The 72089-nt window shown below is 33.3% G+C and overlaps 6 protein-coding genes, 1 long non-coding RNA gene and 1 other non-coding gene across 9 annotated transcripts; 6 read left to right on the top strand and 2 right to left on the bottom strand.

The window, feature by feature from the left end:
• The first annotated feature begins 15283 nt into the window (after window positions 1-15283).
• Window positions 15284-17398, top strand: LOC112720217 (uncharacterized). The gene is made up of 3 exons (XR_003162090.3): window positions 15284-15991; window positions 16495-16609; window positions 16847-17398. It is a non-coding gene; the product is annotated as an uncharacterized lncRNA (long non-coding RNA).
• A 14463-nt stretch (window positions 17399-31861) lies between these two features.
• On the top strand, window positions 31862-34910 carry LOC112752858 (glycosyl hydrolase 5 family protein). Its single transcript, XM_025801573.3, has 3 exons — window positions 31862-32490; window positions 33297-33906; window positions 34371-34910. Exons 1-3 carry the CDS (start codon window positions 31903-31905, stop codon window positions 34799-34801), a joined length of 1629 nt encoding a protein of 542 aa, XP_025657358.1. The 5' UTR covers window positions 31862-31902; the 3' UTR covers window positions 34802-34910.
• Window positions 34911-36379: 1469 nt separating this feature from the next.
• Window positions 36380-38772, top strand: LOC112728727 (uncharacterized). The gene is made up of 4 exons (XM_025779003.1): window positions 36380-36720; window positions 36858-37169; window positions 37241-38331; window positions 38414-38772. The coding sequence occupies exons 1-4, from the start codon at window positions 36380-36382 to the stop codon at window positions 38770-38772; spliced, it is 2103 nt and encodes a 700-aa protein (XP_025634788.1).
• A 5035-nt stretch (window positions 38773-43807) lies between these two features.
• LOC112728721 (uncharacterized) lies at window positions 43808-46705 on the top strand. The gene is made up of 2 exons (XM_025778990.3): window positions 43808-46138; window positions 46221-46705. The coding sequence occupies exons 1-2, from the start codon at window positions 44104-44106 to the stop codon at window positions 46568-46570; spliced, it is 2385 nt and encodes a 794-aa protein (XP_025634775.1). The 5' UTR covers window positions 43808-44103; the 3' UTR covers window positions 46571-46705.
• A 2585-nt stretch (window positions 46706-49290) lies between these two features.
• Window positions 49291-52041, top strand: LOC112752825 (uncharacterized). The gene is made up of 2 exons (XM_029293007.2): window positions 49291-51400; window positions 51482-52041. The coding sequence occupies exon 1, from the start codon at window positions 49559-49561 to the stop codon at window positions 51269-51271; it is 1713 nt and encodes a 570-aa protein (XP_029148840.1). The 5' UTR covers window positions 49291-49558; the 3' UTR covers window positions 51272-51400; window positions 51482-52041.
• A 128-nt stretch (window positions 52042-52169) lies between these two features.
• On the bottom strand, window positions 52170-56490 carry LOC112752841 (uncharacterized). Of its 2 annotated transcripts, none has more exons than XM_025801572.3 (8): window positions 55494-56490; window positions 55109-55231; window positions 54662-54809; window positions 53909-53998; window positions 53661-53715; window positions 53409-53531; window positions 52662-52718; window positions 52170-52560 (listed from the first exon to the last, which is right to left on the bottom strand). In XM_025801572.3, the coding sequence occupies exons 1-8, from the start codon at window positions 55718-55720 to the stop codon at window positions 52421-52423; spliced, it is 963 nt and encodes a 320-aa protein (XP_025657357.1). In that variant the 5' UTR covers window positions 55721-56490; the 3' UTR covers window positions 52170-52420. The 2 variants fall into 2 exon arrangements, with proteins under 2 accessions (XP_025657357.1, XP_072077081.1); XM_072220980.1 differs by having other exon boundaries at window positions 55109-55302; window positions 55494-55751.
• Window positions 56491-61957: 5467 nt separating this feature from the next.
• Window positions 61958-66684, top strand: LOC112752809 (disease resistance protein Roq1). The gene is made up of 5 exons (XM_025801571.3): window positions 61958-62672; window positions 63221-64337; window positions 64471-64743; window positions 64852-65655; window positions 65949-66684. Exons 1-5 carry the CDS (start codon window positions 62191-62193, stop codon window positions 66483-66485), a joined length of 3213 nt encoding a protein of 1070 aa, XP_025657356.1. The 5' UTR covers window positions 61958-62190; the 3' UTR covers window positions 66486-66684.
• A 45-nt stretch (window positions 66685-66729) lies between these two features.
• On the bottom strand, window positions 66730-66849 carry LOC112764054 (U5 spliceosomal RNA). Its single transcript, XR_003182990.1, has one exon. It is a non-coding gene; the product is annotated as a U5 spliceosomal RNA (small nuclear RNA).
• Window positions 66850-72089: the final 5240 nt, after the last annotated feature.

The following is a 72089-nucleotide window of genomic DNA, read 5'->3' as shown; positions in this document are numbered from 1 at the left end:
AGTGAGAATCTAGGCTGGATACTTGGAGAAAAGGAGTTTAGGATGCTTAGTGAGTTTTTATTGCAGTGTATTGTATTTATTTGGCACTTTTACCGTACTGGGAACCCATGGGCCCGGGGTTCTCATTCCGTATATATCTCTTGTTTTTCAGATACAGGTTCAGGTGCTCAGAAGTGAGCTGCGGTTCGTCTGAGAAACGGCGAAGATATTTATTTTCTCTACTTTGTGTTTTCCTTAGAATCTCTCCACCTTTGTTTTGAAAAGATTATATTATGTGTTGAACTCTTTTGGAACTTGCCTATAGAGGCCCTTATGTTTCCTTTGGGAGAGATTAGGATGTACTGTTGTCAGTTACTTTCATACTGTACCCTAGCCGGCCTAAACTTCGCGGGTCGCGACTAGTGGCTATTTACTTATGTTATATATATCTATCTGTTATCTATCTCTTAATCTCCTTTATGCCTTGTCCATATATCGCTTTCGGCTTCACGTTTTATCTTTTCGTTGTCGAAACGTGAGTGATACGTCTTCGCGATTTTATTTCTACTCTTTTCAGGCTTCTCGATTAATACTCCTTTCGAAATTACCTATATTTATATAAAAAAAAAATCCACCTGAGAGTCGTACCACCGTAATATCATTGACTTATGACTCGAGCATAAGGATTTGAATATTAGGGTGTTACATTATGGTATCAGAGCAGTTCGTCCTCGTGAGCCTGAGGGATGGAACTGCTTATGCTTCAATGCATACTCTGAGTTTGTGCGTGTGCTAGTTAGGGTATCTAACTGATACATCTAGCATGAAGTCCATGAGTGTACCTTTGGTACTTTGAAGCACTATACTTTCGATATTGAGACTGATCAACTTGATATCGATTGTTTGGTGTGTATAGGAACCAGATGGCGCCTCGTGGACCCGGTCGGGGACGTGAGAGAGATCGTTCTAGTACACAGGAACCGGAAATCAACTCGAATAACCCGGTAAACCTTATGGCGGCATTGGAAAATATGGCTGCTGCTATGCAGGCCACTGCGGAGGCCCTTGGACAACAGATAAACAATAATGGCAATGGCGGAAGGGAAGCTCAGGGCCCGATGACACTGGCAACTTTCTTAAAGGTTAACCCACCTAAGTTCAAGGGAACCACCAATCCGACTGAAGCTGATACTTGGTTTCAGGCCATGGAGCGAGCACTGCAAGCGCAGTTGGTGCCTGAAGAGCAGCGTGTTGAATCTGCTACCTATCTGCTCATGGGGGAAGCATCGCATTGGTGGCAAGGGCCTCGACGTCTCCTGCAACAGGGGAATGATCCTATCACTTGGGATGCCTTCCAGGTGGAATTCTATAAGAAGTACTTTCCAAATTCCGCCAGGACAGCCAAGGAATTGGAGTTACTGCAGCTGAAGCAAGGTGCTATGTCCGTATCTGAGTATACAGACAAATTTGAGGAGCTATTCAGGTTTTCCCGCATGTGTCAGGGAGCTCCAGGAGACTTTGAGGAATGGAAGTGTATTAAGTATGAGGGAGGACTTCGAAGTGAAATCCTGAGCTCCATTGGACCGATGGAGATTTGGATCTTCTCTGAACTTGTGAACAAGAGCCGTATTGCTGAAGAATGTGTGAGGAAGGCTGTTGAGGCAAAGAATGACCGTCGGGAGTCCCGCCGCAGGGAGCACAATCAAGAATACCCAACAAGGGGTCAAGAGTTTAAGAGAAGAGGATACCCACAACGTTTTCCTCAAAGGCGAAATGACTTTGCGACGAGTGAGGAGTCCCAAAGGAATGGTAAGGGAAAACGGGCAGCGGCTGCTTCTAATGTTTTGAGCTGTCAGAGGTGTGGAAGTCATCACCCAAATAGGCCATGCCGATTGGGGTTAGGCGTATGTTACAAGTGCGGGTTACCAGGGCATGTATCAAGAAATTGCCAACAAGGAGAGAGTCAGGATGCGGGCCGATTGCGGCAGTAAGATTGAGGTAATTTCAATAATCGAGCTTAAATGGTAGTGTGTGATTTTATAATACCGCCTGTACAGTAAAAACTCGGAATGCCGAGCTTAATATTAGACTGAGAAGCAAACCAGATGGTCCGAGTAAGGAATTGCCTTAATACAAATGGATAAATGCCTCTGATGTAAATGATTTTCTGTTAAGGATGATGTGTTGTGTTTGTTATATAGTTGGTTAATTTCTGGATTTTTGGTGAAACGGATTGAACCCGTGACTTTTAGTTCCTTTGATTTAGATAGATAAGGAATGGTCCTAAATGATGGATTTGGAAACGTTGATTTGAAATACCAGTAATGCTAAGTTGTGGTTGGGTACTTGAGGAAATTATCATTGATGCATAGTCAGATTTAGATGATGATTGAGTGCAAGTTGTCGTGTTCGAGAGATGAGTGCTATGATGTCTGGTCATGGTGACCTTGGATTTAGATCAAGATTTGTAATGATCGGTTTCAGAGGAATCGTTTGGAAACCTTTAAATTGCAATGCTGATGCGGTACTGAGATTGGTTTGAGGAAACTCATGACGGGTGGTAAACTCCAATTTTTGGGGAGGTGCTGTTGAATTTTTTTTCAAGAATTTGAAGGAGTGTTGGTTATATTTTTGAAAATGATTTTTGATCTGAGTAACTTCAACAAAAGAGATGTGTCTCGAAAGCTTTTATAGATTAGTAAAAGAAAGTGGATTCTTAAGAGTTTGTCAGCTTGTTAGTCCAAACTCATTGAATTCTAAAAACGAAGAAAGCTTTGATTGATTATAGTGATGTGGGATGATGGCTATGATTAACGAAGATGGCAATATTATTGATGACATGATTTGAGATTTAATAGGGTGTGGGTTGATGAGACGGTAAAAGTAAGGAACGAGGCTGTTGGTCGGCGTTGAACGAACGACCGAGACCCTCAGGAATAGAGAAATCAGAGCGCCGCAACGGAAGCGCACAGAGTAAAAGGACCTTGGAACTGTTATGCGTTTGATATAAAGGCATACTATGCTCGTGTACTCGTAGGGATGGATGGAATTTTCGAGGGCGAAAATTTCTGTTAGGGGGGTAGAATGTAATACCCGGTCTAACCGAAATTAATTAAATAATGAGTTAAGTAGGAGCGAATATGGTTGGAAGATTTGGCAATTGGAATTTGATGATTTCAATGTGATATTTGGATTCAGTGAATTTTTCCGAGTCGGAAGACATAGTTTTCTGCGTAAAAGCGCGCAGTGGAATTTTGACCGGCAGTACCGGCTGAGACCTGTCTGGTACTGCAGCTGAGAAAATTGATTATGAGTAAATAAGATTAAGAAATGAGGAATTATAATTAGGGGAGGTAGAAATATTTGAAGTGCGATTTAGAGTGCTAATCTTAAAGGTTTTGGTCCAAAATTGGGCCAACGGACCAAAATAAGTGAACCGGGCCTAAGTGGGCCCAAGACCCAACATATATAAACATTAGTTATGAGCATTTCAGCTCATTTTGCCCTAAAGAAGGTGTGTGGGGCGCTGAATTGAGAAGAGAGAAGAGAAGAGAGAAAACCTAACCCTCCTTGATCTTCAAACCACCATAACTTGAGCTACGGAGCTCCGATTGACGAGCCGTTTTCGGTCACGCGTCGCTCTTCTCATCCTCTACATTTCTATCTAAGTTTTGTGGTGATTATTCCATTCATCTCTGCCCGATTTTCGAAATTCCCCACTGTTACACGTTTTTGGGAAGTTAGTGTTGAAATTTTGTGATTTTGGGTGTTTAGAGATACTCCAACATGGATTCTAAGTGGGTTCTATCCCTACTTCATATGGGCTGAGGTAAGAAGTGCTCAAACCCTTGTGATTTATCATCTTTATGAGCCCTAGATTGATGTATGAATGTGATATTGGTTATGTTAGTGCATTTGATGGTTTTGGTGCACAATTGGGAGATTGGTGTTGCTTGAGGAGCTTTGGTGAGGCTTAGGGCTAAGGTTGGTGAAGACTTCCAAAGAAGAGGCTCAATTGATTTGGCTACAAGAGGTACGGTTTAAGTTTCATTTAAGTACCGTGTGGTGTGATGAGAATTCCTAGGCTAGATGCCCCTAGGATTAAGTTTGGATTGTGTAAATGGTTGGTGCTAATATGCATAGTTGGTATGTAATGTGAATTGATGATTGGGTTGAGAATTGTGTGGCCTTGTATGCTTGGTGTATTGAAAATTTGATATATTGGGTAATGAGTATTGATTTGTGGTTTATGCATTTAAATTGTGAAATTGGGCCGGAGGCCGTGAATTTTGGGCCAGAGGCCGAAAAGAGGTAAGTAAGGTAAGTTGATGTGTGCATTGTATGATGACACAAGTGATTGGATGAATTTCAGATAATGAATATATGAATGATTGGGTTGGTTATTGAATAATGAGGTTTGAGGAGTTGAAGTGTGGAAATTGGTAATTTTGGATGAAATTGTATAGATGAGGTATGTTTGATTTTGGTTGAGGTATGTTATGTGGTCATATATGTGATCATGATTATTGATGCCTTGATGGTATGATAATGCATGAGAGATATGTATGTTGTGATATATGTTTGAGGAATGATTGAGGTTGATTTGGGGATGAAACCACGTGTTAGTGAGTATGATATTGATCATGTATAACGATGGTTGAATCGAAATAGTATTGTTGGAAATTGGGATGAGGAAGGGTGTATGACATGTTGAGGTGTTTGTAATTTAGCCATTTGTTTGAAATGGATAAAAATGGTTATATGGCGGTTTTGTGAATTGTGGTAATATGTCAATGTGTGAGTTGAGGAGGCTTGACGTTGAATTTGATACATTTCAATTGATTTCAAAGAAAAGGGATGAAATTGGCATGTTTTGATTGATTTTGAAAAGGGTTGGAAATGGTTTGTTTTGAAATGGCACTTTGTGGTTTTTATGAAAAATATGGTTTTTGGGCATACTTTGGTGAGACATAACTTGGACTACGGATCTTTGTTTTGCGCCAAATCTGTTTAGAAATAAAATGGGATCCGGGATGTCCATGCCGTTCGAAGAACGGATGAAAAATGATTTAAAATGAGGAAGTTATGTCCATTGGAAGATTGGGGTCTAAATCTGTGAATTCTGCAGTTTTTAACTTAGAAAATTTTTAGCAGAATAACCCCTTGCGCGTGGGCGCACTTGGCGCGTACGCGCCGATCTTCCAGAAAGCGCCATCCACGCGTGCGCGTGATGTGCGCGGACGCGCCGATAGTGCTGCACCCCAATGCCCAGCCATTTTCCAGAGAGTTGTGCCAGAACTGTGCCAGCTTTGTGCCTGGGGCACGAGAGTATCCACGCGTACGCGTGGTTGACGCGTGCGCGTCGATTTGGCAAATTTTTAATCCACGCGTTAGCGTGCATGACGCTTGCGCGTCGATGAGTTTTTAAGGCCATCCACGCGTGCGCGTGGAGTACGCGTATGCGTGGCATTGTTTTCATGCCAAAGTTGATATTTGAGTTTTAAAAGCCAAATCTCATGCTTCTAAGCCTCCGATCTCACCCCTTATGTATTAAATCATTATGATATGCCTAGCAATGAGAAAGGAGCTAGGGGATGTGGTAACTTGCGAGTGAAGCAAGGGAAAAAGTTTTGATCAATGATGATCAACGATGAATATATGAGATATGGAGGATGACGGTGGGAGTACCATGTATGCCATGAGCCGAAGGGCTATATTTATTGATAAATGGCTGGTTCTTGATTGGACCATGAGCCGGATGGCTGAGTTATTGACGGGTCACGGCAAAGCCATTATTGATTATGGCTAAGTATAAATGCATATATGATTAATGAATGAATATGTTGAATGGATAATAATGGAAAATGTTGAAATGTGATGTGTAACCCCGGGTAGTAGGCAGTGGCGTTGTCCACTTGCTCCGGGTATGAGGCGAAAAATGATGTTTATGATAAATGAGTTAATTATGGAGTGTTGAATGAATGTAACTCTGACACCTGGGTAGTAGTAAGGGTTGGGGTCCGTCCCACTTGCTCCAGGTTAATGTTTGAGTTTTGATAACAATAAGGATTGATAATATAAATTGAGATTGAATGAATATATGTTTGAGATACCTGGGCAGTAGCAAGAGTTGTGGTTCGTCCCGCTTGCTCCGGGTTAATGTTTAAGATACCTGGGCAGTAGCAAGGGTTGTGGTTCATCCCGCTTGCTCCGGGTTAATGCTTAAGATACCTGGGCAGTAGCAAGGGTTGTGGTTTGTCCCACTTGCTCCAGGTCAGAGATTGTGACGCCTGGGTAGTAGCGGCAGTAGTGGTGAATCCACTCGCTCCAGGTTGAGCTTTTAAACACCCGCCTGGGTAGTAGCCGCAGTAGTGGTTGTTCCACTGGCTCTGGGTTGAGCGGGTAGTAGCAAGGGGGTTGTAGCTCAAGCCTACTTGCTCCACAAGGGGTGTTTCTGTCCAATGGTTAGCTACCAGGACATGTCGGGTTGGCTATATAACCGACAGATGATATCATCAGCCATAGGGCAGGCATACATCATTTGCATATGTTTGAATTGTTTGGGTTTGCCTATTTGTTTTGGATTTCTATATCATACATGCTATGTTACCTGATTACGTGCTACTTGTTCTACTTGTACCTTATTTGTGTATTACTTGTCTGTATTGCTTGTGTTTGTACAACTGAGAGATCCCTCATGTTGGTGTCGGTGGATGTTGGTGGCTGTTCTTGATGAGATGAATTGATAGTGCGATTGCATGATGATGATGATTTTTGAATGAGATAATTTGAGTCCCCTGGGTAGACGCAGTGATGTGATTTCACTAGCTCCAGGCGAGGGTATGATGTATTGATATAGAGTTGCTGAGACAGAACAACTGGTGATGGTTTTGCTTATGATTCTGAGTCTGATTCGTGTAAGAATCAGCGAGTTGGGAAACATGTGTAACATGAACTAGATTTAGTATCCCCTTACGACAGATGCCTATTCATGGATTAGTGAGAATCTAGGCTGGATACTTGGAGAAAAGGAGTTTAGGATGCTTAGTGAGTTTTTATTGCAGTGCATTGTATTTATTTGGCACTTTTACCGTACTGGGAACCCATGGGCCCGGGGATCTCATTCCGTATATATCTCTTGTTTTTCAGATACAGGTTCAGGTGCTCAGAAGTGAGCTGCGGTTCGTCTGAGAAACGGCGAAGATATTTATTTTCTCTACTTTGTGTTTTCCTTAGAATCTCTCCACCTTTGTTTTGAAAAGATTATATTATGTGTTGAACTCTTTTGGAACTTGCCTATAGAGGCCCTTATGTTTCCTTTGGGAGAGATTAGGATGTACTGTTGTCAGTTACTTTCATACTGTACCCTAGCCGGCCTAAACTTCGCGGGTCGCGACTAGTGGCTATTTACTTATGTTATATATATCTATCTGTTATCTATCTCTTAATCTCCTTTATGCCTTGTCCATATATCGCTTTCGGCTTCACGTTTTATCTTTTCGTTGTCGAAACGTGAGTGATACGTCTTCGCGATTTTATTTCTACTCTTTTCAGGCTTCTCGATTAATACTCCTTTCGAAATTACCTATATTTATATAAAAAAAAATCCACCTGAGAGTCGTACCACCGTAATATCATTGACTTATGACTCGAGCATAAGGATTTGAATATTAGGGTGTTACATTTACCATGCTGAGAACCTTCGATTCTCATCCCATATTGTATTGTTGTTTTTCAGATGCAGGTCGAGAGGCTCCTCGCTAGGCGTCTAGATCCTGGAAAGCGAAGTAGTCCTTGGGTGTATTTTGGCTTCTGGCTGTATATATGTATAAATATGTTTAGCTTACTCTCCAAGTAACTTATGTATGCTGCTCCTCTTAGAGGTTGAGGGAGAGATATGAGTTATTTGATATTATAGTGTATTTTGGGATATTTTGAGAACACTTATGTATGTTTATATGTATATATATACCCTCTGGCCAGCCTTAGCTTCGCAGGCTGAGTCAGGGGCTAGTTATGCTGCTTCCTTGGTTGTCCTTTATTCTTTTGCTTATCTTTATCATGTTCCTATTAGGTTTCTTAGCACGCAAGTAATCCTTTCCTGAGCAATGCGCTTTTTATTTCGCGATTTTGTTTTACCCATTTTTCAAAGCTCCTAGTTAAATATCTTTTTCTTTATTATTATTATATATATTACTATTCTTAGAGGTCGTAATACCTTACTATCTCAGTCTTATGACTTAAGCATAATACTAAGTATGGTAGGGTGTTACATTATGGTATCAGAGCAATTCGTTCCTATAGAGCCTGAGGGACGGACTGATTATGACTATGGGCATACTCTGGGTATCTATACATGCTATTTAGGGTATCTAACTGATATATGAGGCATCAATGCTCATGAGCATGCATTTGGGACTTTGAAATACTAAACTAGAGATATTGAGACTGATCACCTTGATATCACTTGTTTGCTGTGAACATGAACCAAATGGCGTCTCGTGGGCGCAGTCGTGAGCGTAATCGAGATTAAGGACAGAGAGCTAATGAGGTAACCATACCAATAGATAGTTTGACCGATATCATGACCGCAATGACGAGTGTTGCTGCTGCCATTGGTACTGTTGCTGTCGCGACCATTCGAGTAATGGATGGGATGGAACCACAAGCTGGAACTGGCAACAATGATGATAATGAATATGAAGGTGGACATAATGCTCCGAATACAAGGGTACCACTGAGTTATCTGGAGCAGTTTAATGTGGGTCAGGCAACGGGAGAAAGCTCAAGGAGGGATGAGATAGCAAGAAGTGATCACCGAGAACCATTCACAAAGAAAAAGGGAAAGACTATACCGAGGAGCCAAACTTTCAAAAAGAATCGCTTTGTCGCTTCACATTTTCAGCGCTGGAGCAATGACCGAAGGAACGATAATCGTCCGGATCCGAATGCTGAAGGGAAAACTAGTACTCAACTGGATGATTTAAGGTGCCCATGGTGCAAGAAGTACCATCCAAATAGACCATGCAGGGCCGGATTAGGCGTATGTTACAAGTGCGGGAGACTAGGGCATATGTTTTGGAATTGTCCATACAAAGAAAATCGGGATGCAACTAAATTCAATTCTCATACCCAAGGTAATTTTAAACCATCAGTTGAATTTCTAATTTTCTTGCATACCGTTAATATGTAATACTCGTTCGTGATGCATGACAAGTTTCAGTAATCATGAGGTCCAAGTCGATGATTAGTAAAAAACTATTGGTTAATGAGACGGAGTGACACTTAGCTACCATAGAGGGGTGGTTAGACTTTTGAAGGTTAAGTATTAAGTGACGTAGTGGAAGCAGGTTGGACCATATCTAAGGAATCAAGAGTGTTGAGGGTTACGCGGAGTTAATGTTTGAAATTCAGTGATGGTGAAACTTTGAGGAAGAGGAGTAGAGCAAACACAACCTTTAGATGTTAATTGTTAAGAGGTAAGTGGAGATGAAACCAAATCTCTATACGAGAGAGTTTCTAAGACAATTCTTAAAGGTGTGTCAAAACTTCCATTCCAGAGAGAAAGCGAGTTTGCGATAGGCTTAGTACCGGAAACTGGATTAACTTCAATCGCACCAGAAGCGAAGACATCATTATAATCGGTAGAATTTAGGATTGAGTGGAAGGGAGTACTAGAAGAGGGAATCATCTAACCAACTATTTCTTTGTGGGAAGCATCAGTTATGCTGGAGAAGAAGAAAGAGAACGGTAGGAAACTTTACGCACAGAGTGTGTGCTAACGAACCTTCGCGACTCGATCTAATCCTTCTTTTGAAACCTACATTGACATTCGTTCTAGAGCTCTTCCTAAATAGCTTGACTATATTTCTAACTTTACTCCTTGTGCGCATGAATATTGTTTCTTCCAGGATGAGTCTGAGCTTGTCTTGGTATAAGCGCGTAATCCTTGAATCTCGTATGCTCGCTATGACTAGAGTTGCCCCTATTCGCAAACCATATTCTTCAGAATCAGCTGAGACTTCTTTGACTCTGTACGCTCTGTTTTTCCTACCAAAGGTCTCTAATTTGAACTCTTTTCTTGAGATGCACCTAGGTTCCTCTCCTTGTGCATTCCATCATTTCGGTATAATCCTGATCAACCGTGTACAAGATTTCCTTTCTGACTCATTACGAACACCGTTTGTATTGCTCATTCATTTTTTGAGCTTAATTTCCTTTTGAAAATTAACTCGAGCCTATATTAGTATCACGTATAAAGTATAGTTGTGACTGTGGAGATGTTGATTTCTTAAGAGCATAACTTTTGGATACGGAAGATGAAGCAGGTAAGCGTGCGCCATCAAAAAGAGTTTTGGAGCTTTAAATTCTTGTCGACCACAAAGCCTATGATTAGTTTAATGCGCTAGAAATACACCGGTTACATGGATACCCGAATATGAAGAGAGCTTTCAAACTCCAAGAGAAGGATTAACCCCAAATCCAGCAATTAGAATACCCAAACTTATTTAACAACTCAAAATTAGTGTGATACATTACCAAAGGGGTTTAGGATACGTGTAAATACAACATCGTGAAGTGCTAACGGACGTCTTGAGTAAGAAGTTTCTGGGAAAATGCTTGGATATAAATTTCGGAGAAAGGAAGGCTAGATAATTTGGAACTTTAAATTGGATATAAAAGGTATAGCTAAAGGAGTCAAACTAAATCTATTGCGGTTTTAAAACATAGCAAAGACGAAATGCAGGAAGCGTGAGGGGACGATAAAGACCTACCGAGGATGTCGAAGTCTGGCAAACGAAAGGGAATTAAGAAGAGATTTATATGTCCAATGCCGGAATAGAGATCATGGAGTCAAGGACTTAGGGAGCGCAATAATGGTGATAAGGAGATACTAAGAGTATTGAGGCATGTTGAATCAGGAAAATACCAAGAGAAAGTTATGTGTCGAGATTGGAAGTTGAGATGAGAAACTATTTTTCGGAACTTACGAGACATGATTTTCAAACTTACCCTGAAACTGCTAAGACGTACCATGAATCAAAGAAGATATTTTTGGGTAGCTAGTTAAATGAAAGAAGATGGACATTTCGAGTAATGAGGCTAGCTTCAAGAAACTCTAACTATACCGAAGGACTACCCACATCTCTTTTCAAATAACTGAATCTGAATTTTGAGGGCAAAATTCTAAATTAGGTGGGTAGGATGTAAACCCTGATAAATTCGGTAAATAATTAGTCAATAATTCAAATAGAATAGAGCTCATCGAAACGAAAATTTTGATACCAATTTCAAAAATTTGGCCTAAAATTAGACTGAAAAGACCGAACCGGTTGAACCGGGATCCAAATCGGACCCATACTTAAAAAGGGGACAGAAGCTCTTCTTCCCCATTCTGCATCAAACACGCCAAACAGGTTGGGGGAAGAAGAGAGCTCCCTAACCCTCACTCAAACTTCACCTTTCAATAACTTTTTATCCGGAGCTCCGATTGACGAACCGTTTGTGACTACACGTTTACCGCAACGAGCTCTACGAAATCCATGGAACAATTTGGTAGGTAACTCATTATTTCCTTCTCAGCCAGCTTCCCCTAATTTCAGAAATTCATGAACAATTAAGTTAAAAATTGTTCAATTCTTGTGTTCTAGGTTCAAGTTAGCTTCTGGGACTTATGGGTTCAAGCTATTGAGCTTATGGGTATGGTAAGGATACCCTAACCCTAACTTAATCTTGTATCTTTTATGGAAAAACTAAAATTGGAATATGTATATATATTAGGTGTAGATTAAGTGGGTATATATGCATTGGAATTTAATTGGGAATATTTGGAGGCTTGTTGGTGATCAAAGCTTAGTTTGTGACTATTTTACTTGAGCTTGGAGGGGCTGTAATTTTGTATTGAGAGGTTGCCTTGGGTGAATTAAGTGATCAGTCAAGGTATGGTTTAAGTTTCGCACGTTTAACATTTACGGTGTTGTGAAAACTTAGGTTAGAGGAACTATAGGATAAGTTGAATTGTTTGTTGTATTTAATGATTAGCCTTGTAATATTGTTGGAATAGATTTGTTGGTGGATATATATTAGAGTTATGAGGTGTGAAAGTTATTAATGGTGTGCTCTTATATTTATTTATGAAGGATTAGGATTGGTGTTTGTTAATAAGGATGTAGAGTTGTGTTGTGGTGGTATTGCATATGGTGTAACTAATTATGTAATGATCGGAATTGCATGAGACCAAGTTTGGGCTAAACTTGGAAATATAAGGAACTAAATTGGAAAATTTGGGACCTTTTTGTTAAATATACAATTTATGGCAAAATTTTAAAGTTAGGTTGTTAAATCTGTCCTGCATCAGAAAAGGTCAAACAAAGCACACATATGTATATGATGAATGTCTATCCTACTGGCCGTGAGCTCACGTGTCGGTTATTTTGCCAAAATCCGACACATCTGGTAGCTAACACAGACATTGGTTTCTAGGTTGCGCATCTCCAGGAGGATCATAAACGTAGGAGAGTGCCTTTCCTATTGTAAGGTCTCACATCGATTGGGGAGGGGAACAAAGCATGCCTTATAAGGGTGTAGATACCTCTTCCTAGCATGACGTGTTTTGACGAGTGAGTGTGAGGGGTTTCGGCTAGCATCCCTATCGTCAAAGACAAAACCGTGAGACCTTGTGTACCAAAGCGGACAATATCGTGCTAGCGGGTGGTCTGGGCTGTTACAGATGGTATTAGAGTCGGAGCCCGGATTAATGTGCCAGCGAGGGCCAGCGAGGGCGCTGGGCTCCCTTAGGGGGTGGATTGTAAGGTCCCACATCGGTTGGGGAGGGGAACGAAGCATGCCTTATAAGGGTGTGGATACCTCTCCTTAGCATGGCACGTTTTGACGAGTGAGTGTGGGGGGTTTCGGCTAGCATCCCTATCGTCAAAGGCAAAACCGTGAGGCCTTGTGTGCCAAAGCGGACAATATCGTGCTAGCGGGTCGTCTGGGCTGTTACACCGTACGTAGGGAGGATGCGCATATTGTGTGAGTCGAGCTCGCAGCACCGCAGCAACCGGGACGTCCAGTGCCTCCATCGCAGCCGGTTTGTGCTTTCTTCCTATCGCCGGATGTTCACTTTCTCTGTGAACGTGGATGGTTATTCTTGAGTGCTTAGTTGTATACGATGATTGCTGGTTATGATTTATACACGTTCACATTGGATGTTCGTTTTTGTACGATTTTGGATGTTCACTTTCTCATTTTTCGTGGATGTTTATTCTTTGAAATAATTCAACAAGAACTAGGCAGCAGCACTGGAATGATGCGAGCGCAGGGTTCGGGGCTGCAATTCACGTTGGCGACACTAACAGTTGCAGGTCACGGATGTTCGGCCGTGTGAGGAGTGACGGAGGTTCTTCTGGCGAGGGCGTTGGCGCGAGGAGGCGGAGCGCAATAATTCCGGTCAGCGGCTACATGTCGCGCAGAAACAGAACGGTAGAACGCATGTTTCTACGCACATGGCGGGGCGGCAAAGAAAGGGGTTTTTCTACGGAACAAATAGTGAGATTTTTTTGAGGGTAGGTAATGGTGGGTGATGAAGGGTTAATGTGAAAGAATTTGGAGTAAATTGGGGGTAGATATCATAAAAAGTAACTAGAAATTAGGGATAATGATGTTTATTTTACATTACTAATATATATTGGGTCAAATAAACAGCCCATTGTACATATTGTATAGATATTTAAGAAGAAGAAAAAGAAGAAGCGAAGAATTTTCAATCACCATACATAAGCACAAATTGGAAGGGATTCTTATCACTCAGAATCAAACTCTTAACACCATGCTTATCTTTGTGGATCCCTATATTCGTACAAGAACTACTAGTAGTAGTGGATTTGCGGCAAATCACAATCTTGTATCTTCTTTGGTATTTTTGAAACCTAAAAGCACCATTGATGATGTTCTTAATACTTGGACATCCCGTGAAGAAAGAAAGAGCCTTTGTCAGGATGCAATATTGGCCACTGAGTATATGAAAAGTTCAGAAAAAGCTCCTTCATTTAGTTCAAGCATTTTCATGTTGATAGATGCACGGGTTTACGATTATCATAGTTATAAACAGCTATAGCTTTGTTATGGTCGAAGTAACGGGTTATTTCTTATCTAAAGGTTCCTCTCACTTTGGCAATAAGGATAGTATCCCTCAAAGGACAATGCGTTTACAACTAAAGCCCCCTCCTTCTCATAATTTGTGGTATGGTTTCACATTTATTTATGCCTGATATAGACTTCAACCTGGAATCATGACTAATGCACGCATCACCCTGTTCCTGGTATGATAGCCCCATTTCCATTTGGTTAAATTATGATTTATGAATGAATTTCGGTTAAAGATCAATGTTTAACCTGCTGCTGTTTTTAGAATTTACATGCTTTAGATATATCTATGTTTCTTTCTCTTTTAAAGTTTGCTTAGAGGGTGCATGTTCCTTGTTCTCTGTGTTGTAACTTGTATAGTCCGATAAGCCTTCAACTTTGTATGTCTTTCTGATTTCTGTTACTAATTTGTTGATCATGTCAGATATTATTAGCAACCATTCTTAAAGAATCTTTTGATTGATGAATTGTACATCTTATAGGTTCTTAGAAGATCTAATTTAACTAGATCTATAACTTAGAAATTACTGTTAATGCATTCCCATGGAGTTACAACTCCACAGGGTAACATAGATACAAGATTCATTTAATTGTTGATTAACACATTCTATGACACAGACATGCTATAGAGATTACAGAGAAATGATATACAAATTCATATACCCTCTCATTTGAAGGGTGAGTTTCTATTCAGTTTTGTTTTGTTTGCTTACATTTTCTCTTTGCTCCTATCAGTGCTTATTTTTCCATCCATTAATGTAATGAGTTTTCTTATATAGGGTTTGTCACACAAATAAAATCTTTCATCTTCCTAAGCTTAATAAATAAGTTATTGTCAAAATATTTATGGAAGTCCAATTAATAAAAAATTTATTTTGTTGTTGTTTTTGTTTTTAATTGTTAATAATCATTATAGATGAGTAATAAAATGATCATTTATAAAATAGAGGATAGAATTTATAATTGAATAATATATAAAAGATTAAGTTATAATTAAAATTAAATAAAAATTATTTACAAATTATTAAAAAATAAAAAATATATTTTATTATTGGACCATTTAACAGTCCAAACATCAAATCCTATTTTAAGAAGTTACTTAATAATGACTAATTAAAAACTTATTATTTGTACTAATTAATTTAACTAATATATATGCCTTTGTAGTTATATGACTATTTTCTAAATCTTTCGATGTAGCACTTCTAATCAAAATGAAAAATAATTCATAGAACTTTGTAATATCGAAAAAATGTATGGTAACTATATAAAAGGATAACTAAAGTTCCAAATGCTGATATCGGTTGGCTATTATTCATTATTCCTCTTCTTACTGTTATTCTTTTCTACAATTTCCCAAACCAAGTTCGAGCATCTCGTGTGTGAGTGTGTCTATATATAGGTGTAGTATAGCTACATTTTCAATTACTATGGTGATTGGTGACTACAAAGTATAAATTGATTATCTAATGATTAGTTGACAAGTGGCAAAGACTTAAAATAATTATTTCTATTAAGCAATAGTTAATCATGATTCTAATTAAAACTGACAATAGTAATTACTTTCGATGGGACATCACCCGGGAGAATTCATTTCCACTCTGTCAAAGCCATCTACTTAACAATCATTGGTTAAAGATATGTTGGATCCATAAATTCCACTTGCAACTCTTGGGAAGGATATGCAAGATGTTGTTATTGTTGTAAACCTAGCATTAGCATGCCTCTCCTCTAATCCAAAATCTAGATCAAACCATCAATGCAGGATGTCGCAATGAGTTTTCAGCTAACAGACCCAAAGAGTCAAAAAAGAGTTCAACAATTGAGAGATCAGAGCCTCAACATTTTCTCCGTTATTATTTTTAGAGTAAAACTCCTTTTCAATTCTTATCTATTTTTCAATTTAAACCACTTGTCGCTTAAGGATTAGAAAATGACAATTAATTATTTAAGTATTTATCTTGTTTTTATTAGAGGTATGAGTTCTTCAGTCAAAATTTTTGGCAACTGATTTATGTGTAACGTAATTTATATGACCTGATCATCATCAATCTTACACATGAATGATGATTATTTGATTAAAATTATATAGTAATGTCTAAACATATAGTATTTTTTTATATAGTAATGATGATTAAAATATCTAAACATAAAATTATTTTTATTTTTTTATAAAATTTTAAAAAATAACTCAAAAAATTTTTTTTCTTAAAATGTCACTCAATGAAACCCTTAGTAATGTAATGCAACATTATATGAATACCAAAAGTTACTTGTAGTATGAAAATACATATATATATTTAGTATTTGCAATAAAATTTGATTATAAAAAAATGATTATTCTGTTAGGATAAATTTAATTTTGTGCAGGGGATAAAGGTCCATTTGGTTCGTTGGCTTCGCTCCTTCAGGTACCTATGGTGCATGTGGATGACGTGGCCAGAGCCCATATATTTTTACTTGAACATCCTAATCCAAAAGGGAGGTATAATTGCTCATCTTCTTTGGTTACTGTTGAAACGATATCTCAAGTTGTTTCTTCTAAATATCCGGAATTTCAGCTGTTAACACTAGAGTGAGTTTTGTTACACTTCACTATCATGTTCTTTTAAAACAAGAAATAGACATGCATATATATAACTTAATTAGTTCATGATTTTCCTTTGGTTTCATTGAAATAAATTAAATTTGTATATATGTTTTATGTTCTTGTGCATTGTAGCAAGTTGAAGCAAACTGAAGGTGCCAAGTTACAAAATTTATCATCAAAGAAGCTCATAGATGCTGGATTTGTATTCAAGTATGGACTTGAGGAAATGGTTGATGATGCAATTCGATGTTGCAAAGAAAACGGTTACATCTGAGGTTGTTTAGTTTATGTATCCGTTTTAGGGTTTGAACTTTGAAAAAAAAATTATTAATTGACTACTCTTATGACTAACATTGCATTTTGCTTATTCCAACCCCTTAATTTTAACACTTGAAATACCAGAAAAGTTTTATTCAAAAGTTAATACATGTTTATTTGTTATTAAATTTGGTAATTTATAGACATTAAATAATACTCTATGTTTTGAGTGTTTTGAAAGATTTTAATTAGAAGACAATAGTTAACGAAGATGACATTAGCTGCAAATGCATCTTACTCATATCTCAGTTAGTAGAAGTGATACTAACCTCACATGTTAGCCATACATTAGATTTATTAATTTGTTCTTACATACTAATAAAAAGGGTTATTTATAGAAGTGGAACCACCTAGTATGTAATACTAAGCTCCGTCTGCATAAACACCAAAAAGTTATTTTTTTTTAATTTATAAAAAGTTACATTAATAATGTTTGGTACAATTTTTTAGAAAAATTTTTAACTTTTCAAAAAATTATTTAAGAACTTTTGAAGAAATTAAAAAATGTGACTTTTCCTATTTTCAAAAGCTATTTTATCACTCCTATTTAATGCACAACTTTAATATAAGGACTTCTATAATAATTTTTCAAACACAAAATAACTTATTTAAAAGTTGTTATTAATAAAAGTCTTTATATTTTAAACTTCCTTTTTAAAAGAACTTATTTAAGAAGTTTAGTCAAATTAGTTCTAAATTCTAAACTAGAATTCTCTTTTTTTTATGGATATTGAATTTATGATTTATTTTTATATAATTTATATTTTTTGTGTGAATTATATATATATTATTTATTTATTGAGTTACAAAATTTATTCTGTCATGTTTTTATATTTTTCAAATATAGATATAAATTAGAGTTCTAATCATTTTGTCATTCAGTAGAGATTGATTTTTGGTTAAATTCTTAATTTTCAAAGATGATGTAATTTGTATTGTATCTTTGAATTTCTTAGTTCTATTTTATGCTCCATATATCAGTAATATAAAATAAATTATATTTGAAATGATGCATTTTGAAAAGAATTATTATTTACTAAGCTATATATGGTTGATAGACTTACTAGAAAATTTTATTCCTAAGCGGAGTGGTGGAGCTTGAAACGAAATTTTGGGGGCCTGATAGAAGATAATTGTCAAGATGCTTTTGATATGAATCTCATTTAAGATAAGTTTGTCTAACCTCATCTCTCTGATTTGGGTAATATTGTCAAATTTGAAGCTATTTTTCAGGGTATCGTTCTAAAGAATTAAGGTCAAACTCATCAGATGTAACTCTTTAAACTTTTGAAGGTTGTATCTTACTTTCTTCGTGATTCATTAAAGTAGAAGAACTATCTACAAATGTTGATATTATAAAAGTTATATGTTTTCCTTCTTGAATATTAGCCTTCCTCTTAAAAAATGCATCATCAACTCTTTGATTTTTTATGACTATTTTATATAAAAATTTGAATATATATTCAGTAAAATATGTAAAAAAGAAATTAGAAGGATTAAAATTTATAATATTTATTGAATTTTTTTATCAATTTATACACATACAATAATATCAATACTTATTGAATATTCTAATATTTTTTATCATATAAAACATTAAATTAAATAAACGATAAAATATAAAATAATATTAAATTACATAAATAAAAAATACCTAATTTTTTATATTTGAACTCAAAAATAAAGGGAGTGTTGCTTATTGAATAGAGAGCTACGAAATACGAATACACTCAATTCAGTCAAAATCCAATATGTTTTAAATATTTAAAACTAAAAACTATTATACAATAAAAGCAAGAGATGAAGATTAAACTTTGATATTTTAAGTCATAATAAAATATTTGAGTCAACTGAACTATTTTTTATTTTTTAAAAAAATATTATTAATTTTTTTAATAAAAATTTAGGGGGCATGACCACCCCTTAACTGAACCAAGCTCTGCTACTGCCTAAGCGCCGGTTACTATCTAAATTGGAATGTGACAAAGTTAGTATCAGAGTTTAGATGTTTTTTGTGTTGTATGGAGCAAATATTTTTTTTTTGTGAGATGAGGATTGTGCAAATAATTATTGGCTCATTTTCATGAGCATGATACTACCAAAAGCCTATAGGAAGTGAAACTCAAATCTGCCGTTGATAAAAAAATTTTCCTTTCTTTAAATTTTTGTCCAATCATTTTCCTATTCCTTAGATGAAATATGCCACCTAAATTACGTGATGGAGTCATTCATACTCCTAATATTACAACATATAATAAGATTAATCAGTAAAATATTATTTTTATTCTTAATATTTGGGATAAATTTTATTTATTATATTCTTAACATTTAAATTATTTTTTTTATATTTCTAATATTTGTAGAAGTAATTCAATATTATTCTGTTATTAATTATATATTATGAATTTTAGTTGGAGTTCTAAACATTTCTTAACTTCTTGAAGTTAGAATACAAATGTTAGAAACAGAATTGATATTCACTCCGAATAATAATTTATCAAAAATTAAAATTAATCTTTATAATATTTACATAATTCATTTTTTTAAGGATATAAACATAAATAGTGGATATAATATATATTAAAATTGAACACATTTAAGTAAGACCTAATTAAGAATAAATACAATCAAATGAGAATAATTAAAAAATACAATCTGATCTATTAATATAATTGAATTTAAGATAACATTGATTATTGAATTACTTTTATAAATGTTATGTTAAGAATATAAATAAAACGATTTAAATGTTAAAAATACAAATAGAACTTATTCTAAATATTAGAGATAAAAATGATATTTTACTCTAAAATTAACCCCTTTAAATTACAAAAATTTAAGAGACAAAGAATAACTACTAGACTGATAAGGAAAGTACTCCAACAAGAGGAGCCCCATGAGAATATAACTCAGACAGATATAATTTTAGAAGAAATATAAAAAAATTTAGTATCAAGTCATGTAGATAAAGATGTCAAAAATATTTGTTTTTAAAGATATTTTTTAAAAATTAAAATTTAATACATATAATCAATTAAATTATATTATTTTTATTAAAATTAAACCGGACAAATCAGTTTAACAAAAAATTACTACAATACCCCTATTATAAAACACAACTAAAATATCCCTATTTTATATATATATATATATATATATATATATATATATATTAATTTTAAAAACTTTAAATTCTAATTCTATAATGACAGAGAAGAAAAGGGTTAGAATTTAGGATTTTTAAAATTGATATATATAATAAGAGTATTTAGTCATTTTATATAATAGGAGTATTGTAATAATTTTTTATAAAAAAATAATATTAATTTAGATCAATTTAAAATTTGATTCATTATTTTTCGGTCAAATTAATTTGTTTGATCTAATTTTGACAAAAATAACACAATTTAAGTAATTATATGTGTTAAATTTAAATTATTAAAAAATATGTTAAAAAAATATTTTATGTGTCTTTATGAGAGCATTTCCAATCTAGTAAGATAAACTAAGGCTATTACAATTTATTTTATCCTACGATGCACGGACACTAACACGGACACGGGACACGACACGATACGGGACACGTCGACATGCAAATTTTAAAATCTTACATGACACGGGGACACGCATACATATAAAATATAAAGTATTTTTTAGATAAACCGTAATGATATTTTAATATTTTATTGATATTAAAATATAAATTAATTTTTTAAATTATTTTTAATGTCTTATTTTAATTATATTAAGTATTGAAAATATTTTTTATTTTAATAAATAATAATATATACTATATCTAAATTTATTTTAAGAATATATATTAAGAATAAGATTGGACACGCTGACACGTGATGATATTTAGGTGTGTCCAAGTGTGTTCGGAGAAGAATTTTTTATTTTTTATTGAGACACGGTTTGGACACAACAAACACGCGTGTCGGACGAACGTCAATGAGTGTCGTGTCCGAAATGTGTCCAATACGCAGACACGACAACTCAGCAAAGTGTCCGTATTTCATAGATTTTATCGGATAGTTTTTCAATAATAACAAGCATTCGTTCAAGTTGAAAATTATAACAGATTATTAATATTATTATGCATTTGTAGATTTTTTTAAAATTTTCGTGATTTTGTTTGAATAAAATAAATATTTAGATATTATAATTGAAAAGTCTAATTAAAGATTAAATAATAATTGCCTTTAAAGTAAACTTCTTTCTTTTACATTATTTACAATAGCATAAGTGGTTTCACTCCTCTTGAAACAGGAACATCAACAATTTATTAACCGTAAACCTCGGTTCAAATTTCTTGGCCGGTCCAATTCCTGAGCAACTAGAAATTAATTAGAATATTATGATACTATTATTATTTACACTAATAAAAAATTTATTTAATCTGATCAAATAGAGAAATGTGATCAGATAAATATTATATTTAGTAATTATCTTTAAAATTTAACTTTTTTACTTTTCCCAATCATATCTCTCCTTTTAAATTTTTTTATGAAAAGTTCATAAGAAAACATAAAAAAAATTATAAAAAATTATAATTTTATTTTATTTTATTTAGGTAATTTTTAAATGAACTAGCTTCTTCTTAGTTTTATTAGTCCAAATTTATTATATATTCATACATAATACATTTATACTCTTTTGTTGTTATTATTATTATTATTAAACGTTACTTGCTATTGATATATTACAACGCATTATACATACGTAAACTACATGTGTATATTTTTTATGTCTGATATAATATATAATATATATAAAATTAATGATTAATAATATAATACACATATTATTACACATACTAATAATTAAAAAAAGTTGTGGTGGACCATCAGGCCCCATAGATTTACGGGTAGAGAAAAATTAAAATTTCATGCAAAATAAAAAAGTAAATTAAATATGTAATTTTTTTTAAATATAAAATTATTAGACTTAACATAAATTTTGTAAAATTGATTAATTCATTAAAAATGATAACATCAAAAAATTTTAAGAATATTAAATCAAGATTCTAATCGGATCCGCACTGTTTATATTAGTATATTGTGTGCGGTATTAATGTTACCCATAATTATAATAACTTTAATTGTTTGATTAAATTAATAAAAATATTTAGAGTATCAGAATTTATTTTTTTGTTATTATTTTTAATTATTAATTTATTTTTTTAATTTAATAATTTAATAACATATTTTTAATTAGTTCATATTTTTAAATATTAATGAGTGACCATGATCTAAATCAATAAATTCTACTAAATTTCTAGTATTTTTTTTAAATTACTAAAAGCTAAACAAATATATGAAGGTAGTGTTTCTTAAATTAGTAAATTGATGAAAATCCTGTTCAAAATATTAAGTTTAGTAATGATGCTTTTCTTAGGATTAAGTACGATTTTCGATTCCAACTTTTTTATTTATAAATTTGTCTCTAAAATTTAATTTAATTTTAAAACTGTTTTTCGAACTAAAATATTCTTTTTTTTTTCAAAATCCTTATTTTTTATTTTTATTTTTTTTCTCCATCACATAAATAAAAGCAGAAGCAACTAAAAACAGATAAATAAGACAAGAAGCAGAAGTAGAAGCAATACACATAAATAATGGAAGTAGATAAACAAGACAACCAGAAAATAAATAAGATAATACACATTGAGGACCAGAAGAAACAGAAGACAACAAAATAGTGTCTTATCTTCTTCTCCAACAAAAGAAACAAAAGCGGTAAACAACCAGAAACATCAACAACAACAATAGAATCAGAAAAAAATAGAAGTAGAATCATGAAAACATAATTGAATTAGAATCAACAACAATAATAAAATTATAATAAAAAATAATGTAATTAACAAAATCAATAAATAAAAAAATTCAACAATATAATTTTTTTGAAGTACAGTGGCAAGGACGTGAAGCACAGCAGTGGTGACGAGGAGCAACGGCGACTGGCGAGGAGCAATGATGACCGGTGACCGAGCGAGGAGGAGGAGCAAAAACGGTGAGTGGCGCACGACGTCCACCTTCGCGGATCTGCTGGCGTCGACGTCGAGCAAAGAAGAGGAGTAGCGACAAGATCTATAGCAGCGAGATCCAGCGGCGAAGACGCATACGACGAGGATCAACGGCGAGTGGCGAGGAGTAGCGCCCCAACGTGATTCCCTTCTCACTTTTCCTTTAACCTTTTTTTATATAATTTTTTTAGTTAGGAATAATTTGGTAATAAAAATTAAAATTTTAGTAAAAATGACGATTTTAAAATTAAAATAAATCTTAGGGACAATTTTGTAAACAAAAAAAGTTAGAAACGAAAAAAATTTTCAGCCCCCACTTTAGGAATCAAAATCGTACTTAACCATTTTCTTATTTGTTGGATTGACAGCGAAGTCTACATGATGGAAAAAAAAAACGCATGTGTTGACGTAAGTTAAAAATGTAAAAAATATGTAATGCGAAGGTATTTAATTGTTAATTCTAATTTTAAAATTTTAAAATTTAAAATTAAATAATCAATTAATAATTTAATTTTTAATTTTAATTTTTTAATCTATTATTTATATATATTGTTCACAATTATCAATATTTCTCCATACTTTCAGATACCGAGGAGGAGGGATAAAATCTAAGGATTTACGGAAACAACATGTGAGTATGTGACTGCTACACTTTCTTTTCAGGGACAAATGTTTTTTAAATTTTGTCTGTTTCTATTAATTTCTTAATACTAAAAGTACAAAATATATAAAAGAGGAGTAATATAAATGCTATATATATAACATTCTACATTGAACTTTAAAAGTGTAATAATAATAATAATAATTCACTGATTACAAAATGATTCATCTGCAGAGAGTATGCACATAAGAAACTCACTACCAAAATATAATTAGTACGAAAAATATCCATTAATCACGTATAGAGAAAATAAAAAAAAAAGTGCAGCGCATGCATGCAAAACTTAGAAAGATTCCTTAGCCGTATTTGTTAGAACCAAAAGAAGCACGTACATGCTTCTGTCTAACTATATATAGATCTATAGTAATTGGCTTGAGGGCATGCAAAACTATATGAAAGTTGCTAATTTTTAAATTATTGAAAGTTTTGCATTAATAAGTATTATTTCTACACACATTTTCATGCCCTACTTCCCTCACAGATGTGGTTTTTCCTTTTGAATTTTGATACAATATAAAAATTGATTATTGTCCACTCAAATGCTTCACATCAATATATAAGATAGGATAACTTCAAATTAATTACATAAGGTCCTTAATAATTGATAGTAGTACAATGTACTTAAAGCTGCGTTAAAACCATTATTAGCTGGCATGGTTAGAGCTTATTTCATAAAGAACCAATCTTCTTTAATTTTTTACTATATATATCTCGACACGATAATTTTGCTTTTGCTCTCTTATATCCTTCTGTGGCATTAAACCTTGACGGTAAGTTTTTTTTTAACATTTGTTTACTTATTTGTTCTACTTACAATTTAAGCTTCCCTTTTTATATTTTTAGTAAGTGTTGTTTGTTTATGGTTGACATCTTGCAGCTGCAAAAACATGATGAAACAATTCAGCTTTGTGAACAGAGTTAGTATCTTCCACATCTTTTAATAAATTTGAACATAGCTATAATAGCACATACAATTTCAACATTTGATCTTCTTGAGGAATTGCAACAAGTTGGATCATATCCATCAATGACAATTCATTTTTTGGTTTTTCAAATAAACAAGGCTAATGTTCTTTTTCTATTTAAACCTAATAGATGTTTTATGTTTTTTTTTAAATGCTAAATATGCCTTAGTCTTATATGCCTATTTCAACCGTGTTGCTTTTTTTTATTATTTTTTTTATAGCTTGTGACTTGGATCTGGACTGCTTTCTTGTTTTTGGCTTATTAGATTCATTTTTTATAATTTAGATACTATGACTAGGATGTTAGAAAATTATAACTTTTTAATTATTTATGTACAATATATATATTTAATTATAAATTTATAATCATATTAGCTATTAGTTATTTTATGTTAGGTGACTTATATGAATAATTTTAGGATAAAGTATATTTTTTGTCCTTGAAGTTTGGCAAAAGTTTAAAAAATATCCCTAAGTTTTATTTTGTTTCAATTTTGTCTCAAAAGTTTTCAATTTGCATCAAATATACTCTCGACGGCTAAATTTTCATAAAATTTAAGATTAATCTAACAATAATGCATGAAAATTATGCTTGATTTGCTTGTGTTGAGGGTTGTTCTTATGAAATTGTTAATCAATTGGTCTTAAATTTTTTGAAAAAATTAGTCATCAGTGGTACATTTGATGCAAATCAAAAATTTTTGGGATAAAATTGAAATAAAATAAAACTTAGGAATATTTTTAAAATTTTTATCAAATTTCAGAGACAAAAAGTATACTTTACCCATAATTTTATTTATTGTTATAAATATTAATTGAATAATAAATATTATTTTTATTTAAATTTAAATAAAAATAAAACCAAATATTCTATTTTACTGTGGATTTCAAGATTTAATGAGAATCAATAACCAAATATAAATAGAGTTTTAGAATTTTTGGTCTTTGATATATAGTAAAATCACTTTACAACTCTTGTCGCACCAAAAAGTTACTATATATATAGTTTAAAGTAAGGATTCGAATAATTTTAGCTAAGAAAAAAATTAATTTTTTTAATTATATTCACAAATACGTTTTCACACTCATAAATATTTTTTTAATAATATAACATATATGATCACGAGATTAAGGAATTCAATAATTCCAACGTAGGAGTGATTCATAGGTATATTTTGGGAATTCCATTATGTTTTGTCTGCCAAGGTATGCTACTCTTAATTTGTTAAGATGCTACTTTTGTCTCAAGACCATAGTTTTTATATATGTGCTTTTGAGGTTAATAGTGTTATATTAGTAGCTATTTTTTTTTCTCTACAGATCCAATTACAGTTTTGTAAATCTATATTAATGCCAACTTCAATAAATTATTTTAAAATTGTTTTATTTATATTAAATTTTAAATTTTAAATTTTAAATTTTTAAAAATATAAAATTTTTTAAAACTAAAAAAATTAATTAATATTAACTAATTAAAAATTAGTTTCCTATATTTTCAGTGTATTTCATATTTTTCTTAAGAGCTATCATTACTTTACAACATAGTTTTTCCTTCTCATTTTTCTCTTCCAAGATCAAAAGTCTAACAATCCTTAAGCCTTAATGATGTCGCAAAAGATGGTATAAATCTCTTATCCCTATTTGTTGTTAGTAAGTTGGGAAGAATAATATTAAGATGACGACTAAGCTAATAATTTGCATATGCTTAACATGCATGCATGTGAGAGTGATTTATTAAGTTATTGTTATTATTTTAATAAGAAAAGTTGGAGAAACCAGACAACTTTGTTGCACTGGTGGACTGTAGTCGACATGAGTCCCAAAAATAGTAATAGTTTGCACTTTTAATTAATAATAATAATAAAAAAAAGAATCCCTAGATAGTAATAGTTTGCACTTTTAATTAATAATAATAATAATAAAAAATCCCGCTAAGGAGACAATGACTTTTTTATTGGAATCTAGAGTTTTAATACCATGTCATGATACCACTCATCTCAAAAGCTTTAACTGATAGGAAAAGATAACTCTAATGGTTATATCTCTAATACTTCCTAAACCTCTATTGTACACATTGTACAAATATTCCATTGGTTCCTCATACTTTTCCTATTTATAAATATATAATAATTTATTTCTTAGTTAATTTGTTTATATACTATATAATACACATAATATTCTTGAAAAATAATACATATAGTTTTAACCATGCATCAATACATGAATTGGAAAACATTTTTAATGAACGTGGGTGGCTGAGCAAGTAAGAATTTATGGATTAAGTGATGTGGTTCCACTCAGAAGAGTTAGAAGAAGCACGAGAGAACTTGCATGGCCAACAATGCCGATCCGATTTTTTTTAGTGAAAGTATGAGGAGTCAATGGTATAGAAAGTCTAGAAAGTCAAGCAGTTTTTGTGATTTCTAACCATCAATGATTATTTTAATGATATGAGATTGTATCTAATGGTATAGAATCATTTAATTTCTTTTTGATGGTTAAGTACTGGTCAGAACAAAAGTGCTAGCCTCTAACACTCCTCGTATATTTAATATATATTATAAAAATAACTAATTTTTAGTCTACATTTTATAAAGAGCAATGCTAGGGGCCAGTAACATTTGTGATTGGTAGCTATCAACTAGCCATTAATGATGATTTGGTGCTATGAGATTGGTGTGAAATTTCATTCAATGGCTCATATTTTTCTGCTAATTACATGTTGGCCAAAATGCAATAAAATTGCTGACTCCATAGACTTTTCCTTATATAAAATATAATATATTAAATAAGTACACAACCAAGTGATAATCATGATGGTAATATATAAAGGTGGACGCAGCAGCTGTACTGAAAATGTGACACCATCTTTATTTTCTTCATTGATAATCTTGATGGTAATAGAGGTTAGAATCTAATAAAAATATGAAAGTGATGAAAAGATAATAGTTTTAGCCGAAGGGTAAATTAGGACTCGAGCAGCAGTATCACTGAGAAGGTACATGAGAGTAGTGGAACAGAAGATTCTATATTAAGATGAGAATCTAATAAAAATATGAAAGTGATGAAAAATTTAATGTATGTAATTTATAATCTAAAGAGTAATTTTAATGGTCTCTTATCTAGTGTGGACACTGAAAGAAGCTCTAACATTTTTCGAGATCATTTCGCTTTGTTATCTGTTTGTTTGATTCGGATTTGTAAGATGTTAATTTTTATGGTCAATCTTTTACTTGACAATGAGGTACAATTCATAAAAGATTCGACAGATGTGTGGTTAATAATTTGTGGTTACTTAAATTTCTTCAAACCTCGATTAAACATCTGTCTAAATTGAAATCTGATCATCATGTGCCCATTCTCCTAGATATGGGAGAATCAAATAGCTCTTTGTTCTAGTCGTTCAAATTCTTAGCTGCATGGTTTGTTTATGATGATTTTTAAAACTTGCTTACAAATAACTAAAATAAAGAGAATCTTCTGGAGGATAATATATCTTCTTTTATGTTTACTGCCAAGATCTGAAATAGGAAAGTTTTTGACAATCTAGCTAAAAGAAAATTAAGCCTTTTAGCTAGACTCTAAAGTATCTCTGCAAAGTTGTCTTTGAGTTAAATCCTTTTCTGGAGGATTTACAATCGTCATTATGAAAAGATCTGAAAACTTTATTGATTCAAGAGGAGGTTTACTGGAAGTAATGTTCTCGGTGTTAGTGAATTAAATATGGAGATAGGAACACTTCTTATTTCTATTGTTTAGCCACTGTCAAGAGAAGGAAAAACAAAGTCAGTATACTGAAAAACTAACAAGAGATCTGGATTGAGAATGACCAACAATTGAAGGAGATTATTGTTGATTATTTTCTAAATCTCTATAGGAGGATAGTGAGTATGAGAATGTAGAAGTTTTGGGTTTGTTCCCTATGCTTACAAATGAAGAAAAAGAGCGTTTAGATAGGACTATCTCACCTGAAGAAATCAAAACATCTTTCTTTTTTATGGGTACTTGGAAAGCACCAGGTCCGTATGGTCTTTCGCCTAGTTCTTTTAAAGTAATTGAGATTCGGTGAAAGACTCACTTATTAACTAGGTAAAATGGATTTTTTAGAATTGTTAGGAGATAAAGGTAACTAATAATACTTTTCTTTCTCTCATTCCGAAGGTGGATAACCCTAAAATAATAATACAGTTTCGGCCTATTAGTTTATATAACGTCTCATACAAGCTTATTACTAAGATATTCTCGCAGAGGTTAAAGAAAGTTATACCCAAGCTTATTAGTTCCTCACACTGTAGTTTTGTCCTTGGGAGACAAAGTGCGGATAACATCTTAGTGGCGCAAGAGGTTCTTCATACCATGAGATCAAAAAAGGAAAATAATGACTTTATCGTCATTAAATTGACCTTGAAAAAGCTTACGATTGTCTTAACTGACAATTTATCAGAGATACTCTTTTTGAGGCAAATATTCCGAAAAAATTTAGTTGACTTAATCTTTCATTGCTATTCTTCTACAGAAATGAAGGTTTTTTGGAATGGTACTCCATCAACTTCCTTTAAGCCTACTAGAGGTGGCGCTAGGGTGACCCAATTTTTTCTTATCTATTTGTCCTATGTATTGAGCGTCTTTCTCAGATAGTTTCTTTCGCGATTGACTACAATTTTTGGGAACTGATCACACTTAATAGAGGAGGTCCAAGTCTATCTCACCCTTATTTTGCTGATGATTATGAATCGAGTGTAAGTAGTGAAGGGTATTTTAGATCTTTTTGCTATTGTTCGAGAAAAAAGTAATGAATTTGGGTAAATATTTAGCAGTACTTCTACTACATGACAGATCAAAGAAGGAGGATTTTTAATTTATTATTGACAGAGTAGTGAAACGTCTTGACTCTTGGAAAGCCTGCAATCTTTCTTTGGCAGGTAGATTCACTCTTACTCAATCGACTCTATCAACTATCCCATCTTATGTAATGCAAACCATGAAGTTGCTTTTGAGTATTTGTAATCAAATTGACAACATATGTCATAATTTTGTCTGGTAGAAGCGGATTTGATTAGAAAGCCTCATCTTCTTAAGTGGAAAACTCTTTGTTTGCGTAAGGCACAAAGAGGTCTCAGTTTTAGACCTGCGCGGATTCTTAATAATGCAAATTTGATAAAATTAGCTGAAAAACTTGTCCATAATAGAAGAGATTTTTGGGTTAAAGTTCTTTGAAGTAAATATGGATGCAGTGAGACACTCTTTCTGTTGTTAAAAAGATCGAAACAATTTCAAATGCTTGGCAAGGCATCCAAAGGGTTTAGAAGAATTTTCAGAATTATCTCATATGGAGGGTCGGATCTAGTATCGAGATTAATTTTTGGACTGACCAATAAATTCCAGGTATTCATAAACGAATGGACTTTACTCAATTAGAAGTTACCAAAGAGATGCTGGAAGAGAAAATTTGCGAATTTGTTATTAATGGTTTTTAGGACTATGACCAGATTGGTACTATGCTGGGAGAGGATTGGTGTTCCACTTTTACTTCTATTAAACCTCTTGAGCCTGAGTTAGGAGTCGATAGCTTGGCTTGACTTCTGGTATCGAGTAGTGTCTTCTCAATAAAGTCACCATGTGCTATCTTTTTGGAGCATGCGGATGACTCAAATGTTTTCTTATTCTCAAAAATATAGAAGTTGGAGGCTCTGCAACGGCCACGATTTTTCTGCTGGCTCGTAGCGCACCAAGCCCTTTTGACCAATACAGAATGCGTCAAAAAATATATGGCAGAAGAAAACAGTTGTGCCATTTGTGGCGTATCCCCTGAATCTTTGCTTCATGTACTCTATGACTGCAGGGTGGCGAAAAGCACGTGGATGAGTATTGATAATAGTTTGGTTTCGGGTAACTTCTTTGACTCTCCTCTCTTGACTCGGTTGTTAGAAAATTTATCTACCAAATCTCCCTATCAAAGACAATCTTGGCCCCTTTTTCTTTCACTCTAATGAATTTCCTATGGTATCAATGGAATACTTTTTTTTTTATGTTGATGATATCATTGAGGAAGAAAAGGTTGCTCCTCTTGCCATCTATTTAGTAAAGGACTTTCAGCATGCTCAGACTGAAGTGAGTCGAGTTAAGAAGGTAGTTGGTAATTATATTGAGAAGCAGATTAAATGGCACCCCTAAAACCTCCTTTTGTTAAGGTAAACACAGACGGTTCGGTTCTACATAATGAAAATGCAACTTGTGAAGAAATTATTAGAGACATGGATGGAAGGTTTCTAGCTAGTTTTAGTGCAAACTTAGCTTTTACCTCAGTTACTTCGCCAGAGCTCTTGAAAATTTTAATGAGTGTGAACTTTACTGTAAACCTGGGATATAATCATGTGGTTGTGGAGGTGGACTCAATTATTGCAGTAAGGTTTGTTCTTTATAATGATATTGATTTGCATTCTTCTCAATCCCTTATCTTGACAATTAAGGAGAGGTATAACAGACTAATCAATTAGAGAATACAACATTAATTTCAAGAAGTAAAATTTTGTGCAGATGAAATGACTAATTATGATCATAATTTATCTTTTGGTTGTCATGTATTTTTTAATTTATGTTTTTGTATTTCTTTTTGTCTTCATGTAAATTTTATCGAACATCTCATTTTCAAAAATTATTATTTTTTAATTTATTTTTCTTTGAGCCTTAAGCTCCATTGCTAATAAAAAAATTAAAAAAATTGAAAATGTCATTAGTAGTGCAATATGCAATAATCTTCTGCAATATGTTAAATATCACAATTTATATATGTGTGATCCTGATGAGATAAGTTAAACTTACACATTATATTACTTCTTTTTGTTTCTTTAGAACAAAACGAAAAAGAAGATAAAATTTGGATAGAGATAATAATAAGAAAATTATTTTTTTTAAACGAAAAAATAGCACTGAAAATAGTTACACATTGCTTCTTTATGAAAAACAGAAAATTAAAAAAAGAAACATTCAATAATTACCGCTATATTGAATTCAATTTTGTATAATTTAAAAATTCAAAAAATAGATAAAGATAAAGATGACTAATTAACAGAGTATAGTTTTATCATTTATATTCATTATTCAAATTTAAAAAAAAAAATCTCATTGTTGAATTCTTCTATATAAACATTCTTTCTTGACACAATAATTTTATGCACTTCCAAACTTTCCCACACACTCAAAAAAAAAAAGTTACAAAATGCATTCACCAAAAAAATCACTCTTTGCTCTTCTTTTTACTCTGTTTTTCTTCTCTCTCTTTGCATCAAAATCCAATGCATACCCTCTCTCAACGCACAAAAAATGGATCATTGATGAACACACAAACCAAAGATCCAAACTTGTGTGTGGAAACTGGGCTGGTCACTTAAGGCCAATGATCCCTGAAGGTCTTGACAAGCAGCCATTGAAGGACATTGTTTCAGAGCTTGTTGATCACAATTTCAACTGTGTGAGGCTCACATATGCAATATACGTGTGGACAAGGTATTCCAATGAGAATGTCAATGATGCCCTTGTAGAATTGGATGTACCTGAGGTTATTGAAGGGATTTACAAGAACAACCCTCAAGTTTTGGGGATGAATCACATTCAAGTGTTTGAAGCTGTTGTGAATGAGCTTGGAAGACAGAATGTGAAGGTTCTTCTTGATAATCATGTCAGTGAGCCTAAGTGGTGTTGTCAAGATGATGATGAGAATGGATTCTTTTTTGATAGACACTTTGATCCTCAAGAATGGATTCTTGGACTTAGTCTTGCTGCTAAGCACTTTTCTCGAAACACTGCTGTATGTATATTCTTAATTATTTTTACTCTTTCTTTCCTTCTTTATTTCTCAATTTTTTTTTATTTTGCACAATATCCCAAATCCAACAGAGTAACCGACTCATAGTTATATAAAACACCTAACAAATATGTATTAGGATTTAGGCAGCATGCTATATTTATAATATTTATGTGATAAATATATTTTAATTCTGTCACATCTACAATTTTTGTTTTAACATTACTTTTAACAATTAAATATATATTTTTTATTTTATTAATTAAAAAATTTAAATACATAATTAATTAGTAACAACTTATTTTTATGCTAATGTCAAAAGTAGTTAGTATATAAATAATATTTTTCAATATATTTAGGACGTTAAATATGCATATGTAATTTAATTAGTGATTTCATGTAACTTTAAACAGGTCAAGAACTAACAGTCTCAAATCTAAGAATATATGGGTTAGTTTCGATTACCTTTTAAAAAAAGTATTTATTTTTTCATTTTTTAACCGAAAAAAATTATTTTATATTTGAATAAATTTTTTAAAAAGAATTTTTAGGTATTAAAAATGTCTTTTATTTTTATTTTTTTTAAAGTAAGGTATTACTAATTTTTAGAAAAAAAAATTATTTTTTTAATAAAAATAACCTTTTTTTTTAAAACGTATCCAAATATATTTTAAATTTAATAAAAATATTTTATTTAAAAAAAATTATTTTTCACTAAAAAAGTCAGTCAAACTAGCACTACATCCCTGGTGAATTAGCGTAACATATAAACTTTGATTAATGTGTACACTATTGTGTTTTGCTAATAGGTTGTAGCACAAAGCTTAAGGAATGAATTGCATGGTCCAAGGCAGAATGAAGCGGATTGGTACAAATACATGAGCCAAGCAGCAATGGCAATTCACAAAGAAAATCCAAATGTGTTAGTCCTAATCTCAGGTTTAAACTTTGATACTGAGCTCCAATTCTTGAAGAGAAAACCATTGAACATAAACATAGGCAACAAACTTGTGTATGAGACACATTTGTATTCTTGGGCTGGAATTGGAACACTGAAATTGAAAGACATTTGGATCAAGCAACCATTGAACAGAATCTGTGCATTGAGCATTAGAGGGTTGGATTCTAGAGCTGGATTCCTTACAATGGGAGAGAATGCAGCACCATTGATCTTCACTGAGTTTGGTTTTGACCAAACTGGTGTGTCAATTCAAGATAACAGGTTCTTGACATGTCTTCAGACATATCTTGCTGGAAGGGACATGGATTGGGGTTTGTGGGCATTCCAAGGTGGCTACTATGTTAGAGGTGATGATGTTCATGCTGAGGAGACATTTGGGGTTTTGAATTCAGATTGGAATCATTTGAGGTACCCTAATTTCACTGACAAGTTTCAACTTTTGCAGATGAAGATTCAAGGTAATTAAAGTGCTTTCTCTTTCTTGTCATTAAATAAATTAATTTATTTAGCAATTGGAGTTATGTGATTTACAAACCCTTTTGTTGTTTGGCATTGAAAAAAATATATATATTATGGTCCATCATCTAGTAATTGAATGATACAAATCTTATTATATTTTATACCAATAATATTTATTGAATAACTATTGGATTTTTTAGTAACTTTATTGTCTAAATTATTAGGATCTAAAATACTTGTACACACTTTCTTTTATTTTATTTATTTATTTGTTTTTATCAACAAGGCTTTCTTTTAGTCTAGGCACTGCATTTAAAGGGAAAAGTTATACCAGAAAAATTACATTAAACTACAATTTTTCTTCTAATTTTTTGTCTCAAAAAATTTTTTTCCCACCAAATTCATAGAATGTGTTCGAGATGTTTATAATGATGTACACAAATTAAATCATGTTTGAATGCAGATCCTACTTCCAAGGCAGGGAATGCTAACATAATGTACTACCCTCTAAGTGGTCAATGTACAAAAGTGAATCAAAAGAATGAACTTGAGCTTGGTACTTGTGAGAAGAATCCCCACAATAGATGGATCCACAACAGTGGCTCTCAAATCATGCTGAATGGCACCAATAAGTGCTTAACATCTTCAGGTGAAGGCCTTCCAGTAACTGTTTCTGATGATTGCAAAAGCAAGAACAATTCTTGGAGACAAGTGTCACTTTCCAAGCTTCATTTGGCCACATTTGATGACAAGAGTGGCAAAACGCTTTGCTTGAATAAGGATCCTAACTCATCAACGATTGTGGCATCAAAATGTATTTGCATAACCGATGATTCTCAATGTCTTGATGATCCTCAAAGCCAGTGGTTCCAGCTTGTTCCCACCAATGTGTAGATTAGGGTCAATGGGATTTTTATGTTTAATATTGCTAATAAGAAACTTTATATATAGAGAAAGAGTTGTGTTTTATTTGAATTTATAAGAAGCTTTACTCTTTCTTTTATGGTTGACTTGTTGAATTAATGTCATTACATAGCATTTAGTTTTAGAAAATCTTATTAATTTTCTTCAACAAGACAAGATTTACCCTTATTCGATGAGATATATAATGCATGCAATACAGCAATAGTGTAGTTTGTAATGTCAAGTATAATCATTTTTCAGTTTTTAAAGCAATATTCTAAATCGGTCCTCAAACAATTTTTATTTCGACAATTTAATTTTTAATAAATTTTAATTACTAAATTAGTCTTTTTGATCTTTTAGGTTTTTATTTTGTTAAACAAATTAATTTTCACGCCAAATTTTAATAAAAAATTAGACAAATTAACCTCTATTGTTATTTAATTATAAATAACATACAATCCCTAAAAAAATTTTAAATTTTTAGATTAGTTCCTTTATAAAGACAAACAATAAGATGTGTGAACTCATTTGTTTAACAAAATAAAAGTTTTTAGTCTAAATCTAGTTCATTATAAGTTTTAGGTGATCAAGAACTCGATATATGAAAAATATTAAATTAGTTAGTTAATAATATTTAAAAATACGGACCAAAAATATATTATTGAATTATTAAAGAGTAAAGCTAGGGAACCAAAAGCATATCAGCCAAAACCCAGCCAAATACCTTTGGATGAATTCAAAATTTTTACGAGTTAATATATATGGATGTTTCTTCTACTAAGTATTAGAATGTTTCTTTTTCATATTAAATGGATGTTCTTTTATATATTTTTCAAATTTGTGATTGTTAGAAGTGGATAGATTAATGTGAGAAAAAAGAGGAAGGTTTTTATAAGTTTTAATTAGGTTTACTTAATCAATTTAAAATCTTTTAAATTTTGAATTTAAAAAATTTAAAATTAATTAATTATTGATATAAATTAATATAGTTTTGTTTAATTTTTGGCTGATAAGCTTTTGGTTACTTATACTTTTCCATTATTAAATTAAAAAAAATTAGACTGATAAATAAAAATAATGACAAAAAATAATAAATCATGCTAGAATTGACTTTTTCTCTTTGATATATATGTCTCTCTCTCCCTCACTCACTGTGTCTGCGTGCATGCATGCGTGTGTAGTATATATGACTATATATTTCGCAGAATTTAACATGCCCAACTTACACGTTCATTCTATGTTCCACCAACGAATTGAGAATTCCATCGTGGAAAGACCAAAGTTCTACGTTCCACTTTAACGAGACAGAAATTCACAGAGATAACTTCATCCTACCTTTGATGATTTCCGTTGCCTATAAGTCATAGGTCATCTCCAAAAGAGAGACTTTGACCTTGTAGAAAATTACATTAATTATTGATGATCGCTGAAGAAACCTCGCAACTTCTCTGAGGTAATATTGTAATAATTTGCTGACAAAGCCAAAAAGCCTTTTTCCACTTCTTCTGAGACTTTAAGTTGTGGAATTAGTGAAGAATACATTACATTCATCACAAACTAGCTGCCATGACCATATCATTCACTTGCATTGTTTTGATATTAGTGTCACTTGTATTTGTTGGCAGCATCACCACCAATGCTGGAACTCACAATTCCAAATTATCACCCTTAGATCAAGAAGCCAATGCTCTGCTTTCAATCAGTGAATTGTGGGGTATCCAATATGATAATGTCTCAAACCGTTGCGACTGGCCCGGAATCAAGTGCAACAAAGCTGGAAGCATAACAACGCTTTCACCTCCAACTGCAAGAAATTACAGCTCTGACTTCTTCCCACAACTATGCAATATGCAACTAAAATTTTTAGTTTTTCCAAATCTAGTCCGTCTAGATTTCAGTGAAATGGGGTTATGTGAATTCCCTAAACTAAGCTACAACATCTCAACCTATCATACAACCATTTTTCAGGTGAGGCTCCTTTAATATTATTGACAAATCTAACTCAACTTGTGGTGTTGGACATTTCCAATAACTAATACATTAGTGGTCCAATTCCACAAGAACTAAGCAAACTGGAGAGACTTGTCACGTTGGACTTGAGTGCCAATGTGTTCAGCGAAGGCATTCCATTGATCTTGGGTCAAATGAGCAGTCTCACACACATGAAACTTTCCAATAATCTCCTGTATGGGGATCTTCCTTTCACACTGGAAAATCTAACTCAACTTCTTGTGTTGGACCTTTCCCAAAACAAACTTAGTGGCTTCATTCCTCATGAAATAGGGAAATTAACAAATTTATTAACCATAGACCTGAGTTCAAATTCCCTGTCTGGTCCAATTCCTGAGCAAATTGGGTACTTGAACCGTTTGACAAGTCTCCACCTTCATTCAAATTTGCTTAGTGGCTCTATACCTTCAAATATAGGACTTTTGACCCGTTTGGAAGTACTCACCATTGGATCCAACATGATAGACGGTTGTATCCCCAAAGAAATAGAGCATTTGTTGCATTTAAAAGTTTAGATCTCTCTTATAATGCTATTTCTGGTGTTATCCCATCTTCTATCTTTATTCACTCTAGTTATGTGGACCTCAGCAATAACAATTTAAGTGGAACCATTCTTTCCCAAATTGGAAACCTTTCGTATTTAGACCTAAGTTTCAATAACCTTAGTATCAAAAACAGAAAAGAACTTGAGTCTGTTATTCCATTCTGTTATCTGTATTACAATCCCTTTCTTGACAATGAATATTATGACTGCGATGATCATTTAGACAACCATCATAATAAGCATTTTGGCCGATCACTGGTTTTGGTCATAATTGTGGTCTGCATTACCATTTCATTGGGTTCTATTGGGATTGGAATGTGCATTTTCCGTGCCAGGCATGATGGCAAGCTTGAAAATAAGGCCACAAAAAATGGAGACTTGTTCTCAATTTGGAACTATGATGGCAAAATCGCATTTGAGGATATCATTGAAGCAACAGAGGACTTTGATATCAGATATTGCATTGGAACCGGCGCTTATGGTAGCGTCTATAAAGCGCAACTTCCAAGTGGCAAAACTGTTGCATTGAAGAAGCTTCACAAAACAGAATCAGAAAATGCATCATTTTACAAGAGCTTCTGCAATGAAGTTGAGGTCTTGACAGAGATTCGCCACCGCAACATCATTAGGCTTTATGGCTATTGTTTGCATAACCGATGCATGTTTTTGGTGTACGAATACTTGGAAAGAGGAAGCTTGTACTATAACTTGGCCGATGAGATCGAAGCGCAAGAGCTGAAGTGGAGCAAGAGGGTGAACATCATCAAAGGGACAGCTTATGCTCTTGCTCACATGCATCATCACTGTCCTTCTCCTATTGTTCACCGAGATGTCAGCAGCAATAATGTTCTTTTGAATTCAGAGTTAGAAGCTTGTGTCTCAGATTTCGGCACAGCGAGACTTCTTGATCCTGATTCATCTAACCAAACTCTTTTAGTTGGTACTTATGGATATGTTGCTCCAGGTAATTTCTAATTCTAATTATCCGAATAAATCACTGTCCTCATCATCATTTATGTAACTCTCTATGGTTGTTTTTGTTGTAGAACTGGCATACACCATGAGTGTGACTACAAAGTGTGATGTTTATAGTTTCGGAGTGGTGGCATTAGAAACAATGATGGGTCATCACCCAGGAGAATTCATGTCAAAGCCATCTACTCAACAATTATTGGTGAAAGATGTGTTGGATCCGCGGATTCCACTTCCGAAATCTCGGAAAGATATGCAAGATGTTGTGCTTGTTGTAAAGCTAGCATTAGCATGCCTCTCCTTTGACCCAAAATCCAGACCATCAATGCAGGATGTGGCTAATGAGCTTTCAGCTTCCAAGGCTTCAATGAATTTGTCTTTTTACGATGTCTCAATCTACCAACTGATGCAATATCGAGTACATGTCATATGATTATATTTTAGTAGCACTTATATGCAAGATTGACAGTTTTGAGTTATAGTGAGCCACAAATCACTGCATGATTGAAAAGTTTAAGCATATAAGTATGAATCCCTCACTGTTCTAATTACATAGACAGGAAAGATATTGTGTATGTAGATTCCTTTAATGGGTTGAACGCTGTGGTTTCAAAACAAATTTAGTTTAAAATGATGAAACTGTAAGGTAAACAAATTGCTTTTAATTTTTAATTTTTTAATTTTTTACTATCATGAGCAAGATTCGAAAAACCAAAGGAATCATTGAACTGTTCTAACTATTGGTTGATTGGGCTGTGATTTAATCGAAATAACTATTTTATAATATAATAATAAATAAAATATAAATAAACACAAAAACATAATTATTTTTAAATATAAATCTTAAAATGTCATGCAAATTAAAAATACTACATTTATAAAAAATGTTAAAATCTCATCTAAGTACAAATTTAAAAATCAAATAACAAAAGAAATATTCAAATATCAAAACTGACATTAAAGTTTGCCATCAATTATCAAACTCAAAAGAAAAGAACCATGTTAAAGAACCTTCATCTACTTTGTTCCATGTTTATTGTGCTACCAGAAGTTCACAGATGGTAAAATCCTCTCAATGACAGAATATAGTTGAAGAATTATATTGTTCTAAAGCAGGGGAAAGAAGCTGATGAGCACAAAATTCTTGAGCAATCTAAGAAAAAATGTGCCTAATTAGCCTATTAAGGTGTAATGAGGAGCAAAGGGATAAGGATCATATATTTCCAGCTCAATTCCTAAAATCATGTCTATGCTTACTTTACTAGTCATGTTGATTTCAATTGATTAAATATTGGGTAGATTCTTAAAGCACAGTTCGCAGGAATAAGAATAACAATACATAATGAAAAGGTATGAGAAACATGAAAAATAATAGACTATTGGTTGATTTTACACCCAAGAACTTAATTATTAGAATTAAAAGCATATAGCAAGGACCTCAATAGCGGTAAGAAATGAAAACAAAGAGTTCAACACACATATAGCAAAGAGTTCAATAAGTGAAGGAGTCACAGCGTTTAGTTTTAGATAATCTTATTAATTTTATTCAACACACATTAGCCTTATTCAATTATTCAAACATATATGTATATAACGCATGAAATACAGCAATAGTGTAGTTAGATATTTATATGTAATACTTTTATTTTTTGAAAAGAAAAGGTTATGTTATATAATCTTGCTAAGAAGCAAAGAGAGTAGCGTCCACAACAGAGAGCGGTCGGAGGTTCTGGAGGCGAGGGGCACCGATTCGGTCGGGGAGAAGCAGCTGCGAAGAACATTGACGGAAGGGAGGGGGTGGAGATTAACGGGCGGGGTCCGGTTGTGGGGGATTCGGTTTTCTTTCAAATGGTCAGAAAACTAATTCCTTCAGCAGAAATTCAGAATGGTGCTAACTGCTAATTTATTTAAAAAAATTGTTTGGTGTAAAGCACAAACGTAAATAAAATTGATCCTTTATAGTTTATACCAAAAAAAAATTATCGATATAAAATCTTTTCTTTCATTCATTCTAGAGTATATTGATGATTAATTACTAGTATCAGATGTTTTGTAAAAAAAATAAAAATATATTACAAAATTTTATTTATTTTTCTCTCATAGGAGAATAAAAATATATAGCTTAACAATAACATTCTTAATGTTTATGTCACTTATTTGACTAATTATTTGTATCAAATTTAATAATAAAATAATATTAATCTCCTTTAAAATATTTTGAGACATAAATAGGATTTCTCATAAAAATATGTTAAAATATATAAATAGGCCTTTAAAAATTTTTATATCAAATATTTTTGCCGTTAAAATTCTTTTATTACATTGAGGTTTTTGAACTTTACAGAAATAAAATATATGTAGGTCATTCCGTCATATTTTTAAGGTCTTATTTATCCAAATAAAATTAACATAATATGGCTAAAATAGAGATTTATATGTCTTACTTTTTATAAAATTCAAAAACTTTAATCTAATAAAACTTTTTTGAGAATAAATACGTTTGACACAAAATTTTTTAAAGACCTATTTGAGTATATATACTCTTATTTTTAAATAATGTTAATATCTGTTATACATTATTACAAGTCTAACGCCAATCTAATAAAATTTTTAACTAGATGAAGACTCGCGTATTGCCCAGAGAACTAAATTAATTATATTATATAATATAAATTTAAAAGTGCTATATTATTTAGGGATTAGTTAGATAATATATAAATTAATGTTAAAATTAAAAATTAGTTTGTAAAAAATATTTATAATTTGTATATAATTCTATATAATTATTCAAAAAAAATAAGAGAAAAATATACAACAATAAAATAATGTGACGTTGGTCTTTTTTTTTAAATATTATTGATCTGTGTGTATTTTTTAGTATCTTTGTATAACAAAATTTTTTATATATTTTTTATATAATATAATTAATTCTATGAAGATATCATTTGTTGATGTGGGTGTTTTTCATAAACAAATTAGGATTAAACAGATTTTGAGAAGTGAATTATATTTGTTTGCTAATATATACTTTTCGGTAGATAGTGCTCCATAATGTAATTTTGATCTTTTTCTTTAGTGTATTTGGAGATGATTAAAAAATAATTAAGAATGAAATAAAAAGTATAATATAAAATTATAAATAAATTTTATTAATAATAATATATTAGAATGTATACTTTGTAAGCAAATATTATTGTGTCAAAACTAGATGTGTTTAAAAATGTGTTCAACAATTCATACAACCAAGAAGAGTTATTAAAAATATTTAAGTAGACCAAATAGTATATATTTTAAATATTTATAACGAAAAATTATTATTATTAATTTATTATTATAGTTTTTTAAACATTAATTTTATTTAAGCGTTATTTTTTAATTTAATTGAATAAACAATGGGTATTAAATTTAATTATTTAAGAGGATTAAAGTTTTGTGTCATTACAATGTAAAAATCTATTATCTTTTATATTGCAAAATTGTATTGTCATCTATATAAAATTATTTACATGGCATAATCTCAAAAATTAATATGACATAAATTTATTTTATAATAAATTTGAATTAGTATTTTTTTTTAATTTTTTTACCAAAGATAGGAGACTCGAACCCGCAACCTCTTAATTGAGTATGGAGAATCTATATCATTTGAGTTATTACTCATTGGCAAATTTGAATTAGTATTTATTAATATTTATATAATAAAAATAGATGGATAGTAATATGGTGTGTATAGACGTGGGAAGGATTAATTACAGTCATATATTGGATTTGAAATTGTTTATTACCAAGAATGAATTAGAAGAATGTACATGTTGGACAATGGACTTAATAATATTGGTGCACGGGTATTCCGGGGAACAGTAAATGGAGAGAACGTCCTTAGAACCAGTTAGAAGGGTAAGTTCCCTCATTCTCATTAAAAATAATTGATTAAACTGTCTAATAGTATAAAATTATCTAATTATATTATATGAATACAAAAAATTAGCATACAACTAATTAATTATTTGTATAAAATATATATAAAAATATAAATTTAATTTTAATACACTGTTAATATAAAATAATTTTAGAAATGTATTTAATAATATAACATTATATCAACAAAAATAACTAATTTTTACAATGATCACGTGGATATGTATTTTAAAAAAAATGGATATAATTGTACGACTGTATAAGACGTATTACACTGTTAGTGTATCAAAATTAAACTCCTTAAAATATTTAATATATATTAGAATATATATAAATACTATATAAATATACAATAGTTAATTTAGTGACTTATCTTTTTGAGTACATGGAAATTATATTAAACTTTTAAGAAAATTAATCTTACGTTATCACTAAATAAATGGCATCATAACCTTAATTAATTTGTTGGTGTAGAAGAGGGGGTGAATTGGAAAATCATAGTTAGCAAAATTATGAGTTAGTTGAGGAATGTGTTGAAACTTGAAACCAACTTCTTTGGAGATGAAAGAGTAACTGAAGCTCTTCTTCTTTTGCTTCACTACCCACTTGACCAAGGATCCTCAATGTTTCCTCAGCAATGACGATATTGAAGCTAATATATTTGTATATATGAATGTATTTTTCTACAATTAATAAATACTATAACATGCATTTTACAAATGCATTTCCATCTTAGTTCTATTTCTCTTTAAGAAAAAGTTTAGAGACTGTACTTTTATTAAAATCTGGCCAATACTTAACGATAAAAAAAATGAATAATCCTATATCATTAGATATCATTTTACACCATTAAATATATTGATGATGACTAATTGATAACTACACATCGCAAATTCTGCTGATCCAGAGCTTTCCTCTTAATTTAAACTTAAGTTTTAGCAAATCACAAAATAATACAAGAAAGTTTTAAGACTAAAATTAAGGGTAACATTCCTCAATGTTCTTATTATATAGAAATAAAAAATATTGTGGCAATAAATTAAGGGTAACACCCTTTAACGGTATGGTTTCAACACAAATTTAGTTTAAATTGGTCAAATTGTTTGATTAACATATATAATTTAGATTTTTCTTTTTTTTTTTTCTTAAGCATTTGGAGGTATACGCCTTACGGTAGTCTATCTGCCTATCTGGATTTTTATTTATTAGCACTTTTAATTTTAGAATCTCATATAATAAGTACCTCTAATTGTATATTTGTAAACCAAAATTGCCTAAGCTTATATACAAATATTGCTTGTTATTTACTTACTAATACATTAATACTAAGCCAAACTAAATATTTGGAAGCATTAAGATCTTGATATGCTTGCAACTTGCAAGACCCTCATTTCGTGCTTAATGGGTCGTCGTAATTTTCAATAATATTTTCCAAAATTGATTTATAGTGAATGGTGACAATCTTGTTATCCATTCCTTGATTTATAAGGCCATTAGGTGACCAAGAACACTCATCAAGAAAATGATAGAAGAATCAACGGACATTTATATATGTATACATTTCATCCTCTTGAACTCTATTTTAGTCATACTTTTATGACGATATATTTGGCAGAATTTGATTTGTCCGACTTACACGTTCATTCTATGTTCTACCAACGACTTGAGAATTCCATTGTGGAAAGACCAAAGTTCTATGTTCCACTTTGATTATCGTCGCTTTCAAGTTGTAGAAAATGACACTAATTAGTAGCCTTGTTCCACTTTCCCTGAGGCTTTAAGTTGTGGAATAATAATTGAAGAATACATATCTTGATCATTAATTCATCAAACACTTGTAACTCCAATGGCTATATCATGCACTTGCATTATTATTTTGACGTTAGTGCCACTTGTCTTTGTTGGCATCACCACCGATGCTGGAACTCACAAATTGTCAGCCTTAGATGAAGAAGCCAATGCTATGCTTTCAATTAGTAAAGAGTTGTGGAGTAACCAACATAATAATGTCTCAAACCGTTGCAACTGGCCCGGAGTCAACTGCAACAAAGCTGGAAGTATAACATTGCTTTCACCTCCAACTCCAAGTAATTTCACCTTCGAGTTCAGGACACAACTCTGCTTTTTGAAACTAAACTTTTCAGTGTTTCAAAATCTAGTCCATCTAGATCTCAGTGAAATGGGGTTATGTGAGTTCCCTAAACTAAGTGGTCTCAAGAAGCTACAACATCTCAACCTATCATACAACACTTTTGAAGGTGAGCTTCCTTTTACATTATTGGAAAATCTAACTCAACTTGTGGTGTTGGACATTTCTAACAATTATATTAATGGTACAATTCCACAAGAACTAAGCAAGCTGGAGAGACTTGTCATGTTGGACTTGAGTGCCAACAGCTTCGATGGAAGCATTCCATTGATCTTGGGTCAAATGAGCAGTCTCACACACATGAAACTTTCCAACAATCTACTAGTTGGTGAGGTTCCTTTCACATTGCCAAATCTAATTCAACTTCTTGTGTTGGACCTTTCCCAAAACAAACTTAGTGGCTTCATTCCTCATGAAATAGGGAAATTAACAAATTTATTAACCTTTGACCTGAGTTCAAATTTCCTGTCTGCTCCAATTCCTGAGCAAATTGGATACTTGAAACGTTTGACAAGTCTCCACCTTCATTCAAATTTGCTTAGTGGTTTCATTCCTCATGAAATAGGGAAATTAACAAATTTAGTAACCTTAAACCTGAGTTCAAATTCCCTGTCTGGTCCAATTCCTGAACAAATCGGGTACTTGACCCATTTGGAAGTGCTCACCATCAGATCCAACAGGATAGATGGTTGTATCCCCAAAGAAATAGAGCATTTGTTGCATCTAAAAGTTTTAGATCTGTCTAGTAATGCAATTTCTGGTGTTATCCTATCTTCTCTCTTTATTCACTCTAGTTATATTGACCTAAGCAATAACAGATTAAGTGGAAGCATTCCTTCTCAAATTGGAAACGTTTCATATTTAGACCTTCGTTACAATAACCTTAGTATCAAAAATACAAAGGAACTTGAGTCTCTTATTCCATTCTGTTATCTATGTTGCAATCGCTTTCTTGATAATGATGAATATTATGACTGGGATGATCAATTAGACGACCATCATAATAAGCATTTTGGTCGATCATTGATTTTGGTCATAATCGTGGTCTGCATTACCATTTCATTGGGTTCTGTTGGGATTGGAATATGTATTTTCCGTGCCAGGCATCATGGCAAGCTTGAAAATAAGGCCACAAAAAATGGAGACTTGTTCTCAATTTGGAACTATGATGGCCAAATTGCATTTGAGGACATCATTGAAGCAACAGAGAACTTTGATATCAGATATTGCATTGGAACCGGTGCTTATGGTAGCGTCTACGAAGCGCGACTTCCAAGTGGCAAAACTGTTGCATTGAAGAAGCTTCACAAAACAGAATCAGAAAATCCATCCTATTACAAGAGCTTCTGCAATGAAGTTGAGGTCTTGACAGAGATTCGCCACCGCAACATCATTAGGCTTTATGGTTATTGTTTGCATAACAGATGCATGGTTTTGGTGTATGAATACTTGGAAAGAGGAAGCTTGTTCTGTATCTTGGCGGATGAGATGGAAGCACAAGAGTTGAAGTGGAGCAAGAGGGTGAATATCATCAAAGGGACAGCTTATGCTCTTGCTCACATGCATCATCACTGTCCTTCTCCTATTGTTCATCGAGATGTCAGCAGCAACAATGTTCTGCTAAATTCAGAGTTAGAAGCTTGTGTCTCAGATTTCGGCACAGCGAGACTTCTTGATCCTGATTCATCTAACCAAACTCTTTTAGTTGGCACTTATGGATACATTGCTCCAGGTAATTTCTAATTCTAATTATCCAAATAAATCACTGTCCTCATCATCATTTATATAACTCTCTATGGCTGTTTTTGATGTAGAATTGGCATACACCATGAGTGTGACTACAAAATGTGATGTTTATAGTTTCGGAGTGGTGGCATTAGAAACAATGATGGGTCATCACCCAGGAGAATTCATGTCCATTATGTCAAAGCCATCTACTCAACAATTATTGGTAAAAGATGTGTTGGATCCGCGGATTCCACTTCCGAAATCTCGGAAAGATATGCAAGATGTTGTGCATGTTGTAAAGCTAGCATTAGCATGCCTCTCCTCTGACCCAAAATCCAGACCATCAATGCAGGATGTGGCTAATGAGTTTTCAGTTTCCAAGGCTTCAATGAATTCTTCTTTTTTTGATGTCTCAATCTACCAATTGATGCATTAGCATGTCATATGATTGTATTTTAGTAGCATGTATACGCAGCATTGCAAGTTGCATGTTTTAGTGAGTCACAAAATAATGCAACACTTGAACTTTTGGGCATATAACTAAATATGACATCCCTCAATGTTTAATCTATGGGTTGAGCAGTATCGTTTCAATTTAGTTTATATTGGTCAAATTGTTTGATTTATATTATGAAAAAGTATAGGTAACTAACAAAATTTTTGAACAATGTGTAAACAATGTGAATTAATAGGATTAAAAGAGTAAATTTAATTGTAGCATTAAATTAGAGTGTAGTGTATTTTCATTTGATTGGTGGTTATTCATGTTGTTCAAAATTTTTATTGTTCCCTTAGCACTCCCCTGTTATTATTTCAAAAGCTAAGCAAATTTTTCTGTCAAAAAAAAAAAAAAAAGCTAAGCAAATTTCTTTTGTTTTTTATTACTATCATGAGGTATTTTGCAATCCTATGGAAATTTTCTTGACTAACTAACTAGTTTTTTGACCCGTTGACCCAACCTAAAAGAGCCGAAAGAGTTCAACAATTGAGAGAGCCGCAACATTCCCCCCAACGTATAACTTAATTGAATTTCCTTAGTTTTACAATACAAGAATATTTTCTATTATGAAAAGCATTATTTAAAGTCATATTAACACTTTTTAGTTCTATAGTATTATATAATATTTAATTACCTCTAATTACATTCGTACACCAAAACTATCTTCGCTCTTGTACAAATATTCCTTCTTATTTATTTTATAATATAATATAAAAATACTAAGTCAAACTAAATATTTGGAGCATTAAAACGTCGTTTAAAAAAATATAATAGAGAACATCATTATTTAGATGCAACTTACATACTACATAGCTTATTAGCTTCACTAGACGTACACTGAGGTTAAGATCTTGAACTCCTTCCTTGGGAGACCACATTTCGTGCTTAATGGGTTGTCAATCGTCATAGTTTTCAACAATATTTTCCAAAATGATAATAGTTAACCATTCATTATAAGCCTTATTAGGTGACCAAGAACTCTTCAAGAAAATGATGGAAGGATAATAGTTAACCATTCATTATAAGCCTTATGTTTTTCAATATATTCTTAGCCTTCTAACTTTTTAATATTATGGCACGTTAATTTAAATAATTAATGGACATAATTTATTTATTATTTATTTAATTAAATTACTTTTGAATTATTTTTTTCAACTTTTCATGTGTTTCATTATTATAACTTAAGATTTTTTTTATTTTCCTTCTCACTTTTATAATATTTATTTTTCTTCGAGTTATTCTATAATTTTTATATTCTCTTATTCTTTATTTTTATATAAAATAATGTTATATATATGCCTTCAATGCTAATATTATTTCTCTTTAATATGCATAAACATAATTCATTTTCTTCTTTTATATTCACTCATATTCTTATGTTTATTATATAAAATATAACTTAAATTTTTTTTTTTCATTTTCCTTCTCACTCTTATAACATTTATTTTTCTTTAGATTACTATATATTTTTCATATTCTCTTACTTTTTATTTTTATATAAGATTCTATATGGTTTCAATGTTAATGTTATTTCTTTTTAATAGATATAAATTGAGTAATAAACATAATTCATCAACTTCTTTCATACTCACTCTTTCTTATGTTTACTATATAAATCAATAATTTACTTCAATTATCTTTTTGGTTGATGACCACAACTCTTTTTTTTTTTAATTTGCTAAATATGTGTATTAGATGATAAATTTCTAAAACACTAGACTTTTATAATTTCTTTTTAGTTTTTTCATTTTTAGTTTAATTGTATTCATTTGATAAATTACTAAAACACTAGATTTTTACAATTTCTTTTTAGTTTTTTTATTTTTGGTTTAATTGTGTTCATTAATTATATCATTCCTTTTTTCTTTTTAACAATTTATATTTTTTAATATTATTTAGTTGTAATATTGTTAAAAGTACGTGGTATTATTGCAAGTCATAAAAAATAAAATTAGAACATTTAATATTAATTTCGACTAATCATGTCATTTATAATTTCATTTTAGTTTTTTATTTTTGGTCTAATTGTATTCATTAATTATATCATCTATATATCGCTTTTTTTTTCTTTTCAACAATTTATATTTTTTAATATCATTTAATTATAATATTTATGAAAATACATCGTATTATCGTGAATCATGAAAAATAAAATTAAAAAATTGAATGTTAATTTTAACCATTAAAACATTATATTTAAACTTGCATTTTATCTAATAATTTTATATTTGTACCATAGTATTTAAATATAATCTAAAAAAATAAAATAAAACTGATTGTTTCAAAAAACAAAAATAATAATAATAATATAAAGTTAAATAAATAAATAAATAAATTTAAGTTGAATATTTTTGTAATTTTATTTAAAGTCCAATTTATATATACATTTTTTAATTTTATAATAATTAAATTTTAAATTAATTTATATATTTTATAAAATGTATATCCATTTTATTCCCGGGAAATGCCTGAGTCTAAAGCTAGTATTAATTATTAGTCATTCTCTTAAGTGGTTGCGAAGGAACCTAGCAACTTCTCTAACCATATTTTCTATATATGTCACATTCTCACCGTTTCTTTCAATCAATTAATACAAGTTTAACGACAAATAATGAAATGATACACACACATGTCATCTTTTCTTATCTTTTAGACATATTCGGGACGAAAACAATTCCAGAAATCCACTTACAGCATGGCACTTACAAAAATATACTCCAAATCTTGCAAATTCAGCAATAGACACTTTTATTCATAAAAAACAATATTCGAGTGTACTTTAATATTTACAATCTTTTACATGTACTTCTGTCCACTCCAAACTTTTCATATATACTTTTGTTCATTTACTCCTTATTATATATATGTGCAACAACAATTGAGAGAATAGTATACAACACAATTCAGTGAAATTTAGATACACACATGACAAATTCAGGTTGCAATTTACTTGCATTAATGAAGCTTATCTTTGTTGACACTTTGTTTGCCTTAGTCCTCCTAACCGTTATGAGTGCCAACACCATGATGGTAGCATCAAATTCCTCGTCCTTGAACGAGGAACAAAAGGCCTTGCTCCATAGCGGGTGGACGGAAGGTCGCGACATCTCAAAACATTGTAACTGGACTGGTATTGTGTGCAATGACGCTGGAAGTGTCATAGAGATTTCAACAAGGCGTTATTTTTTTATCCCTCCATCTGAATTGAGGAACTTCAATTTTACTGCATTCCCCAATTTGATCCGTCTAGAACTTACTGGTTTGGAACTCAAGGGAACCATTCCCAGTGAAATAAGCACTCTTACAAAGCTTATGTATCTTGATCTCTCTTCTAATTATCTTGAAGGTGAGTTGCCTACTTCAATTTCAAATCTCACTCAACTTAAGTTAGTTAATGTTGCTAGCAATTTTCTTAGAGGTGTTATTCCTTCCACTTTTGGCCAGTTGAAGTGTTTGGCTCAACTTTCTCTTCACTCAAACAATCTTGAAGGCCCCATTCCCGAAAGGCTAGGGTACTTAAAGCATTTAGAGCAGTTAACTCTGTCAAATAACTCACTGAATGGTTCAATCCCTTCTACCTTTGGACAACTAGAGGATTTGGAATCTTTGTCCCTTGATTCAAACCATATTGAAGGTTCCATCCCTGTAGAATTTGAGAACCTGTTCCATTTGAAAGCTTTAGACCTTTCCCATAACAATATTTCTGGTGTTATACCATCTGGGATTGGACAACTCTCTAGGCTTTCAACTTTAGATATTTCCAACAATAGCCTTAAGGGACCAATTCCATTTGGTATTCTATATCATTGCAGTTATGTGCAGCTAAGTAACAACTTTTTAAGTGGACATATTCCTTCTCAAATTGGCAATCTTTCTTACCTGGACCTCAGTAATAATAGCCTCTCAGGAAGCATACCAGAGGGACTCCATTCCGTTCCATATCTCAATATATCTTACAATTCCTTTGTTCCAGATACACACTTCTGTGGTTTTCCAAGTGAAGCACTGATTGGTAATAAGCAGTCACCCTCTTGCTCTTCTCCATATAGTACCATAGCACTAGTTTCCCTTGCTGCCTTGAATTGCTTCTTCATTACAACAGTGTTCATATGGCTTGGAATCGGTGTCTTCTGTCCCCTCCAAAGAGAGTACGGATTTGAGGAAAGAAGCAAGAATGGGGATATCTTCTCAATTTGGAACTATGATGGTAAAATTGCATTTAAAGACATAATCAAAGCCACAGAAGACTTTGATATAAGGTATTGCATTGGAACAGGTGCTTATGGAAGTGTCTACAAAGCACAGGTTCCTAGTGGCAGAAATGTTGCACTAAAGAAACTTCACAATGCAGAGTCTGAAAATCCATCATTTTACAAGAGTTTTAGCAATGAGGTCAAGGTCTTGACAGAAATTCGTCACCGTAACATCATTAGGCTTCATGGTTTTTGTTTGCACAACAGCTGTATGTTTTTGGTGTATGAGTATATGGAAAAGGGAAGCTTGTTCTATAACCTAGCCATTGATGAAGAAGCTCAAGAGTTGAATTGGAGTAAGAGAGTAAACATTATCAAAGGACTGCATTTGCTCTCACTCATATGCACCATCATTGCACTCCACCCATTGTCCATCGAGATGTAACTAGTACCAATGTTTTGTTGACTTCAAATTTAGAGGCTTGTCTATCAGATTTTGGTACAGCTAAACTACTTTCTTCTGATTCATCTAATCAAACTCTGTTAGCTGGCACTCCCGGATACGTTGCCCCAGGTAAAACTGTAGTTTTGTTCTCTTATTTCTTTATTATTGAAATGTCATTAGTAACCTATTTAATGTTTGGATATATTGTAGAACTGGCTTATAGCATCAACGTGACAACAAAATGTGATGTTTATAGCTTTGGAGTGGTGACTTTGGAAACAATAATGGGAGAACATCCTAAGGAGCTACTTTCCAATATGTCAAAACCATCTCCTCCAAAGATCATGATCAAAGATGTATTGGATTCACGTATCCCATTGCCCTTTCTTCGAAAAGACATGCGGGATATTGTACTTGTTCTAACATTAGCATTGGCATGCTTGCATCCCAACCCAAAATCAAGACCTTCAATGCAGGACATAGCTAATGAGCTTTTGTTTTCAAAGTCGCCATTGCTTTGGCATTTTGATGGTATTTCAATTCACCAACTTGTGAATCAAGAAATATACGCAATAGGTAAAAATTAGGAGGTTTTTTTAATCATATTTTCTTATGTGATTGCCCTAATTTTATGTATGAAAGCCATCTTCTGTTTTGTTTCAACTGGGTATGCCTTCCAGTTCAAATTTTCTTATGTATTTTTCGCCTTGTATTATGATTTTTATCACTTATAGCATTCCCTTTCAAATTATGCAGTTTGCTCACTCAAATAACTAAATCTTAATGGTAACCAATATCATGTAGGGCTTTCAAATAGAAAGTTTATGGATAATCAACCTACCTGAAATCATACATTAGACATTTTTTTTTTGTCTAATATATAGAACATGCAAAAAACTTGAAACTTTGGAAAAACTTTATTAACAATTCATAGGATGAGTTAGAATTAACCATTTTGTTTTAAATTTAACAAGTGTATAAAACACCTATGCTGAAGAAACAATGACAGTTTCTCAAGCCAGACTAATTGAATTTCTAATAAGAAAGTCCAAATAACGGTGGTGAAGACTGAAAAAACTGCCATTGTTTACACAACCAATCAGGCAAGCAGTAATCCACACCCTGTAATCCTAAACCAGTAATAATCAACTACGACAAATTATTTTGGAGAGGAATAGATTGTCTACCGGGCCACGATTCTATCTTTTGGAAATACTTGGGGGGTACAACTCCATCAAAACCTTCTGTCAAGATAACCTTGTTGTCAGAAATGAAAAGCTTCATACCTTCTGCAATAAGATTGCAAAAGGAATATATCTTTAGTTACTATCATCAACAAACAACTAAGAAGTTCAGCATTTCAAGAATTGTGATTGGAATGTTATCATACCCTCCAATGCTTTTCTAACATCTAAAAAGATCAGAGCATTTACATCTCGCCTCATACCTGGGAATCAAAATAGAAAACTATGTAAGAATTCAAGGACAAAAACTAAGTAATCAAACTTAACTATAAATGGTTGCATGCAAGGGAATAACTAAAACTAAAGGGATGCTAGCTGTAGTTATTCAATAGAAAAGATATCCTCAAGAAATTGAGTAAAATATTCCAAGCAAGTACTTTAATATCCATAAAAATATCTCATGTTACCCCAATTGCTAAGAAGAGATTTCCAATCAATTGCCACCACCACCCCCAACAAATGATCAAGGGTAAACAAATGCTTAAAAATGCAAACCATTATTAGTTATGGTACTTATGAGGGCAATATTGAATGGCTTAATAGCATAATTGATTTACTAATAAAGAAGTGAAGTTTACAGGCATTTTGTTCCAAGTAACCAGTTTATTCAGACTTTGGATCATTGACTAATTATTATTTGAATTACTTTCATGCTAACATGTTTAGTGATTATACTTATACCAGGCTCTTGTAAATAAGCACAAGTAAAGAGACATATCCAAATTCCAAAGTTAAAGTGCTTAAGTGGTTAATCACAATAGACAAGATATCCGTATTTCTTTGCTACCGTATAACATAACTGCGAGCCTTAATACTGCAGGAGGAAAATGACCAAGCCTAAACAAATAGGGAAAAAAATATCCAAATGAATTGTTGATAGCTAATCACATTACCGCTTATTATTTCTCCATCTGTTGGTAAACCACAAGAGAAATGAACATGCAATCTCTTCATGCGCTTGAGGCCAGATTCTAGAATTGAATCCAAGTTCTTTCTGTAGGTTCCGTGCACGCAAACTGCATATGGTAGCAAAATCAAGAAAAAACAAAAAATAGAAAGTGGGGATGAAGAAAAATAACCATTTGGAGAATATGACTTGCAAAGACAGCAAAGTTAACAGAAATACAGCTCCATTGATTATTCACCTGGAACTTCTTCAGCTGAAAGGATTGGTTTCAACAAGCTTTCAGTTTCAACAGTCTGCAGATCAAAAGTTAATCATGTATTTTAATTACTCCACAAATGAACAATTTAACATAAAATGACATGAGAATGTCTATGTAATATTCATAAAACAGAGTACAGATCCAATTATTTAAGGTTTGAAGATTTTCTTAAAAACTTCAAAAGCAATTTAAATGTCTCCACATTCAACTAAAACAGAATAGTTTACCGTTATTGTATGGCCTTGGTTAGCTCGTATAAGTAGCTCCCCATTCTCTTCTATAAGGCTGAAGCGCTGCTTATTATCCTTTCGAACGGCCTGAGAATAAACATGAAAGCATTTAGAATAAAAGGTCTTCAATTAATACTTAATTCATATGAAAATGAAAGACTAAATAAACACAAATAAATAGCATATAGATACAGTTTACAGAAAAAAAGTGGTTATAAATACAATAACAATTCATAAAAAAAGATAAGCCACGGATATTATGTAGCAGTAAGTAAAGAATTAAGAGTGGGATACACTTGACCAGCTACAATCAACATGTTAATCCTATCCGATTCATTCAACTATTGATTTTTACTATTGTTAGTTGCAGAAGGGATGGATCAAGAAATTCTGAAAACCATATTGTGACTGCTTTTACAATATCAAACTAGTATCACTCTGCAACAAAAGATTTAGAAAAGGAAATTCTATGCAGAGGATACAGGAATAAAATGCTAAATAGAATAACAAGTCGAAAATGTCGACAGACAGAATACAATACAATGTATTTATCTCGTATGGTAAACAACAATAAAAGTGGTACCGGAGTTTTTGTCTTGTATCTATGATGTGACTATTTTCTATTTTGCTATTTTCCCCAAGCCAAATGCTTCTCCAAAATGCAACACAATAATCCAAATGACAATAGAAATGGCAATTATAACAAATAACGAACAAGAAAACAAAAAATATATGAATAATTAAACTGACCTCCCTAACATCATCAATATTGTGGGATCTTAATGGAATATTAGCAAATGTCTTCATATTCAGCTTTAGCAGATCATTAACTTTGACATAACCATCACTTCGCATATCTAAGTTCAATTCAGATGCCATATGACGCAAAATCCTCGTCCTGCAGGTATCACCAGAGAAACATACAAAAATCACTAACTTTGACTTAGAAAGAAAATGGGTGATATATAATGTTAGTACATTGCATAAACCATACATACTAATTTCCTATGAGCAGTTGCTCTACAAAAGATAATTTACACTTTATAAAATAGTTTATTCTATTAGAAAGACAAACAAGGTACATAAATTTTTCTCCGAAACTTGTTTTGATGGACTACAATGACAAGAAATCAAGAATTATCCCACAAAAACAAAAATTGAGAGAAAATAATGAGCACAGAGCGAAGTAGTGCTTACAGGAGCCTACCAAGAGCGTCAATTTTATCCTTCCCGGAGCTGCCACCACCACCACGGCCACTGCCACGTCCTCTTGTTCTTTCCATGTCGTTCCTCATATCAAAAGAACTTCCTCTTCCACCACTGCCACTCAAAAGCCCAAAAATGGCATCAGTTAAAAGCATAAAACTTTCTGCTTCATTCCCTAGAAAAACCTACCATTATCATACAAAATTAAAAGGAAGAGGAATTAAAAAACAACAAAGAAGCAAAAATTAGGAAATTTGAGCTAAACGCAATGATTCTGAGCAAGCTTCAACAGCAAGACGCAAAAGAAACGAATTTTAATTCGATAATAGCTATAAAGAAGGATAATTGTTTGTTGGAGAGAGAGAGAGAGAAGAACCTGGAAGAGGAGTGAGCGTAGGAGGAGAAGGAAGAGGTATTCGGGTTTCTGCTTTTGTTGTTCATTGTTGGAGGAAAGTAAGAGGAGGAAGACGGAGAGAATAAGAGAGGAGACGGTGAGTTAACGGTAACGGTAACGGTAACGGAAACGAAAACGGTGAGACGTGGAAGTAAGAAGCGGCAGTGGCGCAAAACAAGGATAGTGCTGTCGCTCACCGAAGCAAACATGGATGGATATTTGATTGATGCAGCAGAAACTAAACGATGAAGAGCGATATAGAAATATGAGCTGAGCTGAGCGGAACTGAGCCGAGCCAAGCTGGCTTCTCAAAAAGAGCGGAATTGAGCGCGCTGACATTCGTTTAAGCAAAACCACTTTTGCACCAAAATTTTAAACAAAGAGAACCTGATTCCATATTTCGATTCCATTCTACTCTCAAAGACTCGAACCAAAGTGGCAAAGTCATCATATTAACTCACTACAAAAAGTTAAAAACCTCACTCTTTTAACAAAATGTTAGAAATCACATCACAGATTCACAGTTCTCTCAAGAAGCAATACCAAAGTGAAAAGTAAACGTTTAAAGAGATTACAAAAAGCATGCAAATAGTCAAATAGATCACAAAAGCAGCAAGCAAGCAATGCAATCCCAAAATTTTTCATCCATATAAGGAAAAACTTTCCTGGACGACGAGGAAGAAGCAGTGATTACAGTCGGCAATGAGCACTGCGCGGCGGAGGGAAGGAAGCAGCAGCAGGCCAGCAGCAAGAAACTCAGCCAGTGGCAAGAGAAGGAGTAAGCGGCGGCGTCAGGAAGCGATGACGATGGAGACGAAAAAGCAGCAATGGCGAGGAGGATTCACAGCAGAGTGAGCGATGAGCCAACGAGGAAGAAGAGTACCGGAGGACGGCGAGCGACGGCGTGCCAGCGGACCTCACTCAGGCGCAGCTCTGTTTCAGTCGTGTACTCACTGCACAGCGCAGTTCTTGTCAAATCATTAATTAAATGAAGTCAGCACTCAGTACGTATAACTAAACCAGGTCGGGTCATTATTTGGGTTAGGTAGATCTTTTTTCTGTTGGAGGGGTTATTGGGTTTATGGGTTAATCTGTGATCCTTTTTGTGCGAGTCCGACTAGCTATTGGGTTGGGTTAAACTGCAATTTGAAATTCTTGCATGTATTTTAAGAAAAAGCAAAAAATAATAAAAAAAAAGAAGACAGGCTGCCCCTGCGATTTTTTTTAAATAAATAAAATAAATGTTTTATTTATGGATAAAGCTAGTTTGGAGTTTTTTTACCGATTTATATTGCATTACTTATCTCGTTTATAGTGTAAACAAAATAAATGTGTATATATCTCGTTTACAGATATATATTGATCATTATCTCCCATGATCACGTTTGCATTTATAGTGTAAACGAAATATATATACACTTATTTCATTTATATTGTAAACGAGATGTAGAAGACGTTTGTACTGTAAGCGAAATAAAGTACGACAAATTTTGAACAACTATAAAAATATCTGTAACTATTTGTATTCTCCACAAACATTTCACTTCTTCTTCTCCTCCGTTTTTCTTCCAAAATTAAGCAAAAATATCTAATGATAGTGGTTATGTGATTATAAGTGTGTATCCCAATTGTCATATGAGAAACAATGATACTGGAATTATATTTGAGTGTGATAATCCTATTCTATTACGCACTCGGAGAGTAAATACTTTGTTTGAGCTAAAGAGTCTAATATTGACTCACCTTGGTGTTAACAGGACAAAAGAGATTGGAGAAATTGGGTATAGGTTACTAGCACCGATGGAAATGAAATTTTTCGGTTTCATCTATTTTGTCTCTATGGCGATGAGCATGCCTCATATTTGATATTCACGGGAGAATCATGGCAGAACAAGTCATGGAGCTTTCTACGGAGGTTGGTGATGTTGGTGGTGGTGGATTTGGCCACTCAAATTTTATTCAGAATGACCCATCTCTTGCACTACCACTGCTTCAGTGTGCTAGTCCAACATTAGACATGGACGTAGATAGTAAGGAGTCTGATAAAGAGTATGTTGCCGATAGCAATGATAGTGGTTCTTCTTCTGATGATGATGAGGAGGAGGAGGAGGAGGAGGAGGAGTTTATACCAAAGTCTCCGGTCGGTTCTTCAGTTCGGTATCTTTTGCCTGTCCTGCCAATTCTGGTCTTATTGTTGTACCCAGTCACTATCATACATTGGATCTGGATGTGATGTACAAGAAAACTCCATTTTTCAATATGGGTGGGAATGATTACAATATAGACAGTGATGTGGGGTTCCACATTGGTCACAAATTCAAAAGCAGAGAGACAGTCATGAAAGGCGTGAAGAATTACAGCATTCGTAGAAGTGTTGAGTACCGAGTTATGGAGTCGAATCGATCAAAGTATCATGTGCATTGCAGTCAATTTACAGCAGAATATCCTTGGAGTCTCCGTGTTGTCTTGTGACAGAATCTCAGATATTAGTAAAGTCAGGTTTAACTGTAGTGTATATTCTTATTTATCATTATTATTTTAGTTATAAATGTCTATTGATTATATTTTATTTCGTTAAAAAGATGCATAAATTTGGCGGTGCGCACACCTGTTTAGCCCCACCATGTTCCAATACCATCGACAGTTGGACAACAACCTCATTTGCAGTGTCATCCTACCTCTCATATAGTCCAACCCATCAGTCACTATCCTTGTTCTACAATGTGTAGTTAGACAAAGCTATCACTTCAAACCCTCATACAAAAGGGTCTTGATGGCGAAGCAAAAGGCAATTGTATAAATATACGGTGATTGGGAGAAGTCATATATTAAGGTGTCGATGTTGCTGTAAGCATTGCAGATTTGTTGTCCCAGAACAATATGTAATCTCAAGGCGGTACCGCACTATGATGGGCACTTGGTGGTACACGACTGCGGCCAATTTGATAAGGTTCTAGGCTTTTCCTCTCTGTGTGGAAGCTTTTAAGCATTGCAAGCCCTTCGTCTCTGTCGATGGCACGCATCTATATGGCGAATACGGTGGTGTGTTGCTAATTGCAGTGGCACAAGATGGAAACAGTAACATTCTTCCTGTGGCATTTGTAATTGTCGAGTCTAAGACTATGGAGTTCTGATCGTTCTTCCTTACCAACTTAAGATGACATGTAACACCACAAGAAGGACTTTTGATCATATATGATAGATCACAGGCGATCAAGGCCGTACTTAGAGCCGAGGAAAGTGGTTGAAAGCCTCCTAGAGCATACCATGCTAATTGTGTCAGGCGTATAGCCGCGAATTTCATGTCTCATTTCAAATATGCTGAGGAAAAGAGATATCTCATAAATGTTGTTTATAGTCCAAGCAAGGCTGGGTATGAGTAGTAAATAGATGCTTTGAGAGGTTTATTGCGTCAGATGGCAGACTAAGCCAGTAGATTCAATAAAAAAAAATATGGTTACAGTATTGTGATAGCGGTCACAGATTTGGGCAAATTACAACTAACCTCTTTGAGTGCATAAATGCAATTATAAAAAGTACGCGGCATTTACCGATTTCAGCCATCGTTCGATACACTTACGAAAGGCTGCAACAGTTGTTCGTAAGAAAAGGCAGGGAGGCACAAACACAAATGACAGCCGGTAGTCGATTTTCTCAATGGCTGCTAACTACGGTAGAGAAGAACAGGGAGAGAATTCCCAAAATGCGTGTTACAGACTGTAAACGAGATAAGTTGCGTGTCATAATACATGTGCAAACGTGATATGTAAAATGGTAAATGTATCTTATCTCATTTACAATATACATACATTTATTTCATTTACACTATAAACGAGATAAGTAATACAATACAAATCGATAAAAACACTCTAAATTATTTATATCTGTAAATAAAATAAATATTTTATTTATTTAAAAAAATCCATTGCCTCTGTCCACAAAATTTTTGGGTTGGGAATGGATATGTTAGGGATGGATTGAATCTAGTAGATCGGGTCTGTTTTGTGGACCTTAAACTGAGTCCAAAAAATTAGATAAACAAATTTATTAGATAACTTTTATCCATATTAACTGCTCTAATTTTATTTTTATTTTTATTTTTTATGTTTTTAAAGTTCTGTAGTCTTTTAGAAATTTTATATGTTGAAAAATTAGTTTATTTTATAATTGTATTTTAAATATAATAAAAAATATTAAAAAGATTAGAAATTAAACTAAAGTTTATTATTAAATATTTTATAATAGAAACCTGTATGAAAAAAATTAATCATCGTGTTTAAAAATATATATTTGATATTTTATAAAAAAATTTATTACACTATTATAAACAAATTTAATTGTTGATTTATTGTAGACTTTGATTATTTTACTATGACATAATAATATAGGAAAGCTTTCAAATGATCCAGTCACCTTTACTAGAATTCTGATGATTCACGCACAATAAGGTTACATGTTAAAATTTTGTCGTGTAGCATGTTGTGTAATATCCTTGATATCCCTGGAATAAACTGAAAAATAACCACAGGAGTAAGGAGCTGGAATCAGCTTAAAGAAAAAATAAGCCGAGTTGCATATGATCTGGGTCCAATTGGGCTTTGTTTGATTTTTTTTTTGTCAGGGAGGAAGTGAGTCTAAAAAGAGCAAAATTAAAGGAATCGGTGCATGTATAAAAATTTAGATGATTTTTTTTTCTTTTTTGTCATTGTTGGCATTGTTGGAATAATGATGGTATTGGTGTCTTATTGATGCATTTAGTGAAAGAAAATCAAACTCGTAATAATAATGATGCATGGAAAGATTGTGGGGGCAAGGTTAAATTATTTTAGGTAAGAAATTCAAAACGTTGTCGTTTCTAAACCCCCCAATGCCCAAGGTTATGGTGAGCAGCCACCCGTGGAGTCTTGGAAACTGGCCTAACCCTTCATCGTCTTGCTTTTCTGTGGGTGTCTTTCTGGACACTGTGTCTTTGAAGATGTGTCACCTCTAGCACGACGGTTGTGGTGTCGCATGCAATCCGTGCCGTCGCCGTCAGATAGTTGACTGCTCACGCCGGGACGAGCCGTTTGTCTCTAAAGGTAGGCACTCACCAGTGTCGCGTGAACGTCGTCGCGCTAGGTCGTCCCCGTCCGAAGGTCAGTCGCTGCCTTCCTGCGGTCTTTTTCCCGGCAGCAGCTGAAGACGAAACAACTCCCGGTCCTTGGGGTGGTGGGCGTTGATATGTTATTGCCTCTACTGTCAGTTGAGTAGGTCATCAACTTTCACCGTCAGTAGGGTCCTGGAAGAACAAGTTGTCGTTTCCACCTTTCGAGTCTAGAGGATTGGCTTCGCAGGGTTGCTTTCTGATTCAAGAATGGGGTTGGAAGAACAAGTGAGTGAATAAGGCGGTGAGGGTACTTGGCTCTGGTTAGGGTTTCTTTGCACCACAACATTATTAATGAAAGAACCATCACTACTTAAATCTCATATAGCTCAATCAATCTCGATACTTGTAAAAAAAATCAAAGGCCCATGCCTTTTAGTCCAGAAAAACCCAACTCACTCCAACGGCTCCACTTGTGAGCTGAGTTCACAGTTGCGGCTCTATAAATTGACAACATACGACATCTGCCCTCAATGTTAATACTCCTGTTACTTTTTAGGTCACGCTTTGAACGGGTTTAGAGAAGAGCTTACACCATCCTTCTATGATTCTAGTCCATAATAATTCCAAAAAATTTACACCGTCAACATTTTTAACTATATATCTCAATGGTACTGCAGCATGGCATAGCAAAATGTCCGTAAAGATGACTGAATCATTTAAAAACTTTCTAATAATATAATCAAATAAGTGTTACATTTTTTAAATGGTCATTATTATTTAAATATTTAAATTAATGTCAGACACATAAAAAATAATATTTTTTTAATATTTTCAAATAAATGCTAATAAACATCTGATCTTTTTGTTTAAAATTATTTTTTTTGATACAGATCAATTTTTTTAAAATTGAAAAGTTGATAAAATAATAAAATAATATTTCAATTATTCTTAAATCAAGATAATAAATTAAAAATAATAAAAATTATAAATTTAAAAAAATTAAAATATTATTTTACTATACTACCAATTTTTTAATCTCAGAGATTCTTTTCATTTTTTTTCACAATTTAACTAGGAGAAATCAGATGAGTTTTTTACTTTTTATTTTATCTTATATGTCAGGAAAACACTTACATACATATACTCATTGTTTAAGGGAAAAAAAAGGAACAAAGAAAAGAAAATAATAATAAAAAGAACTCACATGGTGATTTTTTTCTCTTTCAATATCAATATCTCTGTAACTTACAAAATATACTCGTGGGGAATTACCTAAACGCCCCCCTGAATTATTAGTAGAGTTATAAGGAAATAGTGGTAAAAAGATTTCATGAAATAAACTCTCTGCATGCAGAAAATTCAAATACATACAGGTCCCATTTGCACTGCACACGTTGAATTTGTGGACCTCTTGCTACCACAAAAATTTTCATGTCCACACCACCTTTACCAATTCCACAATGCAGCACAAAACTCAACCTTCAAAGTCTTTCTTCTTTCAATAATATCTCTCCTGATCAGTACTCAAACCTCAAAATTTCTTGCATCAACCTATAAACATTAGTTAATGATTTTTCTATCATCTTTAGTTTTATGGCACATGTTTCACCATCAACATCATCATCTTCATTCTTCTACAGCTATACTTATGATGTTTTCCTAAGTTTCAGAGGTAAAGATACAAGAAAAGGCTTCACCGGAAGCCTCTACAATGCATTGCGTCAAAGGGGAATCCACACCTTCATTGATGATGAGGGCCTCAGAGTAGGGGAAGAGATAACCCCATCACTTCTAAATGTGATTGATGACTCTAGGATTGCCATTGTTGTGTTCTCAAAGGATTATGCTTCCTCAAGTTTTTGTCTCAAAGAACTTGTGAAGATCCTTGAGTGTGCGGATTCAAAGGGTCGCCTAGTTTTGCCTGTTTTCTATGATGTGGATCCTTCTGATGTGAGATATCAAAATGGCAGCTATGGAGTAGCGTTGGCTAAGCATGAAAAGAGGCACAATGTGGAAGAATGGAGAAAAGCTTTGAGTAAAGCTGCAAACTTGTCTGGTTGGCATTTCAAACAAGGGTACTGTCCCCACACTACCACTCTTTTAAAGTTGTTTGTTTTCATAATTCTTACCTTCTTAGAGGAAAACTTTATATACTCTTTAATCAAGACATTTTTCTAGCAATATCAAGTTGATCTAGCAATGTAAGGTTCCATTAGATCCTTTTCTTGTGATCTGGAGAGCAAGTTTTAAGATTGTAATAAATTAAAATAGTTGTGTTGGGAGGGTCATCCATGAACCTTGGACCGAATTTGTTGATCTGGTAATAAGATTCGGCAAGAAACCAAAACTATGAACTAGGCAATACTCTTTGGTCTTGATGCATTCATTAATTTCACAACAATAGACTATCTTGATTAGCCCAATATTAGATACTTAGCCCCATCAGTCTATTGATTAGTTCTATAAACAAGATATTTGAATGCCCTCAACTGTATCATGTTAGTAAAAGTAATCAATAAACATTTTGATATGTTTTGGGAGTTAATTGAAGTTGTAAGTTATTATATCAAAAATCTAGTATTGATTCTTTTGGACCCTTCTTTTGTTGCTTACTATTTTGCAGGCCTGACTCTGAATATGAATATGTGTTTATCAACAAGATTGTTGAAGAAGTCTCCAATAATCTCAAACGAGTTCCTCTACACATTGCGGATTACCCTGTTGGGCTGCAACCTCGGGTTCAAGAAGTGACTAAACTTCTACGCATTGGGGTTGATGATGACAAGGTCAAGATGGTTGGCATTCATGGGATTGGTGGAATAGGCAAAACAACAATTGCTTGTGCTTTATATAACTCCATTGCTGATCGGTTTGAAGCTTCGTGCTTCCTGTCTAATGTTAGAGAAAAAGCAAGCAAGAATGGTTTGGTATCACTGCAAGAGTCACTACTTCTTGAATTGGTTGGGGAGGATGTTAAGTTGGGAGGTGTGAATCATGGAATTCCAATTATAAAAAGGAGGCTCAACCAAAAGAAAGTGTTGCTGGTTCTTGATGATGTTGACAACTTGCAGCAGTTACGAGCTATAGCCGGAGGGACTGATTGGTTTGGTTCTGGTAGCAGAGTCATCATAACAACAAGGGATAAACATTTGCTACGTTCACATATAGATGTGAAAGTAAAATCATATGGGGTCAAGGAGTTAAATAAAGAAGAAGCTCTTGAACTGTTAAGTTGGAATGCTTTTAAAGGAAACAAAGTTGATCCAAGTTATGCAGACCTTTTGAATCGTGCTATACGCTATGCAAATGGGCTTCCATTGGCATTGACAATAATCGGTTCAAACTTGTTAGGGAAAAGCCTAGATGAATGGGAATCGGCATTGCAAAATTATGAACAAAGGCCAAACAGAAGTATTCAGGAAATGCTTACTGTCAGCTATGAAGGTTTGGAGGATATCCAGAAGGAAATTTTCCTTGACATTGCTTGTTTCTTTGTTGGTGAGAAGTTGGAATATGTGAGCAACATGTTGCTGCACGGCCGCGGCTTCAACCCCGAGTATGGTATAGGAGTTTTGATTCAGAAATCTCTCTTAATGGACAAATATGGTCATGCAGCAATGCATGACTTGGTAACAGAAATGGGGAGAGAAATTGTGAGGAAAGAATCAGAGGTAGAACCTGGCAACCGCAGTAGGCTATGGTTCTATGAAGATATTATTCATGTTTTAGAAGAAGACATGGTATGTAATATGCATGAACATGTTCTTTCACATTTTTCTTTTGCTCTACTTCTTCAATGTTTGAATCTTAAAAGAAACTCTTAACAACACGTTATACATACTCTAACACACTATGTTCACTTGTGTTTTGCAGGGATCTGAGAAAACAGAAATCATGATCATAGATTTGCCTGAAGATGAAGAAGTGTATTGGACAGGAGAAGAATTTAAGAAGATGAAAAACCTCAAAATACTTAAAGTCACAAATGCAAAGTTCTCCACAGGTCCCAAGCATCTCCCAAATACCTTAAGAGTGCTCGATTGGGAAGGATATCCATCACCATGCTTACCACCGGATTTTCGTCCACGGAAACTCAGCATGATGAACTTGCCTAACAGTTCCCTCAAGTTGGATAATCCCCTGAAGGTTTTCAAGCATAATTATCCCATTCTTCCTTAATATATTTGGTATCAAAGCACCAATGAAGCTAGCTTTAATTTGTTCATACCAACTGCTTTTGCTGTGTTCTTGCAGAACTTTAGGAGTTTGAGTCACATGAATTTTGAAGGTTGTGAAACATTAGTACAACTACCTGACATATCTGGAGTCCCAAATTTGACAGAACTTTGCCTTGATGATTGCACAAATTTGGTTGAAGTCCATGATTCAATTGGATTTCTTCATAAACTCAGGAAGTTGAGTGTTAAAGGATGCACTAGCCTCAGCACATTTCCTCATAGCATCAACTTGACATCTCTTGAAACACTCTCTTTGTGGGGATGCTCAAATCTTAGAAACTTTCCAGAAATTTTAGGAAAGATGGAGTTTCTAGAAGGTGTTGATTTGGGATCAAGTGCGATTGAAGCGCTTCCTCATTCAATTCAAAATCTAGTAGGCCTTAGACGGCTCGACTTGATCAGTTGCAACTGGCTTAGTCAATTGCCAAGTAGCATTTTCTTGTTGCCGAAACTCGAGTCATTGGAAGCTGAATATTGTAAAGGGTGTCAAATATTAATCAATTATGAAGGACAAGAAAATATGGGCAGCATAGTCTCTTCAAAAGTGAAGGATCTTCACTTTAGATCTTGCAATGTATCCGATGAACTTCTTCCTATTTATTTCACTTGCTTTCCCAACATAGAAATGTTACATTTGGGCGCAAATAACTTCACAACCCTTCCTTCCTGCATCAAAGACTGTCGCTTTTTAACGAGCGTCTGCTTGGACAATTGCAAGCAACTTCAACACATCACAGCACTTCCACCAAACATCAAAACTTTATCAGCAAGGAACTGCATATCCTTGACTTCACACTCTACAAGCATGTTATTGAGTCAGGTGCTACTCTTTCTAAGAATTGCTTAACTTTCATGTAAGCATAACTTGTGAAGTACATCATTAACTATGGTTTTTATTTTGCTAAAAATTATTGTCTCATACCTTAATCATGTTTCTAATGTTAGGACCAATGTAGAATAGTACAGAGCAATACTTTCTTACTACATAAAAGCACAAACAAAATCATCACCAAAAACAATTGAAAAACCTGCATGAACTCGTGTGTGTCATTATTAATATATGTTGACTTCCAATATCTAAATTTTGTGTTTCCAATCATTCACAATTTATAGGAAATACATGAAGTTGGGGGGACACACTTTATGTTTCCAGGAACAAATATTCCAGATTGGTTTGACCAACACAAGGAGGGAGCCTCACTGTCTTTCTGGTTTCGAAAGAAATTCCCAGAAATCGCGCTTTGTTTTGTTTTCGGAGGCTTGGACAAGGAACCTAGGAAATTTGAGGTCAAGCTCCATGTGTTCATCAATGGCAAGCCATCATTCTATTCCAATGAAGGCAACAGCTTCAAAATGCTGACGGATCACGTGTTCCTATTCGATCTGCAGAAGGAAGTGGAGCTTCCTTCTTACCAACTTGACCAAGTAGTTCTTGAAAATGAATGGAATCATGTTGAGATTCATTGTTTGCATAGTCCAACAGTATTAGAATCATCCCTTGATATGGCCATTGTGAAATGGAGTGGTGTTCATGTGTACAAGCAGGGAAATAACATGGATGATATTTCATTTTGTAATCCTCAACACAGAACATATGATTTGGTAGCTCGTTATCCGTGGATCAAGGAACCAGTTTGCACTCTCAAATGAGACCTCAGATTCCAATGCAATGGTGATGAGAACCATTGGCATGACTAGTGAAAATGCTAAGAGTCTTGAGGGAGAGGATGGAAGTGGAAGTTGAACTAATGCTCAATGCTTTTTCTTTTCAAGGTTCTTATCCAATTTATGTGACCGAATCAAAGGTATTTTTCTTTCGAATGAATAATACATGATAGAATTAACTCAATTAAGAGCATAAAAATCAGACCTTGTGACTTAAATTACAGGAACCACTCCTTAAACAGGAGGGGATCCTTCAAAAATTTGGCGTATGCCACTTTAAGCAATGTTCACACGGTATTCTTTAGTAAAAGGCGAAAGAATAGTTCGCACTGTGAACATTGTATGGCTGCGTGATTTTGATTTTAACCCATACCAGTTTATATAACATCTGTCACATCGGAACCATAGGCAGTTTCTCCGATGTCAGACATTTTTCATAGGCAAACACATTCATCATTCATGTCAAAGGTTCTTGAAATTAGTTTCTTATGACATACAATATCCTCTCTTACCATCATGAATCACATATAACAAATTTCAAGATCGCTCACCCACGAAAACCACCTCTAATTGATTAAAAAACAAAAAAATTCTTTGACATCGCAGCCATGAGACATTCATTTGCTATACTGACAAACTGTCCTCCTTAATGTATTGTTCATACTAGATGTTAGTTAACACTGAATAATCTAAGTATTAATCTAACTCTTCTATTTCTCTGGAAAATGGAAGTTATGTGATAAGCAAAGCAAAGATTTCTGGAAATCAAGTCAAATTGTTCTTTGATTAACAATTCTAGTTAAACCCAAAAAAGGGTGAATTCAAAAAAGCACGTATATTTAAAATTTCAAGCGTAACAAAACTGGCTTTACCATAGGATTTTTATTTTAAATGAATTAAAAAATAAAAAAATTATTTACTATGCAACCAAGAATTTTTTATTTAAATAAACTAAAAAATATTTTATCTACTAAAATAAATAATTTTAAAAATAATTATAAAAAAACGTACCATGTCCTATCTCGTTTAAAGTGTAAACAATATAAGTTTACACGTATCTTATTTACACCGTAAATGAGATAAGGCAAAGCAAATGACACGTGTATATCTCTTTTACAGTGTAAACGATATACCGTAAAACAAATTTTTAACCGTTATAAAAGGATGTGCAACCCTTGGTATTCTCCACATACATTTCATATCTTCTTCTCCTCCGTTTTTCTTCCAAAAAATAGGCAAAAATGTTCAATAGTAGCAGATACGTGATTGTCTGTGTATTCCAATTGTCGTATGAGAAACAATGATAATGGGGTGATATTTGAGTGTGATAATCTGTTACCGTTGCGCACTCAGCAAGTAAGTTTCTTGTTCGAGTTAAAGTGCCTGATATTGAGTAATTTTGGTGGTTTAGGAAGAAATAAGATCAGAAGGATGGGGTATAGGTTGCTAGCAGGGACAAATCTATACACATTATAGTGAACTACAATTTGAAATATTTTTTAGTAGTATATGATAATAACATTTATTTGTCTCCATTAAATTATTGAATTTGACACCACAATAATTTTTTGCTCAACTTTTAGTAATAGTCAATTTAAGAATTCCATATTAGATGTTTATTAGAATGATTAATTCTCAATTTAAATAAGATTCGTGTTCTTTCTTAGAAATAAACTCAAAAGATATTATTTATCTTTTTTTAAAATTAGTTTTAGTTTTTTCTGTAGTAACTACATTAATTGAAAGAATTTTTTCAATTATAAATATCACTGAGAATTGGCTTTTGATTGTATGAGAAGTGAATTTCTAAATAATTGTTTAGTGATATATAGAAAGTGAAACATTTTGATTGTATTGTTAAAAAAAATTACTCAATTTTTTTTTTTAAATATGAAACCTAAAAAATAGAATTCTAAATTATATATTATTATTTAAATTATTATTTTAGTGTTTTAATTTATAAATTATATATTTTGAAGACTAATCATATTTTATAATAACAAAATATAATTATAACAATAATTATGCTATATGTACATAAAAAGTAACTATCCGTATAGAATATATATTGAAATACGAAATATATATTAAAAATAAATTAAACAATAAATATATTTATACACAATAAATAGTGATTAATGAATAATTTGATAGTTGATTTATATACACATAATATTTTTATTATAAAAATTATTAGAGTTCATCTATCTTATGTCTTAAAAGCTCATATTAAAATTACAAATTGAGAATATTTTTATTAAAAATATAAAAAAATTTAAGTTTTCAATATATTTATTTTGCAGTTATTAAATGAAAAAACTTTTTCGCTAATGATAAGCTTGTCATGTGCCCTAGCTAATCCCAAATTATTATTATATTATATATATTTTGTCCCCACTGTCAAAATTTTCTGGATACATCACTGGTTGCTAGCACTATTTGAAAACGGAGTTTTTCGATTTCGTCTGTTTCGCCTCCATGGCGACAAGCATGTACACCTCATGTTTGATATTTATGGGAGAATCATGGCGGAACAAGTGATGGAACTTTTTACGGACGTTGATATTGTTGGTAGCGGTGGATTCGTCCACTCGACCTTTGTGCAAGATGACTCACCTCTTGCACTACCACCAATTCACGTTGCAAGTCCAGCGGAAGACATGGACGTGGATGATGAAAACTCCGACGAAGAGTATGTTGCAGATAGCAACGATAGTGGTTCTTCTGAAGATGATGAGGAGGAGGAATTTGTACCAGAGACGCTAGCCGAGGCAGCGGTGTGCTATGTTTTGCCTCCCCCCTCCCACCCAGTTCTGGCGCTATCAAACCCCCCTCCCACCCAGTTCTGGCGCTATCAAATGTACCAAGTCACTATCATGCATTGGATCTGGACACGATGCATGAGAAATCTCTGTTTTCCAACACCGAAAAAGACGATTACAACCTAGACGGCGGGGTAGAGTTTTGCGTCGGCCACAAATTCAAAAGCAGAGATGCAGTAATGCAGGGTGTGAAGAACTACAGCATTCGTAGAAGTGCTGTGTATTGAGTGGTCGATTCGGACCGATTAAAGTACCATGTGCATTACCGCCAAACTACAACTGGATGTCCTTAGAATCTCTATGTAGTCCTTTGACAAAATCTCAAATACTGGTGAGGTCAAGTTTAATTGTGATGTATTTACTTATTTAAGATTGCTATATCTGGTGTAGTTACCAACCATAAATGTTTTATTTTGTCAAGGAGGTCTGAAGGGTTGTGGAGCGCATACATGTTTAGCATCCACCATGTCCTAAGACCATCAACAATTGGACAGCAGCCTCATTGATCATCCTGCCATTGATACAGTCCAACCCATTTGTTAACATCTCTGTCCTACAGGGTGGAGTTTGGCAAAGCTATCACTTCAAACCCTCATATAGAAAAGTCTGGATGGCAAAGCAAAAGGTAAACACGCAGATATACGGAGACTGGGAGGAGTCATACAACAAGGTACTGAAACTACTACAAGCACTGCAGATTTGCTGTCCCGAAACAATATTTGAGCTCAGGGCCTTACCTTACTATGATGGGCACATTATGGTCCGCGACTGTAGCATGTTCAACAAAGTATTCTGAGCTTTTCCCTCCTGTGTTGAGACCTTCAAGCATTGTAAGCCGTTTGTTTCTGTTGATGACACTCATTTGTATGGCAAATATGGTGGTGTGTTCTTATTGCAGTGGCACAAGATGGCAACAGTAATATCCTTCTTATTGCTTTTGCAATTGTGGAGTTTGAGAATACAGAGTCATGGTATTTTTTCCTAACTAATTTGAGATGACATGGCACGCCACAAGAATGCCTGTTGATTATTTCTGATAGATCCTAGGTGATCAAGGCTGCGCTGAGGGTCGATGATAGGATACATGCAAACCTGTCAGTCAGGTGGACACCACTGCAGACTTCTCTAGTATATCGAAGACATCAATAGTGGAGTACAGCCAGCTATGTCTGTCGTGCCTCGATGTGCTGCAGAGCATAGAGAATGATAGGTCCATGCAAGCACTGCCGAACCCCAAGACAGACCACGACACATCCGAAAGTCGACAAGTAGTGGCAGCCATTGGAGATGGACCAGATTATTTGACTTATCCATCATCAGGTAACCTCCAATCAGTAACATGATGTAACACCTCGTATACTGTCGGAGGGTTTCTAGATCAATAGTGCCGGGCATATGTCGGACTTGCTCCCAGAGCCATGTCAGCTTCAAAGAGAAAGACTCCTTCATCTGCGCTCTCTGCCGCTGAACCACTGGAGGCCTGGCACCAAATAGTCGCTCCACCAACTCCCATGTCTCGGTGTCGTACCATTTGTGAAAATCACAGAAGCAACCCCACACTGGCTCCATGTACGCACGTAACCCAAGGTGATACACAACGTCTTACAGAGTGATGGTGCACTCACCCCATGGCAGGTGAAACGTGTGGGTCTTCGAACGCCAACGCTCTACGAATGTTGTGATCAGAGAGTTGTCAAAGACGAAGTCCTTGAAAAGCACCGTGTCGCCGAAGCCAGCCTCCCTCAAATATGGGACGATGGCGTCCGATAGTGAAAATGTGTGACTTACTCGCCGAGGAAGAAGTAGGCGAGGCCTCTGACAAAAAATAAATGATCGGAATTAGGAACATAACCTCCCAATAAGCATTAACATAAAAAACTGATTTAACTATTGTATACATTTATTTAACAGAAATTTAAAAATATATACTAACTGAATTCATTTAAATAAAAGATTTTATGTTAATAATTATTAAGTTAATTAACAAACATCTCTTCAATACTTTAATTAAAAAAACATTTTTTACAATAATTATTAATTAATAATCTAGTTAACAAACTTTTAGTCAATAAAATAATTTAGGTAAAAAAATTACATAATTATTTACTTAAAAAATAAATTTTTTTAGTAGTTTTAGAACTCACTTAAATCTCAGAGAGGGAAGTGAGAGCAAACTTCAGACAACAAGAAAAACGAAACTTAAACTAAACAAAACAAGAACCAAATATAAAACAATATAAGACATAATCTAATGATCTAGGCTATTACATGAATGCCAAAAATCTCGAAGGTACTAAGAAGCCTCGGACTGCCAACAAAATAAAAACATCACGAATAATGAGTCTCTGAGAAACAAATCTACAACAACTAAAAATCTCAAACAAACAGTTTTAACCATAATTACTGTGCCTATAGTTACACCATTGGTTGGCCAGGAATTGAATGTCATTTACACATGCCTCAAAGGATCTTTCCTTCTTGCAAAAAATTCTGTAGTTGCGCTCCTTCCATATAACCCACACTGTTGCAAAGAAGCAAATAATCCATTCATGCTTTTGCATATTACCAAGCCTTAAATCCACCCAGCAGTCAAAGCAATCTTTTGATAAATTCGGCCACACCCAAGATAAGCCCCACCTTTGAAGGATCACACCCCACAAATTCCAAGACCAGTCACATGCAAAGAAATATGGTGGACAGACTCCGATTTAGAACCACAAAGCACACACTTCACATCCTCACTCCGAAGCATATTCAAATTCCACAG

Source organism: Arachis hypogaea, chromosome 2 (genome assembly GCF_003086295.3).
Source record: "Arachis hypogaea cultivar Tifrunner chromosome 2, arahy.Tifrunner.gnm2.J5K5, whole genome shotgun sequence".
Classification (NCBI taxonomy): Eukaryota; Viridiplantae; Streptophyta; class Magnoliopsida; order Fabales; family Fabaceae; genus Arachis; species Arachis hypogaea.
The sequence above is the reverse complement of the archived record's forward strand: the minus strand, read 5'-3'. Positions and strand labels throughout refer to the sequence as shown.

Excerpts from the sequence above, each read along its gene's own strand:
- LOC112752858 (XM_025801573.3), top strand. The coding sequence starts at position 31,903 with ATGCATTCACCAAAAAAATCACTCTTTGCTCTTCTTTTTACTCTGTTT. Across the intron at positions 32,491-33,296 it reads ACTTTTCTCGAAACACTGCT|GTTGTAGCACAAAGCTTAAG; the intron begins GTATGTATATTC and ends TTTTGCTAATAG. Across the intron at positions 33,907-34,370 it reads TTTGCAGATGAAGATTCAAG|ATCCTACTTCCAAGGCAGGG; the intron begins GTAATTAAAGTG and ends GTTTGAATGCAG.
- LOC112752825 (XM_029293007.2), top strand. The coding sequence starts at position 49,559 with ATGACAAATTCAGGTTGCAATTTACTTGCATTAATGAAGCTTATCTTT.
- LOC112752809 (XM_025801571.3), top strand. The coding sequence starts at position 62,191 with ATGGCACATGTTTCACCATCAACATCATCATCTTCATTCTTCTACAGC. Across the intron at positions 62,673-63,220 it reads GGTTGGCATTTCAAACAAGG|GCCTGACTCTGAATATGAAT; the intron begins GTACTGTCCCCA and ends ACTATTTTGCAG. Across the intron at positions 65,656-65,948 it reads CAAGCATGTTATTGAGTCAG|GAAATACATGAAGTTGGGGG; the intron begins GTGCTACTCTTT and ends CACAATTTATAG.
- LOC112752841 (XM_025801572.3), bottom strand. The coding sequence starts at position 55,720 with ATGTTTGCTTCGGTGAGCGACAGCACTATCCTTGTTTTGCGCCACTGC. Across the intron at positions 54,810-55,108 it reads GACGCTCTTGGTAGGCTCCT|GACGAGGATTTTGCGTCATA; the intron begins GTAAGCACTACT and ends TGATACCTGCAG. Across the intron at positions 52,719-53,408 it reads AGATGGAGAAATAATAAGCG|GTATGAGGCGAGATGTAAAT; the intron begins GTAATGTGATTA and ends TTTGATTCCCAG.
- LOC112728727 (XM_025779003.1), top strand. The coding sequence starts at position 36,380 with ATGACCATATCATTCACTTGCATTGTTTTGATATTAGTGTCACTTGTA. Across the intron at positions 36,721-36,857 it reads CTAGATTTCAGTGAAATGGG|TGGTCCAATTCCACAAGAAC; the intron begins GTTATGTGAATT and ends CTAATACATTAG. Across the intron at positions 38,332-38,413 it reads TTATGGATATGTTGCTCCAG|AACTGGCATACACCATGAGT; the intron begins GTAATTTCTAAT and ends TTTTTGTTGTAG.
- LOC112728721 (XM_025778990.3), top strand. The coding sequence starts at position 44,104 with ATGGCTATATCATGCACTTGCATTATTATTTTGACGTTAGTGCCACTT. Across the intron at positions 46,139-46,220 it reads TTATGGATACATTGCTCCAG|AATTGGCATACACCATGAGT; the intron begins GTAATTTCTAAT and ends TTTTTGATGTAG.